The 72,089-nt window shown below is 32.8% G+C and overlaps 7 protein-coding genes across 11 annotated transcripts; 3 read left to right on the top strand and 4 right to left on the bottom strand.

The window, feature by feature from the left end:
• Positions 1–18,032: 18,032 nt before the first annotated feature.
• LOC145168601 (protein LOWER TEMPERATURE 1-like) lies at positions 18,033–20,132 on the top strand. The gene is made up of 6 exons (XM_079087377.1): positions 18,033–18,247; positions 18,888–18,933; positions 19,335–19,455; positions 19,568–19,644; positions 19,727–19,833; positions 19,902–20,132. The coding sequence occupies exons 1-6, from the start codon at positions 18,140–18,142 to the stop codon at positions 19,938–19,940; spliced, it is 498 nt and encodes a 165-aa protein (XP_078943503.1). The 5' UTR covers positions 18,033–18,139; the 3' UTR covers positions 19,941–20,132.
• Positions 20,133–26,930: 6,798 nt separating this feature from the next.
• Positions 26,931–28,382, top strand: LOC145107700 (large ribosomal subunit protein uL22y-like). Its single transcript, XM_079044641.1, has 7 exons — positions 26,931–27,046; positions 27,174–27,210; positions 27,364–27,404; positions 27,532–27,762; positions 27,861–27,963; positions 28,050–28,117; positions 28,207–28,382. Exons 1-7 carry the CDS (start codon positions 27,044–27,046, stop codon positions 28,249–28,251), a joined length of 528 nt encoding a protein of 175 aa, XP_078900767.1. The 5' UTR covers positions 26,931–27,043; the 3' UTR covers positions 28,252–28,382.
• Positions 28,383–32,462: 4,080 nt separating this feature from the next.
• Positions 32,463–34,473, bottom strand: LOC145107699 (UPF0235 protein At5g63440). 2 transcript variants are annotated; one of them, XM_079044639.1, is made up of 7 exons: positions 34,221–34,473; positions 33,729–33,843; positions 33,492–33,645; positions 33,259–33,355; positions 33,073–33,161; positions 32,890–32,958; positions 32,463–32,772 (listed from the first exon to the last, which is right to left on the bottom strand). In XM_079044639.1, exons 1-7 carry the CDS (start codon positions 34,333–34,335, stop codon positions 32,713–32,715), a joined length of 699 nt encoding a protein of 232 aa, XP_078900765.1. In that variant the 5' UTR covers positions 34,336–34,473; the 3' UTR covers positions 32,463–32,712. The 2 variants fall into 2 exon arrangements, with proteins under 2 accessions (XP_078900765.1, XP_078900766.1); XM_079044640.1 differs by having other exon boundaries at positions 33,729–33,829; positions 34,221–34,467.
• Positions 34,474–36,973: 2,500 nt separating this feature from the next.
• On the bottom strand, positions 36,974–39,061 carry LOC145107698 (elongation factor 1-delta-like). Its single transcript, XM_079044638.1, has 8 exons — positions 38,931–39,061; positions 38,262–38,368; positions 38,062–38,178; positions 37,893–37,986; positions 37,683–37,803; positions 37,471–37,584; positions 37,217–37,378; positions 36,974–37,127 (listed from the first exon to the last, which is right to left on the bottom strand). Coding segments are annotated over exons 2-8 (693 nt in total). The 5' UTR covers positions 38,345–38,368; positions 38,931–39,061; the 3' UTR covers positions 36,974–37,125.
• Positions 39,062–40,398: 1,337 nt separating this feature from the next.
• Positions 40,399–43,099, bottom strand: LOC145168599 (putative ubiquitin-like-specific protease 2A). 4 transcript variants are annotated; one of them, XM_079087373.1, is made up of 7 exons: positions 42,978–43,099; positions 42,338–42,517; positions 41,944–42,111; positions 41,729–41,863; positions 41,519–41,600; positions 41,322–41,435; positions 40,399–40,679 (listed from the first exon to the last, which is right to left on the bottom strand). In XM_079087373.1, the coding sequence occupies exons 2-7, from the start codon at positions 42,502–42,504 to the stop codon at positions 40,608–40,610; spliced, it is 738 nt and encodes a 245-aa protein (XP_078943499.1). In that variant the 5' UTR covers positions 42,505–42,517; positions 42,978–43,099; the 3' UTR covers positions 40,399–40,607. The 4 variants fall into 4 exon arrangements, with proteins under 4 accessions (XP_078943499.1, XP_078943501.1, XP_078943502.1 ...); XM_079087375.1 differs by having other exon boundaries at positions 41,519–41,579; XM_079087376.1 differs by having other exon boundaries at positions 41,729–41,821.
• A 13,608-nt stretch (positions 43,100–56,707) lies between these two features.
• LOC145107697 (oligomeric golgi complex subunit-like protein) lies at positions 56,708–60,690 on the top strand. Its single transcript, XM_079044637.1, has 11 exons — positions 56,708–57,325; positions 57,532–57,738; positions 57,846–58,182; positions 58,275–58,436; positions 58,524–58,623; positions 58,846–59,073; positions 59,164–59,260; positions 59,531–59,731; positions 59,813–59,917; positions 59,991–60,251; positions 60,386–60,690. The coding sequence occupies exons 1-11, from the start codon at positions 56,837–56,839 to the stop codon at positions 60,497–60,499; spliced, it is 2,301 nt and encodes a 766-aa protein (XP_078900763.1). The 5' UTR covers positions 56,708–56,836; the 3' UTR covers positions 60,500–60,690.
• A 4,584-nt stretch (positions 60,691–65,274) lies between these two features.
• On the bottom strand, positions 65,275–67,582 carry CPI1 (cyclopropyl isomerase). The gene is made up of 8 exons (XM_079044636.1): positions 67,475–67,582; positions 67,217–67,368; positions 66,689–66,772; positions 66,494–66,535; positions 66,301–66,411; positions 65,882–66,073; positions 65,712–65,809; positions 65,275–65,601 (listed from the first exon to the last, which is right to left on the bottom strand). The coding sequence occupies exons 1-8, from the start codon at positions 67,518–67,520 to the stop codon at positions 65,412–65,414; spliced, it is 915 nt and encodes a 304-aa protein (XP_078900762.1). The 5' UTR covers positions 67,521–67,582; the 3' UTR covers positions 65,275–65,411.
• Positions 67,583–72,089: the final 4,507 nt, after the last annotated feature.

Below are 72,089 nucleotides of genomic sequence, written 5' to 3'. Positions count from 1 at the left end.
AGGTGGAGGAAGAGAATAATGATTTCCATGAACCAATCGCGAGAAATCATCTTCATTAGGAAAACTTGTTCCAAGAGATTTGGGAAGATCATAGTTTGTCTGAACCAGACATCTACGATGGGAGAAATTCAAGTTAAATTCAAGTTAGTTGATTTAAATCCTTAATAGAACACCCAATATGAAATATTAAGGCTAGGACCCAACACAATATTTTATAACTTGGAAGAGGGATGCCTTAATCCAAGCTATAAAATATTTGAAGATAGACGAATGACGATTCACCAATTTCCACCAAGAAAAACGAAATAATTTATTAGGTTTTTAATCGGATTTGAAATTCCTAGATCTTTTGAGATTCATTGAACTTTTCAATGGCATGTTTCATTCTCGATTGTGCACTCTCAAGTTTTGTGACTGAGATGCCGAGGATCACAAAACAAGGTGTGAATAACCATGCAAATATACTTGGTACCCTTAATATTTATCACTTAATCGATGTGCCGGTTAACCACACGTGCTCCACCGATCCTATGATAAACATTAAGTTACCCTTTGCCTACCTTGTTAAATCCAGGTTAGTGTGCCGGTTAACTACACACGCTCCACTAACGACTTAAGCAAAGTGCAAAGTGTAATTTCATGGGTTAGCACCAAATTCACATTTTCCTAAAGTAACTAAGATTGGGAATTTATAAAAGGTTTAGTTACTTTATATTTATCATTATACTTATAATGAAGGGAGAATTATAGTCCTTGTCCTACCCGTTCGGCTAACGACCCTCCACTAGTCAAGGAAGCGGTGGGTGAGAGTGGACACCCATTAAACTGCCATTTTATAGGCAGTAACCTTATACCCCCTTATAGATCGGCTTCGTGAATGAGGCCTACTAACGGTAAGACTGACTTTGATCTTATACATATATATATATATATATATATATATATATATATATATATATATATATATTATTAACTTATAATACTATAAAGTATAAGGGTTGAATTTTAACTTTTAAAATTCTAAGGGTTTAACTTGGAATTAAAGTATTCATGAGGGGAAACTTTACAAATTCCAAAAATTGAGGGCAAGTTTTTAAATATTCAAAAACTTTTGGATTTTCATAACTTATGAGTTTAATTAAGGTTTTAAAAACTTTAATGAAGAGACTCTTGAACATCCATAACTTGAGGACAAGTTATGGAGTTCATAAAACAAAAAGACTCTTCAATTTTGTAACCTATGCATTTTAATGAATATTTAAAAGAAATGTCTTTTGGTAATCCATAACTTGAGGACAAATTATGGACTCCATTAAAATACATTTAGATCAAGAATTAACTAACAACCAATTTGCAAATAATTCCTATGATCTACCAAAGCTCATAAGTGTATGAACAATCATATCAACAATTTCAAGAATTACATAAACACACATAAAACTTGAAATGTTGATAACAACCTTGAAATTGGTTTACCATAATCATTACCACATCAAAAACAAGTTTTATAGGTCCAAAATAGTTTAAGGTAATGATTCTAGACCAATTCCAGCCTTAAAACTCGAAGATATGTTGTCAGGGGGTTCAACTCGTCGAGTGCATGAACCAACTCGACGAGTTGGATGAATTTAGGCATGGACTCGTCGAGTCCCTTATTGGACTCGGCGAGTCAGCTGTCCAGACAGCATACAAACTTCGATTTTCAGCAATTTGCATCAAGTATAAATGAAAACAAGCCTAGGCTCTGATACCACTGAAGGGAATTGAGCATTCTAACACTCCTATGGTGTACATGCAACCCTATAAACCTTGGATCTATGTTTTCTCTATTATACATGCAAATATTCAATATTCCAAGGTTTCATCCTAACTAGCATAATAAGAAGTAACTATACTACAAGAATCTAGTAGAATGACATACCTTTTGATGGAGCATGAAGTCTTGAACCTTTAAGAGCCTAGTGCCTCAAGTGTTGCACCTCAAATGGTTCACACAACACCAAGAACCCTTGGAATAACTAGAGAATAAGGATACTTAGGTTTATACTCATGAAATCGGTTTGCCCTCTTTGTGTACACACACTAGTCCCATTTCATGAACCATAGACCTCTTTATATAGTGTGGAGGATTAGGGTTACATTCATGTAAACCCTAATACCCATGACCTTTCATTTCCATAGGATCCATGGGTTAAACACTCCATGGACTATCCATGAAAGCTTAGCCCAACCTAAATGAACTTGGCCCACCATATATATAAGAGTCCATATTTAATTAGCTCCTTTTTTATCACTAAATTAATTCTAAATTAATTCTTGATCAATACTAATTAAATAATATGATTTCATATTAATATATTAGAACTTATAATATATTAATATAAATCACTAGTATCCTTTTTCTCATTTTGTCTATCTAATTGTTCCGATGCCATGCAACCCAAATGGACCATGCGAAATCGGGTCAAGTACATACCAATTATAGTTATGGGCTTAGACACTAATCCAACACATGCATGTTCTTGTTGCGCCAAGATGGTGATGTTGCTCCAACCTAGAAGTTCTTGCACCACACTTGAAGCGTGTTGCACCATCCATACACTTGTTGCGCCAAGATGGTGATGTTGCCCCCAGACGTTTCCGCCGTCTGGTTTGGGGGTGTGACATATGCCATGCTCCAAGCATGCACACTATGTTTGCCTATGGTCCTTTCTTTGTGAAATAGTTCAATTGAAAGCATTTCAACGACACTCATTTCACCATTCCAAATCCTTATCGTAAATGTACGAATACCAGATTCTTGCCATTCGCTATAATTTGTTAGATTTTAAACTTATATGCAATGATCCTCTTGTAATGATTATGCACGAAAGTCATAGAGACTTGGGAACAGACATTACAAAGTATTCCAATGGAGAGCAATTCCATGGAAACGAAGTCTCACATTCAAAGTACATTCCTTTGAACATCCTTCTTGCATTAACTTTTCTAATCTTACACAGATTTAAAGAATAACTTCCACTTATAGAAACATTTCCATATTCCCATTTTGACTATTACTCTTGAACAAGAGTTACCTCTTCTCATAGTATGTCAATATGGTCCTTTCCAAAATTTACAATATACTTCCAATTGTCCATAAGCAACCAATCTTTGGTAAACCTCAGATTGTCCTCGACAATTGCTTAACCATTTTAGTCATATCTCGTTCTAGTCCCTTTTCCCCTCTTAATTCCCTAGGCATTTGGAAAATTAGAACAGATTAATGTTATAGCATATGTAGTCAATCCTATACCCGAAGCATATGGGATATGATACATTGTTGAGAGAAAAACTTTTGAGAAAACACACTTGAACAAACGTTAGAACAAGTTATAATGTGGAATAAGTTTGACTCAAAGGATCATAAAGCTTAACAATAATAAGAAGTTAGAGTTAGAAAGTTAGATAATTAGATGTGGAAATATAATGACGAAAAATGTAAGGAAATATAAATGACAACAAGTATTATATCAAGTAAACACTAAGCTGATTCTTAACACTCATTGCATTCAAACCAAGTTAGTAAGTGAGATCAGCTTAAAGTGATTAATTCAAGAATGACTTGCTCCGAATAAGAGATTTTGATCTTAAGATAAGTATGTAAGTTCAGTAAGATCGTAAGGAATAAGATAGGGTAATGAGATGTAAGAGATGTATGTGATAAGACATGTGTTTTTCATTAGAGGCGGAACACTCTATTTATAGAGTTCCGACAACATTACAAAAGAATAAACAAAGACTATAATTCAAAGGAAGTGCCCATGCAAGGTACACTGGATAATACATTGTAAACACATAAGTTAAAAACTAAGACTTTGTTCCAGACGAGATAGTTGCGGATGGCTTCACGTTGCGGTAGCAGTAGCAGCATTGCGGTAGTGAGGAGGACTTCAGATTAAGGTTCAAGAGGGTCACTTTCTTGATTCAACATACATAATGTTTCACATAAAGACATGATACTTTACCAGTCTCTTGCTATAATATTTTCACATATAGAATTTCTTTATGTTGAATCGTTTCAACATAACATTCATATATGTTCTTGACTAAATTTGATTGAAATCTCAATCTAAGCTTTTAGATTCGAAATGAAGTATGAATTCCTCTCCCTTAACTATAGCAAAACAACTTTTCAAACCCTGCAACTTTGCGAATTGAAACTTTTGTTTTCTATAATTAACATTGCTAACTTGCAACAATTATGCTCCCACTAGCATAATAATTATTATCTTACTAGCATAACACTTATGCTCCTACTAGCTTTGACATATACCCAGGATATCAGCTGGACTTCTAGAAATCAATACTTATTGACTTCCTTACCAAAGTTCAGATTTCTGATATAAGATGCGTCGATAAGACTTTATCTAGGCTTCTCAAACTCATACACTTTTCCTTAGATAGCTCACATGTGTGTCTAAACAATTTTAGAACTTACAACAATAAGTCTCAACTGTTTACACCTTTTGCCATTTCTCACAATTCGAACTATGAAGAGGGATGCCGTAATCATAATCGAATTTGAGAATGCAAATATCCCAATTGCTATCTCCTTAAAATCTACTTAGTGAAAGCGTTTTCTCACAATCATTTTCGTGAATTGGAGAGAAACCTTATGACACTTAGATTTTATGGTGTATGTGTTCCTATCCATGTGAATTTGTCAAAACCATAATCACAAGACAAAGCCAGTGACAAATCCAAACTCATATGGACTGAACTTGTTCAATCTTAATTTCTTGCCACCTGGCAGTACAAGGGCCTACCATTGCTTCCAAGTTATTATGCAAACAACTAAGAACTCATGGAACTCACATGCATAGTCAACTTTAACTGTAATGGCCACAGAAACAAGAATATGTCAACACGATAGGTTACAAACCTCAAGTCGTGTGCTAGTGATTAACAATAGGTTTACTCTTTATTAGTTCTTGAAACTCTTCGAGATCTTTAAGACTCCCACTGACCTCTTGACATATAAGATTCTCTTTGTCAAGAAACATTACTTGACAAACAAATATTCAAGAGTTAGTGCGGTTTCTTATCAAGACAAACACTTCACACAATTGGCCTTAGTTGGTCTTTGTTTTATCCAAAACATCATAACTTACCAATTTCAAATGTACAAGAGTAGAAAACATTTTACTCTACATTTGATAAGTGTTATAAACCTTTCTTAAGATTATGTCACTCGAGGCTCAATATTGGAGTGTGACTCTAAGATTTGATTTTGGAAGTATGATTCACCTTTTGACTTAACCATTTCAACAATTCACGATTCCTCTTCTTAGCCATACAAATACACTAAGATGTCCTTACAGGATCAATTGTGATATGGTTTCATAATCACTAAGACAATCATAAAACACGATACTCAAGTACTCTCTCTTCTTCTCAGATTGGAGAAACTTTTATCTTTCTGCCTAATTTGATTCTTCTTATTCGTTCTGTTGTACATTGAAACTTTTCCAATGGTTTAGAATTACACTTAATCTTGTAAGCATAACCATATTTACTATACTTTAGTAAATCATAACGAATAGTCTTATCGTTCTTTGTGGTGGACCTGACCAGCGCACAACCAAGTGTACCCGATCCCCTAGTCCTTCACTTGACTCACATATACATACGAACAAGGAATTAGTCTTAATTTCCCAAATATGAAGGTTCTCATTCATCGCACAATACAAGTTGCATGATTCCAAGTTTCTATCCAACTGAAACTTGGGTGATGAGAATCTTTCCTTATTTGGTAAATTATGACACTACCACAAACGAAAGAATCAAATCCATTTTCCAATATTGCTATCAATGGAAACATATAAACAACAATTTTCACAAATGCCATTGTAAGGATACTTAAAATAAGATAAAAACTTTTCTTTATTTATTAAAATTTGCGGAAAACTTGTCCTTACAATGCAAATACAAGTGAAAACTATGTTGTTATCTATTCCTAATCAATATAGCATAACTCTTAAGCAGCAGCTCAAAATTCTGATCATCGAACCATGCGATCGAAATCCATATCTTCACGATCAGAATCAGCTTACTCTTCCTTTAAGCTTCCTTTCTTTTCTTCGATTCTACAAAACATCAAAATGTAATTACATTACATCATGTATTAATAATCTCCAAATAGGAACTTAATAGAGTTAGATAGTGGACTAACCTGAAGCAGAGTCATACACTCTGACTTTACCATCCTTGTGGTCCTTCAGGTAGATACGACAACTTCGCAACTAATGCCCCTTCTCTTGGCAATAGAAACATATGGACTCTTTGGGAATGGTACACGGGACTATCTCAGACTTAGCATTTCTCTTTACCATTTGGTCAAATGACTTGACCATGGTTATCCCTTTCCATTGGGAAGAGAAAGTTTTTCTGTACTTCCAGTGTTGCCATTGTCAATGTCCATGAAAGTTTAGGAAGTAGATCTTCCAATCAAATTTGTTTTACTAGTGCACCAAATCATTGTTGATTCAGCAGCAACAAGCAAATATGTTAGATCAATGAGGGTCATGTCGTGATCTCCCATATAGTGGTCCTTAAATAACCCGCTATATGACTTAGGAAGTGATTGAAGAACCAAGTCAACAACCAACTTCCTTCAAACAACGACACCCAACATTCCCAGCCTGTCAATGTGTGACTTCATCTCCAAGATATGTGCACACACAGACCTTCCTTCTTGGTGTTTGCTAGCCAATAGGGTTTGAGTGACCTTGAACTTTTCAAGTCTTTGAACTTGTGGGTTAGGGAGAATTATTGGAGGAGGTGGAGGAAGAGAAGTATGATTTCCATCTCCACGATCCAATCGTGGGACATCATCTTCATGAGGAAAGCTTTTTCCATAAGATTCGGGAAGACCATAGTTGTCATAACTAGACATGTACAAGGGAGAAATTCAAGTTAGTTGATTTAAGTCCTTAACATAACACCCAAATGAAATATTAAGGCTAGGACCCAACACAATATTTTACAATTCGGAAGAGGGATGTCGAAATCCAATTGCAAAATATTTGAAGGTAGGTAAATGAAGATTTACCAATTTCCACCATGAAAAATGAAAATGAACTTTAGGTTTTAAATGAATTGAAATTTCTAGATCCTTTAAGATTCATTGAACTTTTCAATGGCATGTTTAATCTCGATTATGCCCTTCAAGTTTGTGACTGGGATACCGAGGATCACAAACAAGGTGTGAATAACCATGCAAATTAGTTTGGTACTCTCGATGTCATTTATCACCTAATCAATGTGTCGGTTAACCAGACACGCTCCATTGATCTATGACAAACATCGAGATACCCTTTGCCACCCTTGTTAGTCCAAGTTAGTGTGCCGGTTAACCACACATGCTCCACTAACGACTTGGCAAGGTGCAAAGTGCAATTTAATGGATTAGCACCAAATTTACATTTTTCCTAAGTAACTAAGATTGGGAATTTATAAGTGTTTAGTTACTTGGTATTTTCATTATACTTTTAATGAGAATTAATGTCCTATCCTACCCGTTCGGCTAACGACCCTCCACCAGTCAAGGAAGCGGTGGGTGAGAGTGAACACCCATTAAACTGCCATTTTTTAGGCAGTAACCTTATACCCCCTTATAGACCAGCTTTGTGAATGAGGCCTACTAATGGTAAGACTGACTTGTCTTATACATATATATACTAATTAAACTTTTAATATTATAAAGTATAAGGGTATATTTTAAACTTTTAAAATACTAGATGGTTTAATCTATTAATAAATTATACTCTTAATTTAATTAAACTTAAACCATGTCGTTATGAATTTATTAATCTCTTTTAATTAACCCCTTTAATTAATTTAATAAAGTTCATAAGGTGTAATTTGAACTATCCAAAAACTTGAAGGTTCTAAATATATAAATTCACAATTAAAACTATTTAATTAATTTTTTAATTTATGAACCCAAGAGTTACACCTTTTAATTACAAGAGTTTCAAAATTTGAGACTTTTCAAATACCAAAACTTGAGGTCAAGTTTTGTAACTCTTGAAAGCTTTTGGTTTTCCATAACATATGAGTTAATATGATTTTTATGAAAAAACATTTTCATGTTCCATAACTTGAGGACAAGTTATGGAGTTGTTTAAAAGCATTTAGATCAATATTTTATACTAATAAAATTACCATATAATTTATCATTGATCTATTCTAACTCATAAGGCTAGATAATACCAAGTCAACAATTTGCAAATAAACTGGCATATCATATAAACTAACACTAAACTTGAAATTTTGACGATTATCTTTCATTTGGATGAGGCTAATTATTTTCATAACATAAAAAAACGAATTTTTATCAAGAAAACAATCCATAGTTAATTACCCAAATCCAAATTATGCCAAGAAAACCGAAATCTGCCATCTGATGCTTCACCACGTCGTGGTAAATATTGCCACATCGTGGTGGGCATGCAGAAACGAAAATGGCAGATTTTCCAGCTTTGAAAATAACACAATGCAACAATATAACAGAAAATTGCCCTAGGCTCTGATACCACTGTTGGGTTTTTGTATACTACAACATCCTATGGTGCACATACAACCTTAAATGTTTTGGAACTATGTTTTCTCTAATTATACATGCAATATTGTTTCCAAAGCATAAAGCCTACAACTAGCATACAATTGACATAATCAACATAAAAGTGAGTTATAGAATTACCTCTTTGTTGTAGCTTGTGGTTTAGGCCTTTAAGAACTTAGCACCCTAAATATGATGCCTCAAACGGTTCACAACACACCCTTGGACAATGGAGAACTTGAGAGTGAGGTTTCTAGTTTCAAAATCGGCTCCTATGAACTCCAAGAACATGTCTAACCGGTTTTAGGGTATGAGAAACATATATATATATATAATGTAGGATTCCAAAGGTCATGGGTAAACCCTAATCCATACACATGGGTTTATGATCCATGGTTCATGTGGGCTAACTCTTTATGAATACTTACATAAACTTAGTCCAACATGGATCAATAGCCCAATCCATATGTTTCACTAATTATCATAATTAGTCCCCATTAATTTAATTAGTCTCTTTTGATCACTAAATTAATTCCAAATTAATTCTTGATCAATACTAATTAAATTATATGATTTCATATTAATATATTAGAACTTATAATATATTAATAAATCGTAAATAACCTCTTCTCAAAAGTCCATCCTGTCAAATTGTCCTGGTGATATGCACCCGAAATGGACCACGCTACTCTCGGGTCAAGTACATACCAATTATAGTTATGGGCTTAGACACCTAATCCAATAGCTGCATGGCGGATTGTGATTAGTTGACACCATTTATGGGCCTATGGGCCAATAGGCTTGGCCCATTAGGGTTTTAGGTCTGATCCCTCAAGTATAAACAGGGATGCATGCTAGGTCATTTTGTATCTTGAATTCTAGAGTGATAGGCGAATCTCTGTGTAATTGTACTTGTAACCTCTGTTTGAGAGCTCCGAAATAAAAAATACTCCCCTCCTGCCCGTGGACGTAAGTCACCTTGACCGAACCACATAAATAATGTGTCTTGTGCACTTATAGTTTTGCTTGTTATTAGTTTTTTCTTCCTAACAAGTGGTATCAGAGCCGCGGTTTGTATTCATGTGATTAAAGATGTCTACTCACAAGTTTGATTTGGAGAAATTCAATGGTTCAAATGACTTCGCATTGTGGAAGGTGAAGATGAAGGATCTTCTGGTTCAACAAGGATGTGCAGCGGTACTAGATGGAGAGGCAACATCGCCTGAAGACATGGCAGTTGAAAAGAAGGTGGACATTCTGACGAAGGCACATAGTACCATTCTGTTGAACTTAACAGATGAAGTACTGAGGGAGGTCATGGATCAAACAACTGCTTCTGGGCTCTGGGATAAACTTTATGACAAGTACCAGAATAACTCACTTAGAAATAGGTTGTATCAGAAGCAAAGGTTGTACACTCTCAGAATGTCTGAAAGTACCCAAGTGAAAGATCATATGGATAACTTCAATCGCATCATCTTGGATCTACAAGGGGTCAATGTGAAGATTGAAGATGAGGACTAGGCGCTCATTCTCTTATGTTCTCTTCCAAACTCATATGAGAATTTCGTTGATACCATGCTCCATGGTAGGACAACGATCTCTGTGAATGATGTGAAGAACTCTCTGATGTCCAAGGAACTGAAAAGAAAAGTTTCAGTTAGAGAGGAGGTGTCTAGTTCCGGTTTGTTCGCAGGGAGAGGAAGGACAGAAGAGAGGAAAAGGGGAAGCAGAGGGAGATCACGTTCAAAATCAAAGTTTAAAGGTTCATCGAACGCGAAATGTTATAACGGTAAGGAGAAGGGACACTTCAAGTGAAATTATCAACAACTGAAGAATGGGAAGTTCAAGAGTGAATCAAGCAACAATAATACTGCTTTTGTGGTTTAGGAAAGTTCAGATGAAGGGGACGATGGTGATGTACTAACTTTTAGTACATTAAGTTTTGTTGATGCTTGGGTCTTGGATTCTGTAGCATCCTATCACATGACATATAATCGTGACTGGTTCGACTCCTTCAAAGAGTGGGATGGCACAGTCAAGATGGGTGATGATTGGGTGAGCAGTATCAAAGGTAATGGCACAGTGCAGATCAAGATGTACGATGGCATGGTCAGGAAGTTAGATTGTTGGTAGGTTCCAGAACTTTGGAAGAATTTAATTTCTCTTTACATATTGGCTAAGGATGGTATGAGGTACGTTGGTGAAGGTGATTAGGTCAAAGTGACCAAAGGTTCTCTTGTTATAATGAAAGGGAAGATGAATCGTGGTGGGATCTATATCCTAGAAGGCAGTACGGTTATGGGAATGGTGGCTATCTCTCAATCCTTGAATGAAGGTGATGACAAGACAGAGTTGTGGCATCGTAGGTTGGGGCACATGAGTGAGAAGGGCATGTCAATTCTAAGTAAACAAGGAGTGCTTGGTGGAGAGGCTACTGGAAATATAAATTTTTGTGAAGCTTGTGCCAATGTAAAGCATCGCAAAGTGAAGTTCGGTACCAGTCAACACACAAGAAAGGAAATCCTAGAGTATGTTAACTCAGATATATGGGGTCCTGCACCAATGAATCCTCGAGGAGGATGCTCATACTTTGTGACGTTTATTGATGATTATTCAATGAAGGTTTGGTTGTACTTTATGAAGACCAAAGATGAGAAGTGTAACATCCCAAAAATCACAACAATTTTAAACTTTTTAAAACAACCCCAAATTATAGAATGTTTACAAAATCATTGTTTTCAAAGTATTGTTCCATATCAGAGTATCCCATAGATCAAAAGTACATAAAACAAAGGATGTGTACCGTCAATCCTGGCCTTCTCGCGATCATCAAAAGTACCAGAAACAATAACTAAAAACCGTAAGCCAAATCTTAGTGAGTTCCCCCAATGTACCAACACATAAACAAATAACATATACAACAACATGTCGGGTCCAATCAACCATCGGGTTAGAATACCCCAGGCCCAGTCACCTTCCGGGTCCAGTCATCCTCAGGATGGAATACCCTAGGTGGAATGCCAATATACAATGGGTCCAATCAACCATCGGGTTGGAATACCCCAGGCCCAGTTAACCATAGGGTTGGAATGCCAATATACAACAGATCCAATCATCCTCGGGATGGAATACCTTGGGCCCAATCAACCATCGGATTGGAATGCCCCCGGTCTGTTGGCCCACGCACATAGCAGTAAATCCTCAACACCAACCAAAATATGTGCACATATAATAGATAAACATATAATCAGTCATCAGACGATCAAGCAGATCTACAGATCACTAAGCATAACATCATCCTATATACCAGGATACAGATCTAACATATCACTACAACACGATAACATACTATCACATAACAGGATATCTAATCCAATGGGTCAGCCTTGGTGCCTTCGAACCGTAAGTACAGTGAGGAAAACTCACCTCACAGTCTGGACAAAAGCTGATGAGGTCTCGACTCCGAATCTCAGCTCTAACCGTCACCTATCCAACCATGAGACCAATTCTCAACACAATCCAAAATACTTAGAATATCCTTAAGTCAAAATTGGTCAACCTTGGTCAAAGTCAAAGTCAAAGTCAACGGTACTTAAAGACCACATCCAACCTCACATCGTGGCCAGGCATTGGTCACGTTGTGACAACGAACTCGGTCCGATTCCCACTCGACTTGATCCAACCTAGTCAACTCAGTAAAAGAAACCACCTGAACTGGCATCACGACGTGAGCACCCATTCTCACATCGTGAGTTCTAAGGATTCTAATAGAAGACAAGGATTATTCGAATCTCACATCATGAAATCTTGCATCTCATGTTGTGAGCGATGTCTAAGGCTAAGGGTCACCATTTTAAATCCTTATTTCATTAAGTCCTCGAGTCTACTTCATCCAAAAGTTAAAGGGGACCCCTAAGGTCCATAAAAATGTTTCCTTTATGGCCATGCATGCACCAAGAATGATCCATCCACTTTCTAGGTCAAAAGTGGAGAAATGAGCTTCAATCTTTCATACATGCCTCAAATCCATACCAACTTTCAGATCTGAACAATATTATGATCTAGGGACTCATAGAATCCATAAAGCTGCCAACTTTATGGATTTACTTCACTCAAGCATGCAATAGCATAAATAAAATAGACAAAACTCAAGATCTATCCATAATAAGCAATAAAGTTGGAGCCTTTGATACTTACAAAGGTCCAAAGGCAACAAAAGATGATGATGATGATCCTTTGACCACTCCACTACTAGAGTACTTCTTTCTTCTTCTTCTTCTCTTCTTCTTCAATATAGAAATTCACCCAAATGACAAAGGATCTTTAGGAGGAATAAGATTTGGGTTTCTAGAAGTTTATAGAGTGAGAGAGGCTGGGGGTGGGCAACCCTAGCCCTCTCATTCCCTTAAATACCGAAAACTTAGGGGTTTGATCGTCAGCCGCTCTCACGTCGTGAGCATTAGACTGCTCACGTCGTGAGCCTTAAAATGATGCACGAGTCCAAATCACTCCTCACGACGTGAGCAAGCATTCCTCACGTCGTGATAACGGCCAATACTGAAACTTTTAACTTCATAGTAATAATAATGTGCACCTAATCCGAGTGTTACAAGGTGTTTGGGAAGTTCAAGGAGTGGAAGACCATGGTTGAGAAAAAGATTGGAAAACAGGTCAAGACTCTGAGGACTGACAATGGGTTGGAGTTCTGAATGCTCCATTTGATAATTTCTGCAAGGCAGAAGGTATAGTGAGGCACCGCACTGTACGACACACGCCACAACAAAATGGAGTGGAAGAATGGATGAACCAAACACTCATGCAGCGTGCAAGGTGCATGCGAATATTTGCTAACTTATCTAATCAATTATGGGTGGAAGTAGTTAACACTGCTTGCTATCTGGTGAACAGGTCACCATCAACTACAATAAACTTAAAGACTCCTCAAGAGGTATGGTCCAGGAAACCCTCTGACTATTCTGGTTTACATATATTTAGATGCCCCGCATATTCTCGTGTGAATGATGGTAAACTTGAGCCAAGGGCAATGAAGTGCATATTTCTAGGATATGCGATAGGAGTAAAATATTATCGACTGTGGTGTACAGAAGAAAGAAAAAAATCCTAAATTTATCATGAGCAGAGATGTAACCTTTGATTAATCTGGCATGGGTAACCATGGAGAAAGTGATACAAGTCAAGCAGGGAACAAAGATCTCCGCCACAGTCTCAGTAGTCTGGCGAAGGTCCTGGAACTCCCTTGCCAACTGTTTCACCTCAATAGCCAGTGCAAACTCCCTCTGGAATCTCTGAACAAAATCCTCCCAGGTCATCACCGCCACTGCTGCTGCCTCCACGGCTCGGGTAACCTCCTCCCACCAGTCCCGTGCTCTGTCCCTCAGTAGGTAGGATGCAAATCCCACCTTTTCCCCCTCAGGGAAAAATCTCATCCGCTGAGCATTCTCCATGTCAGTGATATAGCGACGACTACCGATGGGGTCCTTAGCCCCAAAGAACTCACGAGCTCCACAAGCCTTGAACTCCCGAAATGAGGGAGTTCGAGCTCCGATCTGGCCCGCAGCAATCTCGACTCGAAAGGACCTGAACCTATCATCCATCAACTTCATAATCCCCTCCTTGATTGTATCAAACAACACAAGGGTAGCATCCAAGATACCATGAGTAGCCTCGGCCGAAATGAACACGCGCAACCTCTCATCAATTGGCTCAGCACCGGATCCCGAGCTTGAACCGGAACCGGAACCTGAACCAGAACCTGAACCTCCTCAAGTAGTCATCACCATCCTCAAATTGAAACACAACATAAAACAATCACAAAGGATTCGAGGGGACTCCTCTACACATGCCTTCTTAGAGTTTCCAAAGTTACACTAGTCTTAGGTACAGGTTCCGTGCTTCTAGTAGTACGGGACCATTACTACCTTTCACACCTACTTGTACCTTCCTCCAGATAATTCCTGATTCCTCTTAGTCATCACACCAAACCATAAACCGATCCTATGTTATACCGCATACATATCCTAGACTCTACTAGGAATTCCCAACCCTCACCACTTGCGATACCAAGAACCTCGATCAACATCGCCGGTTGCCTTATGCATGCAAGTTATACACAAAGTAGGATCACATAGACTGTCAAATGATGATTCTACCCTAAATCCACAACCAAACAAGGATCAGGAAATGAGGCAAAATCGATCATTCTAGGGCTATAAAATCCTAATCGTATACAACTTTGAAAGCATACACTTAACAAATAACTGAGCCGGTATTAATTCCAAATAATACATAACATCAAGTTCCATTAGGTTATAAGGCATCATGCAAATCAGGAAATTCTATCATATGATTCCTGAAGGTATCCTTAGACCTACTCTATCATACAATTCTCATATCAAGCATACTACTCATAAAACATAAGTTGGGTAATTTGGGAACCAGTTACTTGAGCTCGGCCGATCGCACACATCGCACCCTTTTTTTCTTAAATAAAGCCCCTTTTTAAAGATTTAAATTCATTCTTATTTGAGAAAAACTATCATTTCCTCAGTTTGAGTTCTGACACACCCGAGAGTATGCATGAATCCCTCGAACCAAGGCTCTGATACCAACTAGTAACGACCCAAAAACAGTACTAAATTTTTTCATTTAAAAACCATTAGTTTTCATTCATTGATTGTATCAAAAGCCATCATTCATTACAATATTCCAAAACATCAGAGTACAAATACATCAAGTGCGGAAATCATGCGGGGAGGATGTTGTGACATCACGTCGGTCCCTTCCCTTTTGAGCTGGAAGTACCTGAAACCATAAACATAAACTGTAAGCATAAAGCTTAGTGAGCTTCCCAAATTACCACATACAACATATGTATCATATAATAGCACGTGGTTGTGTCAGGTCCGTATCAACCCCCGGGTCCATATCAACCCAAAATAACAACATATAGTTGTGTCGGGTTCGTATCAACCCCAAGTACGTAATAACTTCGAGCCCATATAGCTCAATACATAAATCATGCAAGCACGTGAACATAATCATATAATAGAATAGCACGTGAACATAATCATATAATAGAATATAGTTCTACTCATACAATACAGTGGGTCGGCCTTGGTGTCTTCGGCCCATTTAAGGTGGTTATAAGACTCACCTCATAGACAGGCGAAAAGCTGAACTGACACGCTGCTCCGAAACCCACAATACCGTTCACCTTTACGAACAACAGTAATCAAAACTCAAACTACCATTCAAATACCTAAAATACCCCTAGGTCAAACCCTAATCAAAATCCAAGTCAAAGTCAACCGAGTCAACCGGGTTGACCCAGTCAGTACGCGGGGCGTACCTCGCAGTTAACCGAGGATCGAGACGTTGACCTCGTATGCTCAGCGTACCCTTCGGTATGCCCTGCGTACCCTTCTGCTTGCAACCTCCTAAATAAGTGCTTAATCCCTTAAGCACCTATGTCCAAACTTCAGATCTAAGTCACAAAAGATGTTCTAAACCATAAAGTTTCCAACTTTATGGTCTAGCATGGCTATTAAGTCCTTAACTCCAAAAACCCTAGTCTTTTAACCCATTAAGACCATCTAGCACTTGCATGGAGGGAAACTAGTGGCCAAGAACCCAACTTTATGACTTAACACCCCTTAAAACCTATAAAATGACAACTCAAATGCCTTGGAGTACCTTCTACTCACAAAGACCAAGTTTGGGACCAGAAAGGAAACAACTTGAGCAAAAGCTAGATCCATGAGATTTCTACATCAAGTTTGAAACTTTTTACTTCCACAAGGTGCACAAGGGGGACAAGATGTTGGATCCAAAGCCTTGAGTGAAGCACCACCACTTCAATGCTCTTCCTTCTACTCCAAATGACACCAAAAATGTCTCAACAAGCTTCACAGTGCACAAACACTCTTTAGGGTTTCGAAATGAGGAGGGAAGCTGAGGATAAGAAGGTGGATGAGGCCATAAATGAGTTTAAATAGGGTCCAAACCCTAAAATGTAGGGTTTGGACCTTGGCTGCGTACGCCCTGCGTACCTGCATACGCGCAACGTTCTAAGGCGTCCGGAGTACGCCCTGCGTACGAGGGTGTACGCCCCCGCATACTCCAGAGAACTTCAGATTTACCAATTTGCCACTGGGGACTATACTTGCAAATTTAACATAACTCAAGGGTTAAATGAATACCTGAATTCTAGGTGTTAAATTTTCATTATGAATGTTACCATTTGAGCATAATACTTTCATTAGAGTAGTAATTGCATAACCTTAAATTCCATTTCTGTAATATACTTTCATTGTGAATGTTACCATTAGAGCAAAATGTACTTTCATTTGTGCAGTAATTACATAACCTTATTTCATTTCTACAATTTATCATAACATTACATTAGTTGTAAAATCTACTTTCATTGTAAATGTTCTCATTTGAGCAATGTACTTTACCCTTAATACCCTTACCATTAACATGTAAACAACATTGTCGGGCAAACAATTGCAACAAATACATAGGAATTGATTACCATTAATACATTACAAAGAAGTAACAATTCTTGATTACCCTTAATACATTGCTAATACATGAAAAAATCTTCATTACCCTTCATGCATTACCCTTAACATATTACAAATACACGTAAATTACATCTTAGTAACCACTATTACTACCATCGCCATTGCAACCCTATGATTACTTATACCAATGTCTTGATCTGTTGTATGTGACACATATCCCTTTTCCCACCTACTTCTTCATTGACTCATTCGAAAAATCACAGTTGCCTCCTTCCACCTACAACAAACAAAAAATATGGGAGAAATGTTAACTCTATAGGCAGTCCCAAATACAAAAATAATTAGGTTTTTACCTGATAATTAGGGAAGCCTCAGAAAACATTTCCAGGGTTATTTGGTGTTCGTGAGATTGAGATACCACAAACATCACCACAACCGTATGCAATTATCTTTTTGTTCCTCCATCTTGAACCACCATTGAAATTAGATCTTGCTGAGGAAGTTGTCATTTTACCGTTGAAGAAGGGAGAAGGTGTGTGACTAACTCTTGGGGACGAAGGCTTATAATGGAGAGGTGTGGTTTCTTGGTTTCCGGATCGGATTAATGAGGGTAAGTGGCATCCACCTGACCTTGGTAATAGTAGGGAAACCGGTGAAAAGTTATAAACAAAAAAAGTAGAGCAAATACGAGACATTAATCAACCTAAAAAACGAATTTGAACAAAACCGACAAAAAATTATAAACTTAAAATTTTTTACGACATTTGCCCGAAAATATATCAAAATTATTTTTTTCTAGACAAATAATATTGTTTGTACATTTTGCACGGATAATAATAAACAACGTGTATTTTGCTCTTACAAATCACAATAATTACGTGGATTTGTTTCACTTCCCCTTTTCTCCCATAAACTTTTCCCACCGTCGACCTTTGAGAATATTTGCTTCTTCAAAAAATTTGTAAAAGGGATTTTGTTAGGCACCATGGATGCTTCTGCAACACCGTCGAAGAACCCTAAAGGGTCATTCAAGCTCCTTGCTGATCTTCCCTCCAAAGGCCTTTTCTCATCCACTATCGTTTCTTCCAATTTGGTAAGTCTCTCTAAACCCTGGATTTTTAATTGTTAATCGTTGGTTTTGGTGTTTATGATTGATGTGATTCCTGATTGTAGCAATTTCACTGATTGTTCATCAGTGTTAAACTCGATTACAAGAGAATAAATAATTGTAGGGCACACGAACTCCTGTTCTGATCAGAATCGACTGTTATGATTGTAGTTGTGAACTCATTTTCCCGTACACTTTAGACGTTTCTTATCAAGTTCTTAAATTTTTTAAAGTTCATATGCTTGTTAAGTTCTTGCATTCGCATATATCTGGCTGATTGTAATTCGCACAATACTCTCATGTCATGGGGTTTGATATGCTAGTGATATTGCATATTTGCATATTCCAAGAAATACAAACTATATAAATTGTTTGGTCTTCTCACTCAAGATTATTTCTATCAATTAATAACCTAGCGTCAGTTTCTTGATGAACATGATAAAGAAAATTAGATTCAGGATCTGCATTGCCAAAACATGAAGATTACTAATCCATCAAGAGATATTACAAAATCTGGTGTTAAGAATATGCCCAAACATGGAATGTATTATGCTATTTTTCAGTATCAACATCTGTCCCTTTTTTTTCCATGAGTTCATGTTAACATTCTAATGCCTCTATGCAGGGTGGAATGCATGTCTATATCACTGATCGTGATACATCACCTCCAGGTATTTTCCAAAAGTTTATCCTTACAACATGTAAATTAATTGATGATTAAATATCACCAATTATACCGAATCACATGTCTCAATTGTAATTTATGTAGTCCACTTTTTAATGATAATGATTTGTAATATCCTTTAAGATCCATGCCTAATAACCATGGTTATTAAAATGGCATGTTTTGACTTTTGATTTGATTTGGTTCATTAAGGAAATCATGTTGGTGTATTCTTTTTTAGGGAAATCTAATAGCATTTATCACAAAAAACATTATGATATGAGTTGAACAATAAGATTAAGGACATTTGTCCAAATGACATTAGCACAACTTCTCGGTGTTATTGAATATTATTCTATTTGTCATCATTTAAGGAAATTTGACAAAGATTTATTTTTCTTTATCCAGAAAACCAGCTAATAAATACCGATCAAATGAACATACTTATTAGATCTCTTTTGCTTAAGCAACAACAAAAGGCTGAATCAAGTGCAAAAGGTGCAAGTGGAAAAGAAAGCTCAAGAAAGCGGTATATAATTCTTCTTTTTTTTTTAAGCTTGATTCCTGCTTTCATTGTTTTTAATTTTTGAATATTTTGTATTTGGTTTTTTTTTTATTTTTTTTTATTTTATTTTATCTAGGGCTTTAGAAAGAGGTGTGGATTGTAGGGCGACAACAAAAAGAGGTGCTTCCAATGCCCAACATGGTTCCCAGCCAGGTGAGCTCACTATTTTGTTTTGTGGGTCCCACTCATATATCTAATTAAAGATTTTTGCACATGATATTGATATGATGTATAGAGGGATCAAGATCACTTTCACATCTACCTGAAAATCTTCAAAGTTTAACTGTAGAGAGAATCCGTGCACTTTTAAAGGAAAGAGGACTTTCTCTAAAAGGAAAGAAGGCAAGTAGTAACTTTTTGCATTACTGAATTCAAAACATGTTTTTTTTATAATCTTTAATTATTGGCAGGATGAACTGATTATGCGGTTGAGGTCTGCAACTGGTTGAGTAAGCTCCATGACTTTGAGCTTAGAGTGGTTAGTTGTACATGTAGATCTCTTATTGAAGAAATTAGGTTTTTAGTATGTAGCAAGTGAAAATGTAATACTCTCTTTATGTTTCTTTATTACATTTTAGATGTTTGTTGGTTTGTGTGAAAACGGTTTTAAATGCAAGAAATGAGAATGTAAATTAATAGTATTCTTTATAGCGCCTTACTTTCATTTTATTTCTTATTGAAGCATTGTGCTTTTAGTTTCTTTTCTTATTATAGCAGTGATAATGGTTATGTATTTGGATGACATGACATAGCTATAATTGGGTAGATTTTTAAAGTAAAATGTTTAATTACAAAAACATCAAAGTATGATACTATAATGGTTCGAATAAACTACAAATTTCTATCTTTAGACTATTAATTGATATGTAAAATGGTTCCAGGGATAGAAATACATTCCAACACTATCTTTTTACATCGGTTTTGTTACAATTAATCACCTGGGAATCACTTGTTAAAAGGGACATCCAAATATCCAGTAAATTGATTATTAAAAATTTATTATGTGGTCCAGAATAATATACATTGAAAACTGATTATGTTCGACTTAAAATTACAATAGTCAATATTCATGTAGAAACACATGTCAAAACAACACCCTCTTACTTTCTTTAATACGGTTAATATCACTATCTAGCCTAAAATTATCATGTTTTTACTCGTTTGGTCTAATCGTTTTTTTTGACCTTTAAATTTCAAACAATGGAGAAACTTTTTGAAAGGAGACCTATTTTGACCTTTAATTTCAAACAATTTGATTTTACATGTTCAAACCGTTTGTACTATTTAATGTTTGTATTTTTATTTTTTTTTAAATTCTCGTTAATTTTGAGCAATACCATGGTGGAGTTGTTTTCATAACTACAGGTTACCCATATCAAATTAGAGATAGACAAGTTTTGCATGTGATGAAGATTGGTTTATATGTGCAAATCCTGTTAAAAAAAGGAGTGGGTAAACTATAGTTGAAGGGTATTATAGTCAAATTAAAGTTATCATATTAAAGTTGTTATCATAGCTTTTGTCCCTGTTTAGCTGGTTTTGTTTGCCTTGATATCAAGATTGAAGGGTATTTATCATCATATTGAAGGGTATTATAGTCAAATTAAAGTTGTTATCATAGCTTTTGTCCCTGTTTAGCTGATTTTGTTTGAAGACCAATCTCATCGTCGGCATGAAGGGTATTAATATTATAGCGTAAAGGTCTAACTATAATGACAATTTAGTTCGTTCTTTTTACCTGTGTTTTGTTTGCCTTAATATCAAGAACCTGAGCCTAAAAAGACATTATGTAATAACAGGTCTGGCATGATAGAAAATGTGAACTTGTTTTCAGTTGATCGAGAAGTTACTAGGATAGTTTGTAACTTTGGGATTGGGGTGTTACAAATTAAGAATGAAATAAATCATATTTTTATTTATTTGTGCATCATAGAAACAGTCATTCCCAACTTAGATGTATGATCTTGTTGACATGTATGCTAAATGTTTATTTTTGAAAAACATTATAGAGAAGTTGTTTTTATTTTATTTTTTCAATTTAAAATGATTTATGTTTAATTTGGATATTTTATGACATTTTCTATTTTTTATAACTATTCAATAACTTTATTCATATATTTTACCAAACAAATACATTGTATTCGGCACAAAATATAACCGAAGGGTATGATGGTCATTTTTATCATTCAGAACAGTTAGTCAGACACATAATCAAACAACATGGATTCAGTCAGACTTCAGACCCAGTCAGACCTCTAACTCAGTCAGATCCGACCCAATCGTCAACTATCAAACAACCTCTAAGTTTCCATTTTTTTTTTTACTTCCTTTCACCGGTTTACCTTGGTGAGTTGGCAAAGTTGGTTATCGATGTGGCCAAAAAATAGACCGTGTGATTACCAACTTGTTTTTAACATATATGCTACATTTTATAATTGAGCCCTAAACGCTCTTGCCAAGTGTCTTCGTCCCTCCCTCTCAAGCCCTAAAGAAACTCACAGTCGAAGTTTCAACCTCAAAGCAATGTTGTCGACTTCATACCACTCTAGCCTAATAAAGAGCTACAATCGAATGGAAGATGTTAGTGTGGTAAGCCATTGTGCGCAAGTTGGAATGTTGGAGGTGATGTCTTTTTTGGTTAATGAAGCTAGAAAAATCATTGATGATAACATGTTGCTAGGAGGTCACATTGCTACTAGATGGAATATGTTCTTGTCTAGAAAAATGATTATTTTTTTTATTGGATGTGTCAGTTGAATAAACTCCCATCTTGTATTAATTTGGAAGCTAAATGTATCGATAAGCCTTTGGTTCTTTGCTCATCATGCTTTTTACGTTGTGAAGAGTCTTCACATTTTTATTTCTTGTGATTTAGCATCAACTTTAAATGTTTTTTTTAAGAAAGTGGTGTGATCTAAATACTCTGAATTTTACAGCCGTGTTTGATGTTGTGTAATGGATTGATACTATTCATCTGTCTATTTCTAGATGTCTGGGGTTGGTGGTGATTGTAATTACTATGTGGTTGGTTATTTGGAATTTTAGAATGGTACCATTTTTTATGATCATAGTTTGAAAATGGATGCTTTGAAGAATTTGATAGGAGAGCATTCATTTTTTTTGTGTATAGGAATAGGAACCTTAATGTTACTTGGGTTGAGTGGCTTCTAAACCTTATCATGTATATTCATTTGTAATCCCTTTGTTGGCATTTTGTTAACGTGTTAATATATAATCATTCAGTTGTTCAAAAAAAAGTATGGAGCTGGAACGTAACTTTGACCTTGGCTTCGGTATCACCTGAAACAATCTCGGTTGGAGACCCGAGAAAACACTAAAGTTAGTCTTTCATACGTGAATGTGTCTAAGAATCAATGTAAGAGTACTAGGGTTTGTGTATCCTCTCATGTGCATCGTACACCTATGCTATTTATAAGGCATGGAACAATACATACATTGTGAATCGGGACCAAGACTTTTGACAACGTATGTGTTTTTTTTTTCAAATAAAGATAACGATCTTGATGACACAGTGCAAAATATATGGATAAATACTTACAACATGTACTATATCCATTTACTAAGTGGGTTGAGGGTTGGAATGCATTTCAACAAGTTTATGAACCCCTTCATTTCATTCAAAATTAGTTGGTTGTACATCATGCTTTAAAACTTATACTAAATTGTGTTTGTGTGTTTGTACATCATGCTTTGAAACTTATACTAAATTGTGTTTGTGAATTAGTTTTCTATGTTTTTAATGTTTTTATTAATTAGTTTTGAATGATTTTAATTAGTGTGTATTTATTTTAAAATTAAAAATTGAGTTGGTTTAATGGATTGGGAAAAAGAGTTTCCATGTGTTTTGAGTTGGAAAAGATGGAAGAGATATAAGAGAAAAAAGTTGATGCGGAGGTGGATTGATAGGATTGGAAGGGAAAGACTCTCTCCACCCTAAGGCTTGGTGGTGCACCTCCATAACACTAGACCTTCAAGTGGTCTCCTCTTACATGCTTTTTCATCACCCATCTACATATAAAACTAGGCGAATGCCCGCGCGTTGCGTGGGATATAAAAAAATATTTTATATTAAAAATAACTAAATCATTGTTATTAACAATTAAATAATAATTTCATAAAAAATATAAAAAATGATTTTTAGTATTGTTATTATGTTGAACTATATTTATAAGAGATAAGGTTGGAACTTGAAGTTGTTTTGCATATACAAAGTTATATGATTAAAATAGAAAAAAAAAATTAAAAATAAATAAATCGTTATTGTTATCTAATAAATAATAATTTCATATTAAATTAAAACGTTTATATTAAATATTATCATTATGTAGAAAATACGATAATAGAGACATCTTTTTATCTATCTTAAATTTTATCATTTTGTACAACATATGATAATAGAGACAACTTTTTATCTTAAATAGTAAAAAAAATGTTTTGTATCATAAATATTACCATAATTATGTAAAACATATGATAATAGTGACGTCTTTTATAAGGTTAAAACTTTAAATTGTATTACATACAGGGTTGTAAAACTTGGCTAACACAACCAAATACTCGGCATGTTACTTAAACTCGGCCTCAAATGGAAGCGAGTTTGCCTAACTCAGCCATAAGACACTCAGATCCTTATTAAACTCGATCCAAATCAAAAAGATACAGTCCAAAATCATTTTCGAAATTCTTAAATTTAATTGGTCACTTGTCGACAAAGACAATCTCACCAAAGAATACACTCAACGTCCTACAAAGTTAGATGCAAGGAAGATCTCATGGCTTAGTCCCTTTAAAATATTTCACAACCTTTCCTATTTATAGAGGAGAATACATTCTCTTGTTTACTCTCACGATCAATGTGGGATGAAGACATTTTATTAAACTCATTTTTTTATTTGCCAATAATTTCATTTTGTTAAATAAAATATTAAATAATAAAAATAAAACGTTATCCAGAAAATTTATTGTTCAATAGTTCCATTTTTCAGTAATCTCGTAAGTTGCTATAAAAAATCAAGTTTTTATTGAATAACTTTTTGTTAAATCCTAAAATCATAAATTCAGTTAGGTACTTAATATAGAAAGTTTGTTTATATGTATTTTCATGATTCAAAATGTCATTATAAAATGAATTCATTTATAAAATATAATCGAGTATATACTTCGTGTTTTTGAATCAAAGTGATTTTTCAAACAATTATAATTTTATGTTTAGGTAGATTTTTTTATATTTATATAACATTATGTAACTTATAATATTATTATAAACAATTTGAATAATCATGAGAGTTTCAAATGTATGTGGTGAAAGGAAAATGCTTCATTTATCGGTCCAAATTGATCAAACTCGGACTGATTCAGCTTAATATACCAAACTACATAATGTTTTTTCTATTGAAACCCGGTTTGTATATATTTTGTGTTTTTTAATCAAATTTATTTTTCAAACAATTATAATTTTATGTTTAGGTAACTTATTTATAATATTATTAGAAACAATTTGAAAAATCATGGGAGTTTCAAATGTATGTGCTGAAAGGAAAATGCTTCCTTTATCGGTCCAAATTGATCAAACTCAGACCGATTCAACTCAATATACCAAACTACATAATGGTTTTTCAACCGAAACTCTGTTTGAACCTAAAAAAATCTTGTTCAAAACCATTTTCGGGATTCTAAAACTTAAATGGACAGTTGCCAATAAAGACAATCTCACCAAAGAATACCATCAACATCCTAAAAAGGTAGGCATAAGGAAGTTCTCATGGTTTGATCCCTTTGAAACATTTCACAACCTTTCCTATTTATAGAAGAGGAAACGTTCTCTTGTTTACTCTCAACATCGATGTGGGATGAAGACATTGTAATAAAACACGCTTTCTTGTTAATAAAACATTATTCAACTTATTTAGTAAAACACCATTTCTCTTGTTTACCCTTTCTTTATTGTTCAATAGTTCCATTTTTCTATAATCTCGTAAGTTGCTATCCAAAAAAGTAAGTTTTTATTGAATAACTTTTTGTTCAATTCTAAAATCATAAATTCAGTTAGGTACTTAATATAGAAAATTTGTTTATATGTATTTTCAAGATTCAAAAGTTCATTATAAAAAGAATTCATTTATAAAATATAATCTGCGTATATATTTCGTGCTTTTGATCAAATCGAATTTTCAAACAATTATAATTTTATGTTTAGGTAGATGTTTTTTTTATATTTATATAACATTATGTAACTTTTTTAAAATATCATTGGAAACAATTTGAAAAATAATGAGAGTTTCAAATGTATGTAGTGAAAGGAAAATGCTTCTTTTATGGTCCAAATAGATCGAACTCGGACCGTAACAACTAAATATACCAAACTGAATATTTTTTTTTCTAGTGAAACCCGGTTTATATATATTTCGTGCTTTTGAATCAAAGTGATTTTTCAAACATTTATAATTTTAGGTTTAGGTAGATGCTTTTTTATATTTATATAAAATTATGTAACTTATTTATAATATTATTAGAAATAATTTGAAAAATCATGGGAGTTTCAAATGTTTGTTGTGAAAGGAAAATGATTCCTTTATCGGTCCAAATTGATCCAGCTCCGGTTCAACTCAATATACCCAACTACATAATTTTTTTTCTAACTGAAACACGGTTTAAACCTGAAAAAATTTGGTTCAAAACCATTTTTAGAAATCTAAAAGTTAACTGGACACTTGCCAATATAGACAATCTCACCAAATAATACCTTCAAAATCCTACAAAGGTAGGCATGAGGAAGTTCTCATGGTTTGGTCCCTTTGAAACATTTCACAACCTTTCCTATTTATAGAAGAGGAAACATTCTCTTGTTACTCTCACCATCGATGTGGGATGAAGACATTGAATAAAATACCCTTTCTTGTTTATAGAACATTATTTAACTTATTTATAATATTATTGTAAAGAAATTGAAAAGTCATGAGAGTTTCAAATGAATGTGGTGAAAGGAAGTTAAAAAAAGGGTTTCAAATGCATGAGATTCAAGAAAAATGCTAGCTTTATAAGTATGTATGTATGATATTTATAATCTCTTGATACCTGGAACCTAATGTCATCTTGGGATACTCAGGTGTAATATACTTGTACCCTGCTCGTGTTTCGAGATATTGAAATGAAATAACTCCTTATTAATAAAGCATTAACTTTACATTAAAAATTAATAATTTTAGTTATAAAAATTTTAGCCATAAATTCTTATTGTTACAATTTTCAAAAGACCATGTCTGTTTTCATCCGATCTATATGGCATATGCACTTCTATATTGGTGGAAAAGATTATCACAAAAACATAAAAAAATATAGTTAGAAACCCTAGACCCTATATTGGTGGAAAAGATTAAAACAAATTGGGCCACATTGTATACGGCCCAACCCAAATCAGGAAGACACAGAACTCGTTATAGTTAGAAACCCTAGACCCTCCATTTGATTCTTTCTCGGGGTGGCCTTCGCAGAACACACTAAATTTTTATCGGCGACGCCTGCAGCAGCAGCAATGGTAAGTTTTCGCCGCCTGTTTTACTGAAACCATGCGTTCACAGGCACCGGCGAACGTATACACATCTCTTACGATCGAGTTTTTCTATATCGATGTGCTAATTTCTTATTGTCGGCGATGATCTCAGGTGAAGTACTCGAAGGAACCAGAAAACCCCACCAAATGTAAGTCTTTGAGTTATGTTTTGATTCTGGAAAATAAAACCTATCTACTACTTAAGATTCGTAGTTTCAATAGATGTTTAGAACTCAAAGTTTGATTTTAGGTGTCTATACTTACACTAATTGGATTGTGGTTTTGTTGATTATATTCATCAGCTTGCAAGGCCAGGGGATCTGATCTCAGGTGCCATTTCAAGGTAACATTTCCTTCAATTCCTCAACACAACGTTATTTTCTCAACTTTAACCAATGAAATTTTACTGTAATCGTACTACTTGTTCGGATTGTTAACCTAATTAGCTTTTTTTTCACTGAATGTTTCAGAACACTCGTGAAACAGCACATGCTATCCGAAAGCTGCCTTTATTGAAGGCGAAGAGATACTTGGAAGATGTTTTGGTCCATAAACAAGCCATTCCATTTACTCGTTTTTGCCGTGGAGTTGGACGAACTGCACAAGCCAAGAATCGTCATTCCAATGGACAAGGACGTTGGCCTGCTAAATCTGCAAAGTTCATTCTCGATCTTCTAAAGAACGCCGAGAGTAATGCAGAGGTAAACAATCACTAACGCTTCATCAACATCCATATTAACATAATATTTTCTTAAATTCTAACCTATAAAGTTTTATTCTGTTTAAAAACTGGTTTTAGGTGAAAGGATTGGATGTCGATGCTCTTCACATCTCCCATATCCAGGTCAACCAAGCCCAAAAACAGAGGCGTCGGACATACCGTGCTCATGGAAGAATCAATCGTGAGTCACCCACTTTATATGTTTATTAGAATATTTGGGTTTAATCGAGTGATGAATGATAATGGAAACCTGTGTTTTCTGTTCAGCTTACATGTCTTCTCCTTGCCATATTGAATTGACCTTGTCTGAAAAAGAGGAGCCTGTTAAAAAGGAGGTGGGTTGTTTGGTCTTTTTACTAATCTTTGATTGTGGACATTTTTTTTTGTTTTGTTTTTTTTTTTGCTAACTATGAATATGTTGCAGCCTGAGACTCAGTTGGCACCAAGAACCAAGAAGAACCAAGCTTAAGTGAAGTTGAGTGGTAGAAAGGATTCAGTTTTTGATATCTGAAAACTCTGTTTCTGTTTTTAAAGATTTGTTATGCTCTATTATTATGAGGTGATGTTTTTTGCTTTATGAAATTAAAACTTTTTGGTTGAGTGTTTATGATCTTTTTGTGGCTGTTTGAGCTCAAAGCTGCAAACCTCCTCATCACTACTCTTTTGTGTAAGCAACACATTATGACGACATATCTGTGTTTGTGACAAGAGAAGAACTCTTGTCATGTGCTTTTTTTGGTACTATGAAGAATTTTGAAGCACTTGCAAAGCATAGAGAATAATCCATCTCATTTTTTAGTATTTGCAATTTCTTCTATCATTGCACTTGCAACTTTATTTCTTGCTATCACATATCTTGTACACATGTGAATCGCCTTTATGTGCCCTGATCTTATCAGGGTAGATAGATAGCGCTACAATAGCTTCGAATCAATTGTGTCTAACCTACTATGCTCCAATTCATTGACAGACCCCCATTGAACGGTTGACTTCACGGATGACAAACAACTTACAATCTTTAAAGTGCTCCTCTTAGATCCCAATTAGCAAGCTTAATCGAATGATATGACCTTCATTCCTTGGACAAACATCATCACTGGAGATATCATGCAACATTCTCATCTTGCGGTATTATAGCATTATATTATGTACTAGGTGTGAAACCCGTGTACTACATGGGTTGATTAAAAAAAATTATATTTGAAGATATAAACTTTAAATATTTTTTTTAAAGAAGACATTAAATATCAAAGTGTAAACATTAAGTATTTTTTGAAATAAAATTTCAAAATATATATACAAACAAAATGATGAATAAATAAATAATTCAATTTATATTAATAAAACAAATTACAGAAAATTAGTTATATTTTGACCATGTAACATTTTTTTTAGTTTGTCAATAAAATGCAACAAAATTTGATTATTTTTTTTTATACATACCATTTTGCCTAAAATGACAATGTACTTTAAAATAATATATATTGAAGGAAACATATTAAAATTTGAAAATATAAGGAAACAAATTAATGACACATTAATTACTTTCTATAACCTAAAAATTAGATAGTTAATTAAGAAAAAAATCAAAAATTACCACAAAATGACAAGTGGAAATTAATTTCTAAGAATTAACCACAAAATTACATGTGTCCAAATGCGTAAGAAGTTAACAAGTGGCAAAAAGTTCTTTATTTATTATGGAGGATTCCGTGCTGATCGTTTTAATGTCCCAACGTCCTTTAAGGACCCCAAAAGCATGTTCTATGTCTTTTCTTGCTGATTCATTTAACCTTTTCTTTTGTCTTCGGTTAGTGGATGTGGATATGACTTCATAAATACAACCCAAGCTGGATATATTTCTTTCACGGGATAAGTAACATGCTTGTAATGTTCGTTGTTTAGGTTAATGAACACTTGAGTGTTGTTCCATAATATTTATCGTCAAACAATGGTGATTGGAAGAGGATCTTCAAATCATTGTTCAAACCGGCTACACATAGAATGCATGTTAAAACCATAAATCTTGTGATGCTATTATTTCTAGTATCATCGTTGGATAATCATAATCATGATCACCCCTCATGTATTGTTGGATAATTCTAGTTAATGTCACCAAGCATTTCAGGGAATCCATGTCTGGGCTTCACACAAAAGTTGAAAGTTAGTGGATGTTGGACGGTGCAAATACCCAACCTTATAAAGTTGGACAACATCATAGCAGAAGTTTAGAAGACTTTCACATGAAGTTCTTTCTGACATATTCAGATACTCATTTAACGAGTCTAGGTTAGCAGAAGTTTTGAAGACTTTCACGTGAAGTTCTTTTGGACATTATCAAATACACATCTAACAATTGGGGTTGCTTCTGTATGCTATTTGACGTATTGTTGAGGTGCATTTTTGCAACGTACTGCTTCTCTGATATGTATCCCATGTTTGAAAAAAAGGACAATTCATCTTCAGGGCGCCAACAATACACCTAAACAAATCTTTGATTATTCGGATTGTAGAGAGAAAATAAATATAATTGAAGAAAATTTGAATGAAATTGAAGGTGTGATTGTTTTTGAAGTTAAAGATGGTTATTTATATTGTTATTTTTTTTTAATTGTTGACCAATCACCCATCAACATAACAAAAAAAAAAAAAAAAAAAAGAGAAAAAAAGGGGGGGGGGGGAGAAGATATCAAAGACATACATTATTGAAAATAACGATTATATGTAATTTGTCATTATGTAAAAGTGTCGGTAACATTTATAAGTGTGTAATATTATTATATATGTGACATAAAGTCTTATGTAAAGTAATGATGGATTGTTTGAGTATGATATGATTATATTGGATATGTTTGGATAGAGTTCTGCTATTCAGAAATAGAAAATTTATTTCAACAGAAGAAGATTGAGAACAACTCAAATCTATATCACAAATCACTCTGCTTTATTCACTAAGGGCAAAGCCCTTTATATAGGCTTCAAAGAGCCGTTTACACACGAGATCTTTACATTATTGCAATCGTTTGATTGCAAGAAGACAAACTACTTTATATAAGACTTTATGTCACATATATAATAATACTACACACTTATAAATGTTACCGACACTTTTACATAATGGATACTATCATTAAGAAATAAAAGTAATCTAACAATTGAAAATATCTTGAGACATATTTATGGTATTAAGTCTTCTTACGATAAATATTTTAATTGTTGATAACTTTTTTAAATATGAATATTTAGAAACAATGGTTATTTATTATTATGTTTATGATGCTGCATATATTCTTATTAACGATAGATTGAATATGCAAACTAATAATAAGAATAATAAGAACGTTACTTAGCTCTGATACCAAATTGAAATACACATTTATAAACATGCTCTGATACCAAATTAAAATACACATTTATAACGATTATATGTAATTTGTCATTATGTAAAAGTGTCGGTAACATTTATAAGTGTGTAGTATTATTATATATGTGACATAAAGTCTTATATAAAGTAGTTTGTCTTATTGCAATCAAACGATTGCAATAATGTAAAGATCTCGTGTGTAAACGGCTCTTTGGAGCCTATATAAAGGGCTTTGCCCTTAGTGAATAAAGCAGAGTGATTTGTGATATAGATTTGAGTTGTAAGAACACAACGGGTTTAGGAACTACCCTAACACCATTTGCAAGGTATCAATATCTCAACAGGTTCGCACCTTTGAGGTACCGGTAGCACCACCGGCCATCTGCCAGAACTCGCATCCCGTACGGTCTAACCCTTAATAAGAGAGCTTACCATTTTGTGACTAAATTGTGGCATGTTTGGTATGATGAAATTGAATCACATCCATAAAATAATAATAATAAATATTTTATTGTTATGTTTCGTTTAGTTAAGAAAATAGTAGAATAAATCTACGATATTAGAAACCCACATAAAGACAAATGATATTTTTTTAGTAAAATATCAATCAACTCCCAAAATTACAATACAAAAATATTGCTAGATATCCATGAAAAATGAAGACAATAATTTATTTGAAATTGAAAATCTTAAAAACGGTATCATTATTGAAAAGTTAAAATTTTATGAATAAAAAGTAACTTACAATTAAAATATATTATTACATTTGATTCATCAAAGAATGAAAAAGAAAACCCCTCCGAATTTCATTATTACATGACAAATATGACCTTTTATCCATTTTCATTTTCCTTCTTATTCCACTTTTATTTGTTTGTTGCACATACTATCTCTAATGTTTGGAATTTCATCTAAAAACTCCTTTTTAATTTATTGACTTCTTGAAAAATCAATAAGTTAAAAAAAATGTTTGAATACTTAATAAGGACTTTTAAAATAACTTTTGGTTTAGCATTTGAAAATGAGTTTTGAAGAAGTTACAAATCTTGAAATGACTTATAACTTATTAGAATAAAAACCAAACAAAACTTAATAAGTTAACCAAACATTTTTGTAACATATTGACTTTTGTCACTAAAAAGCTAATCCAAACACTTTTTTAAAATCTCATTTTCCACATTGATAAGTCAATAAATTCTTTTAGATAAAAGTCTTTTTTAACTTCAAAATGAAATCCCAAACACCTTCTTAGTCTTACAACTACATTTTTTTTTTATTATATATATGACAAAAATGCAACAAGTACAAATTGAATCTAACCCAAAATACAACAATCCTTATGGCCCAAATTGAATCTAACCCAAAATACAACAATCCTTATGGCCCATTCTATGAAGTGAAGCATATCCATCAAAAAGTAATCAAATACAAAGATGATTGTGTATGATTGTAAATCCAAATCCAACTCATTCAGATTCTTAGTACTCAAAAAATCAACAAGTCCTTTGCCAAAAAATGTCACACATATTTGACATGAACCAATTACACATAAAGATCACACCAAATTCAAGGCTGCACAGCTTCAAGCAGTTTCTCATATACCTGTCTACCTGTCAAATCTTCCACCTGTTCCCCAATAATGTCAATCAAATTTAGATGCTGCCTTTTTTATACCATAAAACACTAAAAAACAAAATTCAAAATAAGGTAACAAAATTTTGACAAACAGTTTATTCAACTCACCACAAGAAGCTTAGACTTGCTATTCCACCCTCTCTGAAGTGTCATCTGACTTAGTCTCAAACCTAACACCTAAACCAACACAACAAAATCACATATCACATATATGATATTCTTCACCTACACAGCTCAAAAAACTCAAATATTAAATAATAAAATAAAAAAAAATATAAAAAGTAAACAAACCTTCCCCATAAATTCTAAAAGTTCATTGTTAGCTTCCCCACGTGCTGCAGGTGCAGCCACAGTAACTCTAACATCATCAGCGTTCACTCCTACCAAAAAATTAAAAACAAAAATAAACTCAAAATAACATGTATTATTATTATAAATTTATAACACAAACCAATTTTGTCAAAAATATAGATTTACTTGTGATTGCTGAGCGTTGTGCTCTGTCCTCCACTTCAATTGCCACCTGGACAAGTCCTCCTTCTAACTGAGAAATGCAAGGTGGCACAGGTGCATCCTGTAACATAAAACAATATAAATATTATTAAAAAAAAAAACCCTAAATTGAGCATTTATACAGGTCCTAATCGCTTATAAGGTTATCATCTTGTGAGTTTTATTGCAAAAGCCATGGAAATTACAATTACAATTACCTGGGGATTAGTTTCTGCAGCAACTGTACTAAGTGCACCATCAACAACATAAATGAAAGAGGCAGATTCCAAGTCTTCTTCAGAACGATAGCAAACAAAGAGTCCACAACCTATACAGTTCATGCGAAATTGCTTTTCTAATTTCCCTTCACCCCTATAAGAAATTCAGTATTAGTTGCTAATAAATTAAGATATGTTTACGTTTTCACAAGTACCAAAGAAGTGTAAAAAGCTTACCTCTTTAGGAGAATTTTGCCGGCTTCATTTATGTTCAATCGTGTAAGATGCTTTTTCTTGTCCAAAGCATATGCTTTGTCGGTTTTTCGTTTGGGCATCTTCTGCAATTGCGTATCTACAATCTTACTTTAGTATGGGAAAATTGTAGAGAGAAATGGTGAAGCAATGCGGAAAATGGATATGAAGTTTGGATTTGCATAAGAAGATCATATTCAGAACTAGGTCTAAAACAGAGAAAAAAAAAGGAGTCGGAATGTAATTTGAAGTAAGCTAAGACAAGAAGCCTATGATTTTCGAATTTTCCAGTATAACTTTCGCCGAAAAGAAACAGTTTTTGGTTCGCTTCAAGTTAATTAGGGTTTCCTTTTCGAATTGTGTTGTTTCAATCAAATTGACAATATGCACAAAGGAATTTGCAGAGAACAATATACAAATAATAGGATTACAAACTAAGATACATAAATTTTACATAAGAGAAAGAGAGAGGTTCACCGGTAATGAGGACGTGAGAACTACAATGCTTGCAGTAATAGACGAAGAGATCGGAATCTGGTCCATCTGGCGCTGCATCCTCGCTCGAGTATGTGTGAGTCGTCCTCTTCGGCATATTGTTTATTCCTTGTCGACCTCACTGCCACGCTCACACACCGGCTCCGGTGAAGTTCGGAAATCTAGCCGGGGAAAAGCAGATATCAACAGGAGAGTTGAGACGTACTCAAAAGAAGGACTAGCAGCGACTTATAAAAACCAATCCTCATTTTATTCTAGTGAGTAGACTATATAATTACATTTTTTACTCCTCAAGTAACATTATTTTGCAACTTTGATCACTTCAATTATTTAACATTATTTCAAGCTATTGCTTTTAAAACGACTTTTAACTTTTTCAAAAAGTCAAAAAATACCAAAAGATGTTTGGCTAATGAAAAAGATCTTTTAAAATAATTTTTTGTGTAGAATGAAAGGTTGGTTTTTCAAAAGTCATAAAATCCTATCTTTTTGTATCTTTTGAGACTTTTTAACTGAAAAGTTGTCTTTTACCCTAAAAACAAATACAAACACATTTTAAAAAATTTCTTTTAGAAAAAATCAGTAGTTAAAAAGTCTTTTTACAAAAAAGATTTTTAACCTTAAAAAGTAATCCCACACACCCCGTGTACATAATCATATTTGCAGAGCATCTTTGGATTAGAGGCTTATATTTGTGGTGTCATTTAGTTCGGTTTCATGGTTCAATTTGCAGGATTCAGGATCGAAAGGTTGGACTTGAGGAAAAATGGATAAAAAGCTTGGATTATTGAAAAAAGAAATAAAAAGGAAGATGTTTTAAAGAAGATAAAAAGACATGAGAAAGAAACTCAACATGCATGGTCATGCACAATACAAAATGTCATCTATTTTGGATTGTATAACCATGCAAACAGATTTGAAAATTAAGACATTTAAATACTTAAAGGGAAATTAGGTTTTAATCGGTTCCTAACTTATCTTGTGAGAACTCTCTCTTCTTGGACTAATTTTGGGTTAGAAGACATCTTATTTGATATTTTTGAGTTAGTTGTGGTACGATTTACTCACTTTTACATCATTGATTGTAGTAATTTACCCACCGTATGTGGCTAAATCTCTATATACTTGACTTTTGCATCATTGAAGCAGTAATCATTAATCTTTGTAGCTTTGAATTACTATATTTATGTTATTATGTGAGATGTATATATTATTTTGGAAATTAAATAATTTAACTATTATAAATGAATTTTTCAAAAAAAAAATAATATTTTTTTTCAAAATTTGAAAAGTAATCTCTTTTCCCGGAATGTTTTCATTCCGGAGTATTGTTTAATATTCCAGAGTTTTTTTTCAAATAAATCTTTTTATATTTTTTGGGATTTTGAATGTTACATTTCAAAGTCTTTAATGTCATCATTTTTCAATAAAATGTCTAATTTTATACACTAAAATGTTTTAAAGAAGATTAAATGGGTCACATCACTATGTTTTTTTACCTTTTTGTAAATTTTATGCATGGTTTTTTTTTTTCTCAAAATTCCGGAATTGTTCATCGGATTTCAGACTTGTTCTTGAAATTCCAAAGTTTATTTTATTTTATTTTATTCAGAAATCCAAAATTTTAGTCCGAAATCCGAAATGTTGGTCCGAAAATCTGCCCCAAATGTTTTTTTTTGTCAGAAAAAATGGTTTTTTGGATTGCCCGTTTTAGATCAAGTGGTTATTTTTTATAAAATTAAGTTTTTTTTGGTTATTTTCTTCAAGTAGACATTAAAATGTAATTAGATTACTGAATTTTCGTATTATTTTTCCATTGAAATCTTGTTTTATCTATAGATTCATGATCATATTATTAAGTTTTCAACAAAACCGGCCATTTATTTGGATATTTTAGTTATATGTTGTTCATTTAAACCTAGTATTCGTACTTGTCTAAAGGTTTAAACGGTATAAGTAAATGATATGCATTTTTGTAGAAAAATTTGGTCATCTTTTTTTATATTAATGTAATTTCAATCTTGGTTTATTCATGACGGAGCTAAAAGTCAGGGTTTTGAGTTAGAATCTCATAACTTTCAAAAATAATCTCATAACATTTGAAAATGAATATTTTCTTTCAAAAACATAAGTTTAACCTTAGTAATGACTAAAAACCATTTCAGGAAAACAATCGAAAAAACGTTTATTGTTAACAACTTAGAGGGTGTTTGGGATTTCATTTTGAAGTTAAAAAAGACTTTTATGTAAAAAGACTTATTGAGGGAAAAAGAGATTTTAAAAAAGTATTTGGTTTAACTTTTTAGTGACAAAAGTCAATAAGTTAAAAAGTATTTGGCTAACTTATTGACTTTTGCTTGTTTTTTATTCTAATAAGTCATAAGTCATTCCAAAAAGTCACAAATTATAACTTCTTCAAAACTCCTTTTCAAAGGCTAAACCAAAAGTTATTTTAAAAATCCTTATTAAATATCTAAACACTTTTTTTTTTAACTTATTGACTTTTCAAAAAGTCAATAAGTTAAAAAGGAGATTTTAGATGAAATCCCAAACACCCTCTTAACATCAATAGTCTTAACATTTTATGTCAAAATCAGTCAGTTGATCAAATGTTCATTTGTTCCTACTTAATTAATCTTCTGATTTAGTAGTGGGTTGTATCAATAGAATAACCCATTTAAATATGTTCACAATACCTTTTTGAGATTTGATACTATAATTCAACAATAAGGACAAATCCAATAAAAACTTCATTTTTTTCTCAGAATCAATGAGTCTTCCAACATAAATCCATAGTCACTAAACAAAATCAAAATTGGAAAGATAAAACCGATAGATGGTTTTCCATTTGATAGATCAAAGAAAATCATAAACCATGAGCTCACATCTCTGCAATCACAAAACCAGTCACATTAGCAAATTAATCAATCATATAACTTCAAACAGTATTTGATATTTGATTAAAACAATGAACTTACAGATCTTGTTGAAGGCAACAATATCACAGCTCTGAACATACTCATTAATGGGCTCTTCACAAAGCCTTTCTTCAATAAGTGTATCAACAGACACCAAATCATCAACAATAGTCATCATGATCTGAAGCTTCTTGATTCCATACCCAACTGGAACAAGCTTTGCTGCAATCATTACAAAAAATATTCCCAAAATCATATAATTAATCATCTATCATTTTCCCATTTTATTAAAAAAGAAAAGATGAATAACATACATGCACCCCAAAGCAAGCCATCCAAATGAACACTTCTCACAGCCTCTTCAAGCTTCTTCATGTCAGTTTCATCATCCCATGGCTTTACATCCATCAAAACTGAAGACTTTCCAGCTAATAATCATATATTATAAACAAAAAACAAAGTCAGTAAAACAATTAAATGGTAAAATTAAAGATTAAAATGAGAGCACAAAGTATCTTGAACTCACATTCTTTCTTCTTTCCAGATGCTTTTGCTTTTGCTGCACGTTCTTCAGCAGCTTTCTTTTCCTCTTCGGTTTCCTCACCAAAAAGATCCACATCACTGTCTTCATCTTCATCAACTGCAGCCTAATAAATGTAATACAAAAAATGAATAAATCAACAAAACCAAATGTATAATCATTAAGCAATTTATGGAGGATTTATGTGAAACTTACCTTTGTTCCATTAACAGGAGGGGTTGCAATGGCTTCTTCAGGGAAAGAAGCAGATCCCTCAACAGTAACGCCACTTCCTTCAGCAGAAACACCACTGGAAAGAAGTGTGATGTGTAAAGATTCTGAATGAAGTGTGAAAAAAATGAGGATTGAGATTTTAGGAACTTACGAGATTCTTAGAAGTGCATCAATGTGGTTGAACCAACGAGATACATTGACATATTGGGATGATGGTTGTTTTGTGAAAGCAGCATGAACAGTGAGATCATCCTTTGAAGCTTGGTACCTGTGATAACAATGGTGAGAAGTAATCTCATTGAGACAATGAAGAATCAATCAGGTGCTTTTCAGATGGTAATTTTGACTCACCCAGTGATGTAACTACGGGTTAAGAGGTACTCATCGAGCTTCTTGAGACCAGCTTCTGAACCAACATAGAATGTAGGTGCCATTTCTGGATGATCGAGTATTCTCTTCTGCAAGTAATAATTCGTAAGGTAAATATATGCAATCTAATAAGAAATGTGAACAAAATTTCATATCGGTGTATTTGTATCAAATCCTAGTTCATATTTGCAATTGGATGCCAACAATCATGTCTCTAAACAAGTTTCTCTAATGTTTTAATACATTGAAGACATTATTAGCCCTGTTAACTTCGTAACCTAAATGAACTCGGATCTTAAGAATAAGATCAAAAATCAAAACTGTCGAATCAGGACATAAGAGTAACACAAGAATACTTGGTGGATTGCAACTTAATATCAATTACGCAACTTTTTCGAAACCCTAACCATCGTTAGAACTCAATATGACTATACACACTAACTAGAATTAAAAATCATGACGAGCGTACAGATCCGCAAGTATATATATATATATATATATATATATATATATATATATATATATATATATATATATAAGAAACTAAAGAAACAGTTTGCGCTGGTTTTGAAAGTCTACAGATGCAGATTTCATATGATCAGAAATCAATTAAACAGAAGGAATTAGAGAACACTAATTCATCAGTCATACCTTCTTCTGAGAGATACGATAGCAACCTTGTTCGTAAGTTCGGCAGTCGGCTGAGATGAAGACTTGAAGTGAAACCCTACTCTAATTTATAGCAGAGATAAATAGGAGCAAAAATGTCATTTCTACGGAGGCCTTGGAAAAATAAAATTACAATAAACCCCTAGTGTTTGAGGAGTTTAAACTTTTAAGACTATCTTCATAATTAATTAATAACAAATCTTCAAAAACGGTTCCTATGGTTTTTCAGACAATCAACTTGAGTTTCTAATTTTTCTTTTGTCTTATGGGGGGTCCATGTGGTTTAAAAACTTTTTACAGATAGTCATTTTGGTTAACACTGTTAGTTTTGGTCTGTTAAGTCATAACATGTGCAGTGCATGTGATGGTAAATTTGTCTTTACAAACTACATTGACCATTTATGAAGATTTGTCTACATTTTATTTGTTTTCAACTGGCTCCCAAATCTCCCCCACTATCAAACGTAAAAGAAAGCCCTAGCTCGTTTACATGCCTTTTGCTTGAACTGGCATACGAAAGAAACCCACAAAATTCTTCACGTTCGCCTTAACGACTGACGTACGCACATAATTTTTTCTTCGTGATCGCTACTTCACCTCGAATCGAAGAAAGCACCAACCCAAATTAGATCGAGTGTTTAGTGACTTGAGTGCTTGACGAAGTTAGCTTGAAGAAGTCAACAAACCAGGCAAACCTTCTTTCGATCTTTGTTCTTGATTATATTAAATTCGTATTGTTTTGAGTGATTTTACCATCAAATAATTGTAAGTTTGGTGAAGATCTGGTGATTTAGGTTTATATATGTTACGTGCCTATTGCTTTCACTATTATGTGCATCCGATACTTTCTAATCACAATGTTTTTTCTTGCAAAGTTTCAGTTCGCACTTGTTCAAAACAAATTTATGCTAATTTTGGTTCAAAATGGCAAGAACAAAGCTTCAAGACTATGATTTTTTTTTTTTTATATCTTTGTTGCTCAAAGCCTTAATGACTATCTGTAAAAAGTTTTTAAACCACATGGACCATTCATCAGACCAAAAAAAAATTAAGGACTTAACTTGATATTCTAGAAAACCACATGGACTATTTATGAAGATTTGTCTTAATTAATTAGTGTTTTGTTTCTAATTTTTCATGTACTTTTAGAGAAAAAATAATGACAGGTCAACTTTAATCTTTGATCTTGCATGTCAATATGGTTACATTATAAAATTATTTTACCTTGTATGTCAAACATACTCATAATTTAGAAAACCCTTTGTTTTTTTTTTCCAAAACCACTGCATTTTTGTATGTTAAACATCAAATACTGAGGTTACTTGTTAAATCAATACTTTTTGCATATTAGGGGATTTGGTTTTTCATTTTCAAACACTGAAATTTCCTTCAATCAAGGGAAATCAAATACTGAATTTATTCTTCATTCCTTCATCAATGAAGACAAACATGCTCAAATTTGATACATCTCTTTTTTTCATAGAAAAGTCAAAAAAAAAATGTCTCTATACACGTAGAAATAGTCCAACTATAAAACCAGTTTCAATAGTTGCAACCAGCTCAAGTCATGTTAGTCTTTGAGGTTTTAACAGAAAAACAAAAATACAACTGCTTTTTGTTTATTTACATAAATAATTAGAAGTCGCAAGTTAATGAATGCTATTCGTGAGAAGAATCAAGAGTTTTGCAAAACCCATCCAAACCTTCGGAACTAAACCAGTCTTTCTTCATCTACAAACACATAAACATACAAACGAAACAAATCTAAAATCAAAATCAATCACTCAAAAGATTATTAGTTGCTTCATTCAAATGTATATTAGAACTTTTGTTTTTTTACAACTTAGTTTTTCTATAAATTCGGTTGTACAAAAATAGTTTTTTTTTTTTTAATAAAAATACTTTTTACAACTTTTTGCCTTAATTTTTTCTACAACTTCAGTTTTTTTACAAATATGTAAAAAAATGAATTTTTACAGCCTTACATACATGAAAATGAATATGCAAAATAATTAGAAAACGAATTTGTAAAAAAAAAAAAAAAACTAATTTCTTAAAAAAGAAAAAATCTTACAAAACATGCATAAAAACGAATATGTAAAAAAGTAGCTTTTACATGTTTTTCACAACCTTACATGCAGAAAAACAAATATGTAAAAAAATTTGTAAAACAAAAGTTGTAATAAAAGTAATTTTGTGAAAACTAATTTCCATTCTACAAGCCAACCAAACATGATCATAGAATGTAATGCCTCATTCCATTCATTTGTGATTCCATTCCATCATATATACCAAACATACCCTTTATGTATTATTCAAGTAAAGACTCAAATCATTGTGTAAAAGAAAAGAAATGTGGCAAAAGGAACTTACAAAATAAGGATACCCATTTGATATGCTAAAACTTTCAGGAGCATTCTCAACAAAAAGCTTTATATAATAAAGAGCAAAAAAACCACATTCCTGATTATCTCTCTGCTGTGGAACCTGATAATTCAAAACTCTTTGTTTCAATATTATCATTCAATAAATCAAATTAAAAAAAAAATCAAGAAATTCTATCAAGTCACCTTAGGAACTAAAAATGGCATTTTACGCAACAATTTTTTATCCTCTGTCCTCTCTAAATTCCTGTAGATATCAGAAACAAATCTGACATGGCCAAAGTCAGCAATCTGTCATGAATGGAATGGAATCTCGGATTCCAATTCCACCATAATTAATGAACCAAACAAACCCTAGAAATATAAAAAGACAAAATTACAAAAATCAAACATTACTTTCTTACTACAGGTTCCAGTTGCTTGGAATGATCAGCTTTTGCTAGTGAATCCAGCAATAAAATGCATGGAGTTTTGAATTTTGATCCTAAACTTTCACCAAAGTGACAAAATATCAACACACTCCAATGACCCCTAACAAAATCACATTCACTTTCCAATAAAAAAAAACATAAGAAAATATGCTAAATTGATGTATTTTAGGAATTACTCACCACTGAACAATGGGAAAAACCACATATTTTCTAGAAAATATGTCCTTTTTCTTGATCCAGTTCAACACCTTTTCTTTGTTGGAGTCACTAGAGTACAAAGTATACCACAATGGATCAAGATGTGTGAATGAACTCTTTTTATCCTCTGGAATGCTGAGCCATAAATTCCTACATGATATACAAAAACACGTAAAATTAAGGGTTTGTTTAGTATGATGGAATGGAATGGACCATTACATTCCATTCCATTATCATGTTTGGTTCGCTTGAGGGAATGGAATGAGCCATTCTAATGATTGTTGTTTGTTATGTTTAATTAAAAAACTTAATGAAAGTAAATACTATTGGTTATTGAAAATTATATACATAAATAAAAATAAAAGGTTTAGCTTACTCTAGGTAACTATGAACTTTATCAGAGTTCAACTTCTTAGCTTGATTTACCATATTGCCACGGTTCCCTCTTCTTTGTCGAGTAATGGTGGTTGGATGATGGTCATCCTGAGAGTCGCTAAGCTCTTCAATTGCTCTTTTTTTACTTGTTTCTGGAGATGGATGCATCAGGTAATCTATTCTGCGAGTAATTTGTAACGTAAATATATGCAATCTACCCCTTACCCCATTCTCATTACATTAATTCTGCAAAAGGAATTTTCTCAAAAGTAGTCCAAATTCCTTGGAATGATCATAAAGTAATTTCGCAAAACTAAAGGGATTTTTGCAAAATGTGTGGTTATTTTAGGAAATTTATGAAAATGGTGGTCATTGTTCCCTCTGTATCAAATCAGGATAGAATCGGAAATTGCAAAATGTGTGATTATGCAACTATGTCTGAAAAGAAGAAAGCACGCATAAAATTAATGACGAGATCAACTATGGTTTGGAAATAACCATATCAGAAGTAGTCATTAGAGAATTGCCCTCGTTATGAAATGTATAGAAACATATGTTTGACGTGAATTATAGATTCATCGACCGAATGACTTTTAAACTGAAATGTAGAACCCTAATTCTGCGATTTAAGAATGGCATACCTGAATGAATCTCGTCTCACTCACTTGTGCGCAACGTGGAGCGATCGGATGGGTCGAAGCAAAAAATAGAAAGAAAAAAGTATACTGATTTATGTAACAAAAACCTTCTACGTTGTACTATGTGCAGCAACACACGCTAACAGACACCAAAAGAAAAAGGAATTTAAATCAAATATTTTAACCCATTGGATTTCCTAATATATGCTAGAAATATTAATCGGTGATATATATTACCATAATTAAATTCAAAATACATTTATTATTGAGATTATTAATGCATTTCATATTTAATTATGGTAATATTTCTTATAATTAATGTATTTTATAATTAATTATGGTAATATATACCATCAATTAATGCTTCTTATATGTGCCCTTAGGGCACATATTAGAAAATCACGTTAGTTAAATGGATTTATGAATATTAAATGCCTAAGTTTACGGTTAAAATTTTTAACTCCAGCTATTCATTTTGTGAATTCTTTAGATAGTCCTAGAACACTCAAACCCAAAACCATCCTTAAAAGAAAAAAAAAATTTGTGGGTTTAGTTATTTTATAATGGAAAATTGTCAAAAAATTCTCAATATTTTCAAGAAAGTTATACTTTACTCTCAATATTTTTGTTTAACATAAAAGTCTCGATTATTTGTAAAAACACGATAATATGTCATTTCATGTTTAAAAAATTGATTTTTTTGTAAACTTGAGCCAAAATGAAATAATCGAGACTTTTATCAGTTTATGTTCAAAAAAAATCTTTGGGCTAAAGTATAATGTTCTTGAAAATATTGAGACTTTTCTGACAATTTCTCTTTTATAATATGGAAACAAGTTAGGGGTTGTTTGATAGTTATTGATTGGGTAAGACCTGACTGGGTCAGAATCTGACTGGGTCAGAAAGTGACTGAGTCTGAAGCTCTGACTATATCTATCTCTGATTGAAACTATGTTGTTTGATTAGACATCTGACTGAGTTTACTGACTGCTGAAAATGATTATTTTACCCTTGTATTATGTTTTGTGCCGATTAAAATGTATTTGTTTGTTTGATAAAATATCTTTAAATAAAATTGATGATTAGTTATAAAAAAATATACAAAATATCATGCAAAATCTAGATTGAACAACAATAATTACAAGGTTTATAAACAACAATAATTGTAAAGATGAAACAAAAACATAAAGGATTCCATATATGCTAAAACTCCATTTTAATTATTACATGAAACAATGATATAAAACTTCGTGGGTATATGAGCAATAAGACACAATACTATAGGCTTCAATTTCCCAACTAACAGATCACATCAAAGTCGTACAAAAATCTGGAGGCATAAGAAAGCAACCTACATAATACAGAAAGAATCAATTTTTCCCTTTAGTTAGAATAGAAAAATACTTTGAACATAACCAACCAAGTTGGGATTCGACACAAAAATGACGAAATTAACAACCACAACACCAATCTCAAAAACACAAAATTCGAAATCCATTCAGCAAACCTAAGCACAACATCGCCATACAAGTTGTAATCAAATCCCTAATATAGTACTGAACAGATACAAATAGATATGTCAAACACAAAAAGCAAACAATTTAGATCTAGATAATTAACCTAAATCGATGGAACAAGATAGGAAGAAGTCGATGGTCGACGACTCTGTTATGGTCGGTGAAGCTGCTCTGATCGACGGCGCTGCTACCTGCGGTGGCCATAGAAGTCGACGGACGTAGGCAGTTGAAGTCGCCGGACATTGGCGTTCGGTGGAGGAAGTTGGATTGGCCGGATCGACCGGAGGATGAAGTAGAGGGGGACGTTGGAAGCGGGAGATGAAAAGAAATAGAGACATTAATTTGGGGGCACAAAGGGCAAATGTTTTATATTCACCACTGTATTTTTTTGCTTACCCAGTAGGAGGCAGATTTAACTGAAACTTAGGGCTTCTTCACTTTAACAGGAGAGCGAAACGAAGAGACGTGAAAATGAAGATACGGGGAGCTTCCTCGCTCTTTTTTCTAGGTTGTGGACGGTTGAAGGTTGTCGACGATGTATCTGGGTGGCGATGATAGACGGAAAGAGGCAGAGTGTCTACGTTGGTGATCAGACTGTTCGTGGTTAAGGTTAATTTGAGAAAAGTATGTAGGTGGCAGAGAAGGTGAAGCATGCCCGACTGTGGTGGTTTGAGGCGAAAGGAGGCAGAGTGACGTCTAAGGTTTCAATGGTGGTAAAGATCGACGGCTAGGGTTTCTGGAGAGACCCATGATAGATCAATGTGATGAGGGATTCAAGGGAACTTCTATTAGAATGTCTCTTCAAGTTTATATGAACCAAATGAACAGAAACTGCAACATATGAGGAAATTCCGAGATAAATGAATGAACCAAGTCAAAACAACTGCTTAATAAGAGGGGAGATAAGAGTTCCTTGACTTTTTCAATAGAACAAATAATTTCAATGGATAAACTTGTTGATCCACAATTTATTGTCACGTTTTCTATAATTTCCTAACAATTAGGTTTTGACTGTTTCATGCATGTTGACCGAATTCGTACTTATCCTTGTATACTCAATGTTGACCGGATTAGATTTCAAAGCATAAAGTTATTGTACATGAAGCAATAAAGGCTTGTACCTCTTAATTTTCAGCCTTTGATCAAATATGTATATTAAGGTATAATATATATATATATATATATATATATATATATATATATATATATATATATACTAGCCGTTTACCCGCGCCAAGCGACGAGTGTGAATAATTTCTTCAGAAAATTAATTCTTGAGGCAATTAGTTCAAATGTATAAACTTACACGATTAGAAAAAGAAAATAAACCATCCAAACAATCAAACTACAAGAATTATTGGTTCTAGAATAAATTTATATACTGATTTGAATCATAATAGTTATCCAAACATCCTCCCTTTAGCGACTTAAATAAAATCAACAACGTTAACAGTTGAATTTGCGATGTACTTTGATAGTCATTATCTTCTTCTTTTGCATCATTATATTGTTATGAAACCATTCGGTGATATTCATTGTACATTTCTTCTTTGACACCACTATGCCATAAATGAAATCAATCGATGGTTTAGTGGTATCTGCTGTTATTTTTAACAGCCCAATGGATAAGGTCGGGTAAGGGAAAAATTCTCATTTTCAAAAATATAACAACTAAGGTGTTAATTTTAACAGACCTGAGATCAGCCATGTTAAAATAATGGTTGTAACCCTTGTAATAAATAAGGATATAAATTTTAGTGTGCAAGGTATTTTGAAAGCCCTTCCTTTTATAATTTTAGTGCATCGACACAAACTAACTTGCAAATTTTGGAAATGCGATCAGCTTAGCTTCAAAGAATTATGAACTCTACATCTAATACTAAGTTGAATAATTGGATTATTTTTTTTTTGTCTATAACCATATTTCAATTTTAAAGTGTGGATTAAGATAATAATATTAAAGAGATCCATTTAAGGGTCGCAACAATTTATATACGATAACATTCAATATACATAAATAATGATAAATTCATATTCACATTGGTGAGAAATTTGTGTCGTATACGAACTTATAATAGTTTAGAAATGTAGTTCTAAGTATTCATTTTTTAGTAGATAATCTAATTGTTTTAAATACTAATAAAAAACCTTATTTCTGATATAAAATCTAAAATACAACATTCCAACAACTATTGTGATACATACTAATAAAAAACGTTGTCGGTGAATATATAATTTTTATTATAATAAACATTTACAAAAGATGTTTCAAGCATATTTTTTTAATAATATTTTAGACTAATAAAATTGTTTTTCAATCAATTTATATAATATACTTCAATATGAAAACATCTTTTGTAACCACTTGTAATAAAGAAAAATTGGATACACTGATGTATGATTGTATTTGTTTTGAAACAACAGAGCTAAAACCAAGCTTATAACAAATCCAATAACATATGAAGTAAGTCGATTTCAACCTACAAAACAAATCCAAGATCAAGTTTCTAATTTTCATATTGAATTTATTTTCATTCCCACATTTTATCCATTGGTTATTTGAAAGTGCAATACTTTAGTAGAGAACATCAAAAGCAAGTGAAACAAATATACGTACATCTTGTAATGGTGTAGTAGTAATGTATGATTGGAATGGTGTAGTAGTAATGCCTAATTGGTTGTTCAGTATACACTTCTTTGCAAAATATGTCGTATCCTTTTCAACAATCAATAAACAGAGGTAAGACGACTTGTAAATGATTAACTAAAAAAAACATTAATAATTAGAATGAAAGTTGAGTAATAATACATACAAGATTCCACTTGTTCCTCATATGACTCTTCGGATAGCTCCTATCTCATTAATGGTTTCTACAGCATCATTTAGCGGATAGCTACAAAACAGAAAAGAAATGAAGAAATAATAATCTAATAATGCATGCACATAATGGGGATGGGGTTATAGATGTATGAATAGTCGAAGAAAATAACATACTACTTCTTCAAGTCTTGTTGAATAGTTTTTGCACCTCTAGTCATCTATAAATTATAAATTGTATAATTAATTAGATTTAGATGAAATGAAAATTTGAATCTGCAGACTTACTGTTGATCCAAAGTCACCATCACCCAAATTGTTGTCCCACTTATTTAAACCATCAAGCAAAAATGGGTATAAATAAGCTAAAGAGCAGATTATTTTTAAAACCTAAAACTTACATCACCATGTTGCTGGCTTCCCACTCCAAGGTTGCCAATCAACTTCACTGATAACTTGAAAATCAACTTATTATAAACCAATGTGTTATCAAAATGGTCAAAGGAAAACAACAAAAAGAGCATAAGTTACCATGGATCATGAATGATATGACACATCCTTGCAATTTCTTTTCTTTGTCTCCTCAACCTCACCTTTTCCCATTACCAGATCTGTATACCAAGGTTTAACATTAAACAACAAAATAAATCACGAATGATAAACATTCTCAATGGACTTTCTTAACTAAAACAAAAGGTAAAGTTACTTTCATATATAAAAGCAAAAAACAACCCATTCATGGATAAAATCAATGCGGTGATAACCATTCCCTAATGCATTTCTTATTCTTATTTTGAAACTAAGTTACTAACTTTTGACATCCAAATTAAAAATGTACAACTGTAAGAACCTAAAATAAAATAACCAGTGGTATAAAGGAAATGTAGCTTTTTTTAACAACCAAATATCATAATTAATTAGGCCATGAAGACTTTTTTCAATTTTATTTTTACCTTATTCTCCTACATTGATTTTATATTTTGTTAAATTGTCTATTTTTGAAAGAGGATCTAAGAAACTAAGAAAAATATACATGCAAGTTTCAAAGATCCAAAGGAAAAATATACCATTCCTGTCGTCTTTTCACTTTGCTATATTTCTCTCTTTCCTCTTTCATAAAAAAAATAAACCTTCAAAAACATCATCAATATCATTAGTTTCAATTTTCCAAACATTTAGCTTGTGTATTTTACATAAATGAGCAGAAATTGCAACCATTACAAGTAATTATAACCAAAACAGATATATCAGTTTAGCCATGAACTAAATAAGTTTCTTTTTTGGGAAATTAAGTAATTTAATCATTATAAATGAGTTTTTCAAAACAATAATCATGTCCTGACTCCCGACCCATCAGATTTGGGTCTGTAACGGGCCTATATAAAAAAAGAAGTCTTAAATCTTAATTCAAAGGAAAAATAACGACAGTTCACCTGTTCACCAAGCAAACATAAGACGATCGTGTAGAAACAGATCGCTGAGATAATCAATTCAACCATGTCTTACATGAACACGGACCTAAAATACAATCACATAAGTTAAGTATCAGTATGTATGTATTCAGACACTATGTGTTGAGCCATTCACACAAAAGGGAAAATGATACCTGTGTTGGATAATGTGTGTATCCATAATCCTCTGTATCAACAACCCATGCATACCTATTGATGTTCATTAAACCAGGACTTGTAGCTTCAAATACTCCATGAAGCTTTCGATCACTGTAACTACTGAACAGAAATACAACAAGCCCTTCCTTTATGTTCTTAATGTATGAGAAATGGGTGGCTGATAAACCTGTAAAACAAAGGTCATAGACATTTACATTATCAGAGTTCTTCATGAGTAAAATATCAAGTTTAAGGCACCAAACCCGTATGAAAAAGGTCAATAAAAAATGATATATACCAGATAGTGTTTAAAATCAAAATAAAAAATGAAGAGAGGAAAATTCAATGGAAACACATACCTGGTTCATTTATTCTTTGAACTAGGAATTATGGCTTGTTTCGGAAGAGTGGTGGTGCCATGATACCCACCACCAAAACCGCCTTATACCGCCACCAGCACATCCAGTTTTAATCACCACCAACCACTATCCTCCACCACTAAAAATCGTAACCCATTACAGCCTCCCCACTGAGACCACTCAATGTGAACCTCCTATTCTAATTTTCTAAACAATAAAAAGAGAGGAATTAAGAGAGAGAGGGAGAGAGAGAGAGTGAGAGATAGAGAGAAAGAAAGAAAGAGAGAGAGAGAGAGAGAGAGAGTTTACCTACATTTGTATGTGAATTCGATGTGAGTAACCTGAAACAAAAAATTAGGTTGTTGTAAAAATATCAGAATTTGATCTTGTGAACCAGTAAAATTCTTGTAATCATAAATCGGAATCAAAATAGGTTAATGAATAGTTACAGTGAAAAGTAATCAAATTTTGGAATCGGATGCAATCTAAAATGAGAAAACTCCCGGATTCGAGTTGTGGGTTTAAAGAAATGCAATTGGTAAACAATACATGTTTTAGATGAAATAATGCACAAATTTGGTCAAAATCCATACGTTTAATTTCAATACGACCTCTTACATGACAAATTTGAAGCATTTTTCAGTCAAACTCTCTTTACAGTGAGAATTAGGTCAAATAGAAAAAAGATTGGAAAAACTTACCAGGTAAAGTTCGACAGATTTGCTATAATTTGGTATGTAAGGTTGGATATTCGTCGTGGAGATTTCTAACGATGTTGTTTGTTAGGTACCTTAGTAACATGATTTAGGGTATCTCGATGAAGACGACTAATTTAGGGTTTTTGTGAGTAATGTAAGTCTAGGAATAAAAAATATTGTTTAATTAACGATGAGTAGCTGCAATGCATTGGATAATAAGTTGTACATCAGGTAGTCGATATTGTACCTCTTAAATTTCAAGAAATGTGTAATATGTTTAATAAGATAGTTAAGATATATATATATATATATATATATATATATATATATATATATATATATATAATAACTAGTTTATAACCCGTGAGAACCACGGTTATAAAATTAATTAAACTTTCATATTAAAAAATCAAAATTATTAATCAATTATTTTAAATAAATTATCACTTAAAAGATATTATTTTTAGTTATATAAAATTGTAATCGTTGATTTAAATAAATACGTAAAGTTATATCACATTATAATCTATATAAATTTTATTTTATTTTTTAATCTAAAATTATTAATTTAATAAAATTAAAGTGAAAAAATTTAAAATTTGAAATTTGAAATTTTGATGTAATTAGGGTGAAAATTTAAAATTTGAAATGGATAATTAATATGTTGACAAATTGTATGAGACATATAATATTAATGAGGAGTTTTAATATAATGACATTTGTCAATAGGAAAATAAATCTATTCATTTATTAGAATATTGATGACTTACGAATAGGTCTATCTGAAATTAGTAATACACTTGAAAAATGGGTCCTGACACCATGTATAAGACAAACTTTTTGATGTTTCACTTTCAATTTCACAATGAAGTGATGAACGCTTCGAACAATGACCGAACGATATAACGATAAGTCGATAAAAATATTTATTTTTGTTCTACTCATATATATTGTAGGATTTTAAAGTTAGCCAACAAAAAATAGACAAATATGAAATAAACATTTTTGCATGCTTAATGCAAACATATCCATTTTCATTGATTTTTCTTCCACAGCCGTTAATACAAAAGAATATTATACATATCTCATTGCACGAGTTTTATTTCCGATTGAAAATAAAACAAGTTTAAAGATGTGTTGAAGATATTTGATTATATTTCCAAAATTGTTGTATATATAACAGAAATTTCTACATTTCACAAATGTCTGCTAAACCTAAAAACTAAAATTGAACATTCGTAGGTGTTTTCAAGAAAAAGAAACTTAGAAAATTGAAAGTAGTTTGCAAAAGGATTGCAAAACCTTATTTTGTTGTTATGCAATTCATACCACCATTCAAAAAAATATGATTCATATCGCAAAGTAAGCGGCTTTTACAATATACAAAACATTACGCAGAATACATATTCATATCTCTCACCATCTCTGCCGTGATTATCTTCATCTCTTATTTTGAATGATGTACCGAAGCCTTAGACTTCTAAACACTATGCAAAATCATTGGTTCTCAATGTAAGACTTAGAAATGGCATGTAAAATCATTGGTTCTCAATATAATATTTAGAAACACAATATAAAATGTAAAATCACTGGCTCTCCGTGTATGGAAATAAAAATATAACACACATCCAAACAAAGTATAACTTCGAAAAAAAAAATGCAAAGTAAAAAATTCATGTTTTACAAAATTCTTATAATGATTATGTCACAACAATCCAATTTAGTGAGAGCCGTGAGAAACAATTTACAATGTTCAAAATACATCAACAAATAATACAAATAATAATTGAAGTTTGTTCCAAAACTTGATAACTCCATACAACGACCTTCAACTTCAAAGAAGTTTTAAATGTTTTTATTTCCAACGATATAATTGCTCTTTATGTAATCAAATTACTATAATTTCGCTAATGTAAAAAAAAAGTGAACACTTGTTAGTAAAATCTAATTTACATTAAACAATTAAACAAAAAAAATTCAATCAAAATTCTCATAAAATATCACTTGGAAACATAAGTAATACCGAAAACGATCTAAAAGGGTAATGCACTTCTCATTTCTACATGTTTAATCCTTTTTGTTTGTTTGTTTTGTTTTTTTGTTTTTTTTTTTTTTTTTTAAAATAAACACTTTAACTTATTGTTTTTGTACACATTCAACCCTTATGACAGACTAATCCATGTTGAGTTCTTAGTTTGAACACATTTAGTCCTTATTATTTATTTATTTATTGTTTTTTTTACAAAATAAATCATTGTTGTTTTTGTACACATTCAATCCTTATGATGAGTTTCTTCAGGTTTGTCTCATGCGACATCTTACGTGAGACAATCATTAATGAGATTTTCTCACATGATTAAATCATGTGTCGTCGTCGTTTAGATAATAACATTGTACTTTTGATATTCGTAACTATTATACCACAATACCAACCATATTTAATACCAATACCAACTTCATTCAATAGCAACACAACTACATTACATTAAGTGAATAAAATAAATTAACCATAATGATTTCAGTTGTTGGAAATAATGTTCATATTCACAATAGTTAATATTACTATTAATAACAAAGTCATTTTGGGTTACACACAATGAAAAATTTAAGTAATTATACTCTTACTGGGGATCCAGTTTATTAAATTATTAGTGAATAATCTCTATTCTAATAAATGAATAAGTTTATTCACCTATTGTCAAGTGTCATGCTATTAGAACTCCTTATTAATATTGTATGTTACATATCATTCAACTTGTCAACCTATTAATTATCAATTTCAAAATTCAAATTTCAAAATTTTCATTCTAATTACATTAAATTATTAATTGATTCTCCATTTTAAATTTCAAATTTTAAAATTTTCACTCTAATTATATTAAATTAACAAAATTAGTCTAAAAATTTAAATTAAATTAATACAAATTGTAAGGTGAATAATTTCACGTATTTATTTAAATCAACGATTATAATTTTATATACCTAAAAAATATGTCTTAAGTAATAATTTATTTAAAATAACTGATTAATAATATTGATTTTTTAATATGAAAGTTTAATTAATTTTATAACCGTGATTATCACGGGTATAAACTAGTAAATTAAAAGAAGTTCGCAACACGTCTCCTTAGTTAGGGGTGAGCATAAGCGGGTACCCGGCCAATTTTAGTGGAACCGGAACCGGAACCGGCGGTTCCTAAAATATTGGAACCGGAACCGGTTACATCGGTTCCTAAATTTTTGAAACCGCTCCCGAAACCGTCAGAACCGGTTCCGGATACCCGCTTGCTATAAACTTTCAAACTATTTTAAACCAAAAATCATATAGAATTCTTAACAATTATGTATATAGAGACCTCACAATCATTGTTTTAAAAACATTGAAACTTATTGGTGTTAGACAACATGTATAAATACTCCAACGCATTTAAATTTTCAATTCAAAACCTTCATGTTTGAGTTGTGATGAAATTAGAAGCATTCATTTTTATAAGCTAACCAACCATTCAATCTTTATTACACCAAACGATGTGGGATAAATCAATGAATCACCGAATTGATATTTTTATTGGAACGAGTCTTCAGCCGTCAATATTAATAACTATTATTTTTAAATTAGTATATCCTAAAAAAATCTATGGATTAAAAAACTCCAAGCATTAAATCAACCCTTAACAGAATAATAATCTTCATTATTCATTATTCATTTTTAATGCTTCCAGTAAACACGATAGCTTTAATTAATGCTTTCGTTTTATTTGATCTTCATTTTCATTGTTATGTTTGTAGAGTTTTCGTACTCAGACCAATTCAATAAAGAGGAAGATAGTAGAGTTGATTTGAGTTTAAGAAAGAAAAGAAATAAACGGTGATTGATGAGTGTAAGAAGGAATATATATATATATATATATATATATATATATATATATATATATATATATATATGAGTAGGATCAAATGAAAACACCTAAAAGGTTGAGAACGCGAGAACAGATCTGAACCATCTAAATACATAGATCTAAGGCTTTTATCAAACGGGTTATATATATAAATTCTAAAACTAAAGGGATTAAAGTGTAACTTTTAAATAGTGGAAAGGGTAGAACAGGAATTGCAACTTTATTTAATTCCTTTATTTTTCACTCTCTCTCACCTCTTTCCTTTTTATTTTACCGTATCTCTCTTCATCTTTCTCTTTGTATACCTAGGGTACACATTCATCATCATCGCCGCTATATTGCACCATTGCTCACCATCATCATCTAGTGTTGCAACAATAATCGAGCCTCCCCCATGTCTAAAAGCCATCGCTTGCAAGAGGATTCAGAGAAAGATAAAGAGACCGTGAAGGAATTGAAAAAAAAATCGTCATTGCAGTCGCACCCTTTTACCTCGATTAAAATTTTGTCTCATTCTCATTCGTGTTTATGATGTTGGAAGGGTCTGGTTTAGCGGGTCTGTGATAGTGAAGACAAAGGATTGATAAAGAAAACCCATCAATGGTGATGATGGTCTGGTGTTTAGCATAGTATATACACACGCATACACAAATCAAGAGGGGCTCCTCATTATAACCACACCAGCAATCTGATTTCTTTTGAGGATTATCACTCAGGCCAAAGTAAGTTCTCCTATGTTTGCCAATTTTGTTTTTAAGTTACCTTGTTCATCATTTTTCTAGGTGAAGGGGAAGACTCCTATTTCTCATTTACACACCAATTGTTTATTTCGGTGAAGCGACAGACCCCTGTTTTTCATTTACACACCAACTCTTGATTTCTTGGTTCTAATTCATCTCCTATCGGCTCTTATAATCAATGGAAAGGATAACTACACAAAGCTGTAATCCGATTCAAAGGAAAATATAATGCACGTATGTTGTTTGATGAAATGCACGAGAGAGATATTGGTGTCTGGAACTTAATGATATATAGGTACTTTAACATGTGTTTTCTGGGTTCCTTTAGAATTGTTTGAGAAAATGGAAAGTGATGAATTTGAGCTACATGAGAATGAAAATATATATTATGTTGTAGCATTTTTAGATGTAAATTATATTCTATTTAGTTATATTCATTTGTGAAAAAGATTAGATTCATTTCCGATTACATGTATTTATTTGTGAATAAATTAATCGTTAATGAAACATACATTATGTTCTATCATTTTTTAGATGTAAATTATATTATATTTAGCTATATTCATTTGTGAATAAGAATATATTTATTTGTGATTACATGTATTCATTTGTGAAGAAACGATAAATTTTAACACAATTTTTTTTTTAAATTTCAATTGATGAATAAAAAGGATTTGATTCATGTTGTTTGCGTTTCATTTGTGAATAAAAGTGTATATTCATTTGTGATTGTGAATAGAAGTGTATTAAAATGGGATAAAGCTGTATTAGTTTTTGAAAAAAAAATCAAATTAAATAAAAGTGGATTCATTTATGATTTGAGTTGTATTGATTACCTTTTAAAAAAAAATAAACAGTCATAAATTATTTTTGGAAAAAGTCATAAAAAAATATTTATATATATTCCCAAAATTAAAAAGAACCATTAATTTTTTTAGGTAATTAAAATCATTATCTCTAGATTTTAGGAAATCATTAATTAATATTTATATGTTACAAGTTAATGTAAATATAAAGTTACTAATATACTCTTTTGTAATGATTGGTCCAGAACTGTTCTCACGTTCTCAACCTTTTAGGTGTTCTCATTTGATCCTCTCCATATATATATATATATATATATATATATATATATATATATATATATATATATATATATATATATATATATATATATATATATATATATATATATATATAAACAAACCGGTTCCGGAGGGTACCCAGCGGGTAACTGTTCCGAAAAAATGAGAACCGGAACCGTTACCCTCTGGGTACCCTTCGGAACCGGTTTGTTTATATATATATATATATATATATATATATATATATATATATATATATATATATACATGTATATATAAACAAACCGGTTCCGGAGGGTACCCAACGGGTAACGGTTCCGAAAAAATGAGAACCGGAACCACTTAAGGCGGTTCCAAAACATTAGGAACCGGAACCGGAACCGCCTAAGGCAGTTCCGGTTCCGGAACCGACAATTCTGAGGCGGTTCCAGTTCCAAAAGCGGGTACCTTGTTCCGCTGCTCACCCCTATCCTTAGTCCTTGCGACAAACCCTAATCATTATAGGATTTTAGTATTTTGCAATTTAAGGTGACTGAAACATGAAACCTCCTCTTTAACAACTGTAACCCATTTTTAAAAAGTCGAGGTCAATTTGAAAAATACAAAAAACCCATTTGTTGAAAAATAGTCAAAATCGACGTACCAAGAAATTAGGAAAAACTTTAAACTATTTTTAGGGTGTTATTTTATCTTGAAAGTACAAAACTGAGTTCAGAGAAAGTAGTCATAAAGAATCGCGTTGTATGACATGATGATAGATGAAACTGAAGCCGAAAACATATTCTTTTATGAGAAAAGAAAGACACCAACATTATTTGACCGATTCGTGAATTAAGTTACCGATATAGGAGATAGATGAACCAACAAAAAAATGTCTAAGGTGTTAGACGCATTACCTAAATATATACAAAATGAAAAAAATATATTATTCTTTTAGTCGTTTCCTAAGTAATACTTCACAAACCTTTTGCTTTACAATGGCCATTAATATATAGATGAAAATCATATGGTTATTTTGTTACATGTTTTGTAAGGGAGGAGTAAGGCTCACCCATTGGATCTGTTTCTTCTCCCCTTTGCGGTTTTACTTCACAATCTGCACAAAGGGTACAGACAGCTAAATCTCTCCTTCTCCGATGAGGATCCAGCAAGAACAGCCACCGGTATCGTCACATCAACTATCTACTCAGCCGCGTACCGCCACCGCTGACCTTTTCGGTGATCCAATCGACTCCCATCCCTTATGGTTTAAACAATCCTCATTCCTCAGCCCTGATTTCGACTCGGAATCCTACATCTCCGATCTACGAACCTTTGTCCCCTTTGAAACCCTAAGATCGGAGCTGCAGTCTCATCTTTCATCCCTTAAACATGAACTAGTAGAGCTAATTAACCGAGATTATGCTGACTTCGTGAATCTCAGCACCAAACTTGTAGATGTCGATGCCGCTGTTTTGCGTATGAGGGCACCACTCATTGAGATCCGTGAGAAAATATTGGGGTTCCGAGGGGCGGTTGAAGGGTCGCTTGTATCATTACAGGGTGGGCTTAGACAAAGAGCGGAGGCGTCTGCTGCTAGAGAGATCTTGGAACTTTTGATTGATACTTCTCATGTCGTCTCCAAGGTAATGTGAACCTCTTGGAGCTTAATCAACTTCACAAATTTCGAATCATTAGTCTATTTCATGCGGATTTAGTTGATCTTGGAGTAATAGTGTTTAACTGCTCTTCCATGGTTTACATCGAGTAAAACATCTGGATCCCCAAGCTACACTTTTAGAAGCTGCATCTTAATTTAGGGATTTACGAAGTTTTGTTGTTGCGATTGCAGGTCGAGAAACTAATAAAGGAGCTACATAATGTACCTGCTGATGCATCAAATGGAGATCTACACACTGCAGAAAAGGGTCATTTAAGCAACGGTGTCTCTCTACAGCATGCTGAAATTGGAATCAATCTCAGGGAAACTCAAAGCATGCTTTTGGAAAGAATTGCTAGTGAAATGAACAGGCTAAAGTTCTACTTTGCTCATGCCAAGGTCTTTCCACTACATCCCTGTTATATACACACAAATTTACACCTCTTTCCTGATCAATTCTGTCTTAGAAACTTACACACATTCTTTCTGTCTTAATGGCAGTACAGAACCTGCCTTTTATTGAGAACATGGAAAAGAGGATACAAAATGCCAGCTTATTGCTGGAGACAAGTTTGGGACACTGTTTTGTAGATGGATTGATACACAAAGATGAAAATGCAGTATACAATTGCTTACGTGCTTATGCTTCTGTGGACAATACACATAATGCAGAAGAGATATTCAGATCAACAGTGGTGGCACCATTAGTTCAGAAAGTGATTCCCTACACTTCATCTGGAATGGCTGGTGGGTCCACTGGTGATGAGCTTGAAGAAGACTATAAACAAATCAAGAATCTCATTGCTCAAGATTGTACATTTTTGTTGGAGATTTCTTCTACAGGTATATGCTCATTCTTTATTCCTATACCATTAACAATATAAAGAGCTTTTTGTTGGAGATCTTTACTATATAATTGTGCCTTACTATTGCAGAAAATTCGGGTTTGCATGTATTTAGTTTTCTTGCGAATTCAATTCTTAAGGAGGTTCTTTGGGCAATTCAGCAGGGAAAGCCAGGGGCTTTTTCTCCTGGAAGACCTACAGAGTTCTTGAAAAATTACAAATCAAGTCTTGGTTTTTTGGCTGATTTAGAAGGTAATAGAATAAATTATTATTTCATGTATCTGGATTTGTATTTGAGTTGCTTGTTGTTTGGGATTTAACTTTGCATTGTTATTTAAGGATACTGTCCTTCAAGATCTGCTGTTGCCAACTTTAGAGCTGAAGCTGTATATGTAGATTTCATTAAACAATGGAACATTGGGGTGTATTTCTCATTGAGGTACTTCCAATTCCCTAAATTGGAAAGTAATTAATATAATTAAAATATTCTATTGAGTAGAGTTAAATGTATTGGATTTACATATAATATAAAATTTCATTCCGTTCCATTCCTACAAGGCAACTAAACATGATCATGGAATGTAATAACTCATTCCATTCCATTCTTTTGTGATTCAATTCCATCCAAATCCATTCTAATTCACATGCATCTTACTTGTAGGTTTCAGGAAATCGCAGGTTCATTAGATTCTGCATTTGTCGGTTCAAGTCTAACTCCAATTCCGAAGTCAGATTCCGATTCCGATTCCGACCAGGGAAGTTCTCAGCATGTGACTTTAAAGCAAAGTCTTACTCTTTTGGAATGCCTCAATTCCTGTTGGCGAGAAGACGTTCTTGTCCTTTCTATCTCTGATAAATTTCTTCGCTTAACTCTGCAACTGATATCTAGGTTGATTTTCCAATCAAATTTCAACCCATTTATAATTTTTCTTTTTAATTAATAATAATATTGCTGACATGGCAAAAATTTGATGTACAGATATGCAAATTGGTTGTCAGCTGGACTCTCTGCTCGTAGAACCCGTAGCTCAGGCTTTGAATGGGCACTTGCTGCTGCCCCAGATGATTTTGTTTATGTATGTTTCCCTTTCTTCTTCATTTAAAAAAAAAACATAAGTTTTAGGTTCTGTTTGATATGATGGAATGGAATCACAAAGGAATGGAATCGGTTGTTACATCACATTATCATGTTTGGCTTGATTGATAAAATGGAATGAGACATTCAAACGTGTTGTTTGTTATGTAAATTTAGAAAAGCAAATGAAGTTAAATTGGCAGATAGAGAAAAAAATAATATTATTTTATAAAATTAAACTTTATTCAGGTAAGGACTTATTGTTTTGCAGATAATTCATGATTTAGATCATCTAGCCACAGAGGTTTGTGGGAAGTACATTGAACACGTGTTAAAGATTCTAAACTCCTGCTCTACCCAAGTTGTTGACACTGTTAAAAACAGCATCTTACAAGGGGGACAATCTCTTAAAGATCTTGTCCCTTCTGTCATTGAGTCAATCATTGAAACATTAGTTGAAAAGTCAAACGAGGTACATAATTTTTTTAAAAAAACTTTTTTTGCAACATCATCCATTGCTAATAAAAAAACATTCTTTGATACATAATCACAGGAACTGAAACAACTACACGGGATAGTTGCTGCTTACAGAATGACTAAAAAACCACCTCCCGTGAGACATTCCCATTATGTCTCAGGGGTGTTGCGTCCCTTGAAGGTATCTATTGTTTTCTTAGCATCCTATTTCCATGTCTTCTTATTACAATATTTATTAATAAGAAAGTGGACAGGTTTTTGTGGAGGGTGAAAGAGCTATGACATATTTAACAGAGGATAGAAGAGGTAAACTGATAGAAGGTGCTGCAGTGAAGATTACTGGGCGTTATAATGATCTGGCTGCTGATATTGTCAACACAGCAAGAAAAACAGAGACTTCACTTCAGAGAATACGTAAAGGTGCCCAGAGACGAGCTGGCGCCACCTCAGATGTATCAGATCATAATGTTTCTGAAACCGATAGAATTTGCATGCAGTTGTTTCTCGACATTCAGGTATTTTCATCCCAACCCAAAAATATCTACAGGGACTAAAAATGTTACATAAACCTCAAATAAGGACCTAAATTGATAAAAAAAAAAATCAACTATACTGAGGGACCAAAAATGACGATAGTGTTAATGTACAGGAATATGGGCGTAACCTTGCGGGTCTTGGAGTGGAAGCAGCCAAAATTCCGGCATATGGCTCTTTGTGGCAGTTGGTTGCTCCTCAAGATAGACAAGGTGAAATAAGGTTTTAGATTTTTGAGTTTTTGACACAAGGCAAGGTTTTTGAGGCATTTCTCTCACTGTTTTAGCTTTTTTTTTTTTTTTTGTCATATTATTTTTTTAATCAATATATATAGGTTTTTGTTGATCATTTTTACTAATAATGTATCCAAGACGATTTTGTAACTAGTGTTGTGATTTATATCAATGACAATTTTATATATATATATATATATTTCTGGTATACTAAGGTCTAAGGGGGATTGAGACGATCTAGAGAAAATATTGAACAAAATAAATGTATTGAACAAGAGGAACTTAATAAGAAACGTTCCATGATCATTAATGTCATTATTGACTCGCTCACATAAGTTTAAAGCGATTATGAACGATGAGATCATATTATCAATGGGTGGATGTTTTTTTTCCGGATCTACAGTTAATGGATGAAAGATGCTTTCATGAAGCTGTTTGGCAAGAATGAAAAGATTTGATGACGTGCGTATGTAGGGAACATTGTAGTTTAGGTTATTAGCAACTTTCTAATATGCTTTTCCCATGGATTTTATTATCAACTTTGCAATATATATTTAAAAAAATGCTTTACTTGATTCAAAATCTGAAAAAATAAATATAGAGAGAATTGCAAATGTGGTCTCTGTTGTTGCTAATTCCTTCGGTTAGGATCTAGTCACTTTCAAATTTTGTGATGTTCTTCAACTTTCATTAGGGAGAACGAAGTCGTGTAGCGAGTTAATGGCGGGTTAGGGAGGTACCGTCAGGCTGTGATTTCGTGAACGGCGGTTCCAACAGGCTCAAGAGTTTATTTGACTGCAGCGGTTTGGTAGACCCGTGACTTTGTGTTCAATGCGTATGTGGCGTTTCGAGAATCTTTGTCAAAATAATTTTCCATCTGCCATTTTGTATACATTTATGAAGATATTCCACTCCACACTTCACTCAATTCTATATAATTTTCTCTGAGAAACTTTCTACTTCACTTAATTCCTTCGGTTACCTTCAATGGATTCTCAAGGCAAAACTAAACAAGCCAGTTCTAACCAAACATGCAAATCCAAACAAGACGGTTCAAATCAAGATATTTCATCTTCTTCTCTAGGATTTCAAAACCCAAACTATCAACAATAACCAAACTACCAACAAAACCAAAACTATTCACAACATTATTTCCCGATGCAACAATCTAACAACACATTTACTTTTCAGAGGAAAATCCTAGATGTTCCCTGAAATGGTTGCTCTTTCGAAAGCAATGGTTGCTAGGAATGGTTTTGCCGTCTAGAATTAGAACACCCCCTTCCTCCTTAGGACAACAAATGGTCTCCCATGACACCCAATGATGTCTCTCGTCTCCATTAGAGCTCCAAAAGACATTCTAAAAAAGACACTGCCCAAATATACGACTATAGAGATAAAAAAAAAAAATTTATAATGGTATTCTAAATAGTATCTTACTTTTGACCTCTTCCACAGGGGCGGAGCCAGGATTTTAGTATAAGGGGGGCTTTCATCTATCGAAAGTTTTTAATACAAGTTTGTAGAAAATCACACAATGACCGTTTGGATCACTAAGAGTGGAGCGATACTTCGATTTTTGAAGTTGGTATGGTCCAAGTTTAATATATAATCTTCTAATATCATCATCACATTGGTGATTTGAATATCTTAAAACTAAAAGTCGTTCTCTGTCGATCAGGGATCACGTCGATCGGGGATCACGAATCAAAGAAGCTAATGTTACTTGTCTAAAATTTGGCACAACATTCTTTTTAGGTTTCATATTGATCGGCTCTTCGATATTATCATTCTTTTTGGCATGTGTGTACATATTATGAACACCGTCTTTAGTTTTATCACCAACCGGGTGCAATAGGTCACACACTTCTTTTATTTTTGAAAAAAAAAATCGATGATTTTTATGCTATGATTATAATAAACTAAATTATCATTCATAATTAACTTTTAATTACAAGTTGTAGAAAATAAAATATGTAATACAAAATTAAAATTCACCTGCTTATTGATTAGATAATAAAAATTGTAAGGGTTTACCAATATAGTCGTCGACTAATAAAAACTGTAATGAACTATCTTTGCCATCAGGGCCGGTCCTGAGGATTCAAATGCCCAGGACGAGCCGGAAAAAAAATGTCCTTATCCCCTAACATGTAATGAATTAATTATATAAACTGAAGTTTTATTAAAACGACGATAAACTTTATAGCAATAAACATAGAAAAATTATAGTATTTTAACGAGTAATAACATATCGTAACATCTAAACGACAACCAAAAATGAAAATCGGGTCTAAATAATATATATATATATATATATATATATATATATATATATATATATATATATATATATATATATATATAAGAAATTTAAATTAAAGGCTGAATTGTCATAAAGAAAAAACTAAAAAATTAAATTAAATTAATAAACAAAATGACAAATATAAATTTATAAAAGTTAAGGGGCTAAATGTAGAATTTTTGGAAATTGGTTTAGTAAAGAGAATTGATAAGCAGGAGTAGCGCTGTCGAAAATACCCGATACTCGAATTACCCACCCGATTTTTTCGGGTATCGGGTAAATCGGGTATCGGGTAAATTTTTTCGGGTAATTGGGTAACCCGATTTTTTTCGGGTTGGGTAAATGGTACGTTTGTTGGGTTTCGGGTATACCCGAATTACCCAAATTATTTTAAAAATTCTTTTTTTTTTTCATAGAGTTTGTACTCTGTAGCAGGTATTTGATCACGCTTAAACTAACTATCATTATTGTAAAACATGAATCTTTTTTATTATGACAAAATGATACTAACAATTTAAAAGCAATTGTTTATATATCACCATGTTCTTTAAAACTTAATTGTTTTCTAGATTATAGCTTTTATTGCAACTAACAAACTTATTATCTTAACGAAACTTCAGAACATGGCAAAACTTATTGCTACAATTATCTTAAACATTTTAAACTTTTAAATTAAGATCTTTAAGTATTTGTTTCTTTAACATCTTATTAGATTAGATTAAGTTGTTAAAAAATTGTTTGATATCTCAAAGTATTATTGACCAAAAAATCTCAATGTTCAAAGCTTGAGTAACTTCATTTATGCCTCGTTTGTTTATACAAACATGACTAATAAAACACGACGTATTTATTTCATTAAATTTATTTTCAGGTGCAATTCAAAAAAAAATTATATATTTCGGGTAATACCCGAATTACCCAAACCCGACCCGCTACCCGAATTACCCAAACCCGAATTACCTGAATTTAATTTGGGTCGGATAACGGGTAATTTTTTTAACATGAAAAACCCGAATTACCCGAAACCCGAAAAAATTACCCGATCAACACCCCTAAGCAGGAGAAATTGTTAAGTATAGATAATAACTTAATGGTAGAAATTGTAACTTTGAATATTTAACATATATACATCCTGCCAAAGGCAATAAAGTAAAAAATAATTGAATAAGCCAGCGTTAAAAAAAAAGAATAAAACTGATGTTGGAAGGATTCGAAACAGGGTGCTTATTATATTTAAATACACACCTCTTTAACCAGCTAAACTGACGCATATTTGTGTTAAAATTTTGAAAACATTAAATATATTAATATCTTAATCTAATAATTTTGCAAAACTCGGGCCCTATTTTTTTTCCGGGCCCTGTGCGACTGCACACCTTGCCCCTCCTTAGAGCCGGGCCTGTTTGCCATCGTCAATTTAAATAAAAATAAATTGGATGGAGGCGGTGTGATGATGTGGTCTCAACTTTGGTTACAACTCTTATACCCTATTACCCTTACTGTTTTTTCATTATAATAATTGTTTTTTAAAGAAACTAGAGGGGGCTGCATATCAATAATAAACAATGTGGGCTAAATATTTAATTGTTGGATTCATTTTATAAAAGATTGGAGGGGGCAGAGCATCCGACAGTCCCCTCACTGTCTCCGCCACTGCTCTTCCCTGTTCCTGGGCTCCCGGTTGTTCAATCATTTGATAACCAGAGTCATTCTTTGAGAAATGATCACTATGAGTCAGACTCAATAAAATTTGATCAATCTTTTTTTTCTGTCGTTAAGGTGGAGAACTGAACCAAGAATTCTCCTCCGGGTAATAAACTATTTATGCAGTTTTCTCAAAAGGTTCCGGAAATCCAATTCAAATCTTCTCATCCTAAGAGTTTCCAGTTTTATGATGCTCAAAATGTAAAATAAAATCTGACAATTCTAGTAACGACCCGGTTCCCGAAAGAAACAAAGAAAACGACAAACATTTGGTCAATTTAGACCCCAAAACCTAAATTTCTAATGAATGACTAGTAATTTTAGTGTAACTAACCATTTTTTTTATGATTAAAATTAACACGAGTGCAGAGTGTCATGTGAGGATTTAAACTATGATCTAAAACAAGTTAGAAAGTGCAAAGTACACACTTGTATATAAGACGAGTTTTATTTCGGACACGACGAAAGGTAGCGTTAAGAGGGTGTGCCCCTAGGGTCCAAGGATCAGAGATCAGCTGCCTTGTCATGGTAACCCAACGCTATTTGTGGTGGTTGAAAACCATTTCTCAACTATAGATTCCACAATTTTCCTCAACCTTATCCAATTTTCGGATACACAACAAGTATATGCACTCATTCACCTATTTAGAACTCTCTGTCGAAATCTAAAAATCCATATCAGTTGCCTTGAACTTTGAATGTTCCTCACGGATTATCCCATTATAAGGGAGAAATATCAAAACGGAAAGTGACCATACACAATCCATGAAATATCCATATTCGATTACCGAACCCCGGATTTCAGCCCCAAATTTCTAACAATGACAACTTCAAAACAACAGTTAACATTGTTCCCAACCACATTACAAAGCATCTAAATTACCAAAAAAAAAATCAAATTAGAGTTCAGTGTGTCCAGGGAACCAAGGCAAGCCAGGCTGAGCACATTGTTTGGTGTCCAAAATAGGAACAATCGGCCCCAAAAAAAGTCGCCACAAGTCAAGTATTATTGTAACAAGCATAGCCGCCCCTAACGCATCAACAGCCACCCGTGGTAGGTCCCATGGATCTCCCACTTTCTCATCAATCCTATAAACATCAATACCACAATCAAACTTTGTAAGTGACAGAGTGGCCTTGCTACCATAATCCACTGAGATTCACCACTGCGTTCCTCAAATTCAATATCAAGTTCTTACCTTAGAAACATTGGAAAGCTTACGAGAAAGTAGATCGCATAAAACAAGGAACCAACTTTGTACATTAATGTTCGGTCCACAAATGTATAGTAAGGGAACTGCACAATATGATCATTATATCAATAAATATAAAAAATATATATGATAAATTTATATAAATTTTTACTTACATTTGAAATAGCCACAGTCTCTAGGTATGCAATAAAGTAAGAAAGAGCTAGAATCCATGCAGATTTAATAATCCACTGTGTTTTCATTGGCAAGTGAGCAATAGCATGTTGTAGTCTACGGAGTGTTAAATTTGATGTCACGTGGTAAAACAAAAAACAAACATTTGTTAAGAGAAAGGTCGTGTGGGGTACCTGTAAAAAAATATTTAATAATCATTTTTCTTTTTCTTTATAATCATATAGCAAACAGAAAAAGGCAAATAGCAAAGAATAGCAATGTACTTACATTTTTTAAACAGATAATGGCAATGTACTATAAGTATGTTGCTATTATGGGTAAAAGATAAAGTACATTGCCTATTCTGGTAAAATGAGTAGAGTATGCTGCTATTTCCTGAAATTTGTGCATAATGGCTTACATTGTTCATCTTCCATGATGGAAAGGTGTAGGAGGCACCAAGGACTGTGAAAAAATAATGGGTCCAAAAGTAATTCCCAACATAGCTAAAGATAATTATCCATAAGCTTGCCTGAATCAATATTATAAATTATATGTTAAGTAGGAAAATTTGTGTAAATTATATATAATAATAATTAAAAATGATTACTTGCCTTCACCCAATACCTATCTTTCCAGTTGAGACTACGATCTGCCTGGAAAAAACCATGAAGTAAAATGACTGTAAATAATAATTATGTCTGATTCTTCATTTTTATGATTATAAGTTCCATTGTTGAGATATTCATATACCCTTTTAGCAATATGAAAAAACACTGATGAGGACTTAAGTAAAAAAAAGCACCCACCTTTCCAACCACAAATATTGGTATAAGAAAAGCAGGAAGCACAGAAATAAGCCCTAGAAGCAAATACTCCAACTCCTTGAAATCCTGTTAATTGAATCATACAAAGTAGAATGAGATATTTATTCGCTCAAAATCAATAGTGATTTTAACCTTTTCAAGAACATTTGATGACCACAACAAAGTTCTGTAAGAATCATTCGAATCTAAAAATGTTGGTTGAAAAGTGGCATCTAGATTTGAGTTATGAACTGTAGAAGACTTAGAAGTCAACTTCCATGTCCCATGATTCAAATCTAATGAACTAGTCTAGTTTAATTTCGGATTATAATCATTTCGGCGAATACGTGTTTCCAATTTTTCAAGTTCTTCACATTTTGCATAATGTTATAATCCATGAATCTATCACAGACCAATTCGAAATCTGAAACAATAATTCAGATTTTGTACTGATCCAGCTTCATAACAGCGGATTAGATTAATGAACACAAGTACGAAGATACGAAAATCATGAAGTTAAAAAAGGGTTACCTCGTAGAGCTTGTAAGGAACGACAATACCGAGACAAAGCGTGAGCCAAAAGGGTGTGTAAAGAAGGAAGAACAGTTCCCCCCATCTCTTGCTTGGATTTGGTGCTAGCCATAAACTCGAACTAAATTCTCCTGCTACTACTTTTTCACTCCCTACATCGCCAAATTCATCCAAACAATGAAGAAAATTTGGGATAATTCATTATAGTTTTGTAAATTGACATCTGGAGACTACTGTGGGAGATTGAATTGAACTTACCGCCCATATTTGCAGTCGGATCGAAAAGGTATGTTTGATTCTCCATTGGTGTGGTATCAGTCGGAGCTTGATAGTGGAGTAAACTTCAAATTATGACCCTGAATTATGTACAACCTTACATGTTTAGTTCATAAAGATTTGTTTTTCCATTTTGTATTAAAAATTGCCTATTATGTCTCATTTGGCGTCCGAAAAGGCTACAAGTGTTGGCATATGTTCGTTAAAATAATCACATTTAAGGGTAAAGACTAAAGAGGTAATGTTCTCGTATATCATTTTCATTTTCTATCCATCTTAATGTGATATTTTATGTTAATGTCATTAGTAAATAATGAATTAATTTTTTTATAAATACAGTTATCTTTATACAAAAAATACTATAAACAGGTTAAAAAAATTTGTTATTTTCCCATAAGATATCATTGGTTTATTATAAAGAAAAAAAGTTAGTTTGTTACACATTTATAACATTAACTAACATTACTTGTTTTTCTATAAACAGATGAACGAAGAAAACAAAATATTTTTAGCCGGAAGAAGAGAAAGTAGTTTGTTTAGATTTAGTTTAGGATTCGAGCTTTTGATTTATGATGTGCTTTATTTATGTTAATTATATACAAATTTTTATTTGATAATATGAATATAATATCGATCCAAAGTGATGATTTACATTGCATGTTTTAAACCTTCATATAAAATTTAACAAAAAATAACGTAGTCGAGATGGACCGAAGTTGAAAAAATTAATGTAGATCGACAAAAGTGACTTTAAAAGTCTATGCCTTGTGTACATGGATTACGACATAGTTGTTATGTTTAGCACCCCTAGTAAGATTAAATCGATTATTTTGAACAAAAGGTGTAAAAGAAATCTTTATCGACTTAATATGTATCATGAAGTATAGTTTAGGGACTAAAGTTGTAACTACGTTTGTTTAGATCTTGTTTTATTATATAATAATTTAAAATTATTGTACTCAATAATAAAATGACAAATTATCCAATACAAGGAAATCTACAACACTTTTGTTTGTATTTTCTATTAAATTACAAATTTATAATCTTCTTTTAGTTTTATAAAATTACAACTTGATTCGTTATTTTATCAATGTCATGTGATCTACGACACTTTTGTTGGTATTTCTACTATAATATAAATTTATAATCTTCTTTTAGTTTTATAAAATTACAATTTGATTCGTTATTCTATCAATGACATCGATGACTTTGGTATTGTTATTCATATGTATTCTATCATTCCATCTTTGCACATCATCCTTGCCACTAACCAACCACCTTTCTATTGGTATTTTTAATTTGTATGCGTCCACAATACCTAATGTCCGAAAAAATTTCGTCTTACTATTTGTATGAATGATCTATTAGTAACTAGTTTATAATCTATGGTTCCCACGGTTTATAAAATTAATTAAACTTTCATAATAAAAATTTATAATTATTAATCAATTATTTTAAATAAATCATTTTAAATAAATTATTAATTAAGAGATATATCAAATATTTAAATTATTATAACTTCAAATTTAACATATAATTAGAAAATGTAAATTTGAATTTTGAAATGAGTTGCCTAATATATCAACATAACACATGACTTAGTATTAATGAGGAGTTGTATTAGAATGACACTTGACAAAAGAAGATTAAAACTATTAATTTATTAAAATAGAGATTTAGTAAGTAAGTTTAGTTATAGTGGGGATTATAATTTAGAGTAAGGCCCATTCGTTAGTTATAGTCCAACTCATTACGTAGATACATGCCCATTACATGTTCATTGTATCAAGGAAATATACTTACTATTATAAGATCATATCCTTCAAATCTCTCCATGTGATATCTCTATTTCCCCCTTTTTCTCTTTCTCCTTCAAGGTCGGTTAACCTTAACTTGTAACACCCATTTTTTATCATAGTTGTAAATTGTAATTATTAAAATTAGAATTCTTGAATAAGATAATCTATAGTCGTGCGCACTATATGATACAAGTTTCGTAATAAGAAAAAATAGAAAAAATCAGTTGAATCGTCCGTAAAACATAAAAATAAGTGTGTCAAAACAAATATATTATTATATATTTAGAAAGTACACGTCATCCTTATACCGAAAATATAAATTTCGTAGAAATTGGACTCCATATGAATTAGATATGATTTTTATAAGATATAAAAGTCAGTTGCGCACAAAGAATGTGTGACGTAAAATGCTACGAAGAGAATTGTTGACTTTTAGTTAAAGTCACCAAAAGGAAAATCATAGTACTCTTTAAGATAGGAATTTTGAGTAAAAAGAATGCAAAAAATGGAGTTCGTACGAGAGTGTTATGATTTTAACAAAATCATTTAATCATATAAAAAAAGGACGAAAAATAAATTTAGAATTAACCGATGGAGTCTAAAGGAAAGTTGTAGATCTCGTCGATAGCTTTCTGTGGATATAAAGAACGTCGAAAACAGAGCTTGTATGAAGAAGTTGCGGAATTTACAAAATTTGCGTTTTGCACAGCGCGGTGCCAGGTGTGCGACGCGCTTCTAGAAGGTGAAAACGTGGACCACATGGAGGCTGACACGTGGTACAAAAATAATAATTGGGGAGACGTTGCCTTAAAATTCACGACGTGCACCCCAAAAATCCGCCTATAAAAGGCCTTTCAGCCCTCATTTCTCCCATACATTTCTCCTAATCTCTCTCTCAACTTATAAATTCGATTTCTGAGTATTTCCTTTGAGATTTCCAACTATTTTAGCATTAGCGAGGCTCTGGGCATCTCGGCTTAGCCAGTAAAAGCCCCCGGTATCAACGTTTTGCCAGCGCAAATTCCAGTTTTCGCTAGAAACTCTTTGTAACTTAAGCTACTCTTACTAGGCTCTTAAGTGTAACTTATATTTCTATTCATATTTGTTATTATGAATGTGTAAATAAGATTTATCAGTAATCCCTATCATAATACTGATTGATCTACTTACAAGAGAGGTGTCTAGAATGGTCACGTTGGCTTGGTTGTTGGTTTTCAGAAAGGCTATACGCCGAAATGGTCCTGCTTCCCAACTGTCCGGCCTAGTTGGTCCTTATTTGATTGGGCTACCGGTATTCATTGGAATTAGTGATAGGTCTAGCAAACATTACAGATTCCGATATAAAGTAATAAAGTATAGTAATATAGGTAGATCCTTATTGGAGTGTTGCTCGTTAGTCGAAGTGCCCGGTTAACTGTTTATCCCTTGAGTAACTGTCCAGGTGAGTTTATCTCACTATATTGTATACTCCAGTATGTATCCACTGTATGTTAGGATATTGTCACACCCCGAACCAGACGGCGGAAACGTCCGGGGGCTCGTGTGACTAACCATTGAATAATCATCACAATGAATATACATGAATCATAACACGATCATCACCAACATTACATAATACAACTAGCATTGTTTACATCAAGTACTTTGTTAAAATACATAAGTTCAAATTGTTAAAAGTACGATAAGTGCTGTTACATAAAACAAAACCCTACACACTTGCATATCTTCCAGCTTAACGATTACCTGAGAATACAAGTTATTTTGAAAACGGTCAACATATATAATGTTGGTGAGTTCATAAGTATGTTTGAGTAAAAGTCTTTGTATCTTTCATAAAAACCCAGAAAATCCGATATTTTCTGTAAAATGTCTGAAAATGTTGTGAAAATCAAGTATAAATGCATGTGTGAATTTCATAGTTATAGTTTATAAAAGAGTAGTTTAGTTTCATTGTATTGTGAATAAATAATAAATGTATATGAATAATTTCCCCCAGAAAATCCGATATTTTATGTTTTATAACAATGTCTAGATTCTTGTATCGTTAAATAAGTCGTTTTGCATTGACACAATCGAAGAGTTTATCTTCGAAAGTTTACTTTTGGTATTGAATCCCTATATGAGCCGTTATAACCATGCATGATAATGACTAGGTCGCCCGTCTTGGTATTTTTCCAAATGCCGGTCTTGCTAAGGATGTTGTCGCCCTAGACTGGCCTAGTCTAGCTGTAGCGAACAGCTAAGGCGTGGGGGGTCACCCCGTATAGATCTATACACAAACTCCCGCTTTCCTACCAGGAAACTCTGATTATAACTACAGGCTACGATTGTACACTCAGAGGTGCTAACCGACATGTCTCACTAGATTCTCAACCCCTTTTTGTATTATGTTTAATGTTTACGTATAAGTGGTATGTTTTTGTATTCGAAAGGTACATATATAGGTATACGACATTTAATGATTACACAAAGGATTAGTTACGGCATACTAACATGTGAAGTTTCCATTCCAAGCCCTATTAGCATGTAATTAGACCACAAAGGCCCAATAACATGAAAAGGGTATTTTAGGCCCAATAGGCATGAAAATGGGCCACAAAAACCCAATAAACATGTAATCCATAACTTAGGCCCGAATTAACATGTAAGTGGGTCGCAAGACCCAATAAACATGTCATGGAAAACATTCGGCTCAATATACACTTAATTGGGTCCTTAGGGCCCAATGGACAAATAATGTGAATATTAGGCCCAATAAATAGTTATCGACGTATTTCGTTCGTTTGTTTTGTTCCGTT

This window comes from Lactuca virosa, chromosome 4 (genome assembly GCF_052849685.1).
Source record: "Lactuca virosa cultivar CGN04683 chromosome 4, Lactuca_virosa_CGN04683_v6, whole genome shotgun sequence".
NCBI lineage: Eukaryota > Viridiplantae > Streptophyta > Magnoliopsida > Asterales > Asteraceae > Lactuca > Lactuca virosa.
Note: the sequence above shows the minus strand (reverse complement) of the source record. Positions and strands in the feature narration are given on the sequence as shown.

Coding starts and splice junctions, on each gene's coding strand:
- LOC145168601 (XM_079087377.1), top strand. CDS start 18,140: ATGGATGCTTCTGCAACACCGTCGAAGAACCCTAAAGGGTCATTCAAG. Junction 18,248..18,887: donor CTATCGTTTCTTCCAATTTG/GTAAGTCTCTCT, acceptor GCCTCTATGCAG/GGTGGAATGCATGTCTATAT. Junction 18,934..19,334: donor TCGTGATACATCACCTCCAG/GTATTTTCCAAA, acceptor TTCTTTATCCAG/AAAACCAGCTAATAAATACC.
- LOC145107700 (XM_079044641.1), top strand. Junction 27,405..27,531: donor ATCTCAGGTGCCATTTCAAG/GTAACATTTCCT, acceptor TGAATGTTTCAG/AACACTCGTGAAACAGCACA. Junction 27,964..28,049: donor TGCTCATGGAAGAATCAATC/GTGAGTCACCCA, acceptor TTTTCTGTTCAG/CTTACATGTCTTCTCCTTGC.
- LOC145107699 (XM_079044639.1), bottom strand. CDS start 34,335: ATGCCGAAGAGGACGACTCACACATACTCGAGCGAGGATGCAGCGCCA. Junction 33,646..33,728: donor GGCAAAATTCTCCTAAAGAG/GTAAGCTTTTTA, acceptor AATTTCTTATAG/GGGTGAAGGGAAATTAGAAA. Junction 33,356..33,491: donor CTGCAGAAACTAATCCCCAG/GTAATTGTAATT, acceptor TTTATGTTACAG/GATGCACCTGTGCCACCTTG.
- LOC145107698 (XM_079044638.1), bottom strand. CDS start 38,344: ATGGCACCTACATTCTATGTTGGTTCAGAAGCTGGTCTCAAGAAGCTC. Junction 38,179..38,261: donor ACCCGTAGTTACATCACTGG/GTGAGTCAAAAT, acceptor TTGTTATCACAG/GTACCAAGCTTCAAAGGATG. Junction 37,379..37,470: donor TGGCTTGCTTTGGGGTGCAT/GTATGTTATTCA, acceptor TAATGATTGCAG/CAAAGCTTGTTCCAGTTGGG.
- LOC145168599 (XM_079087373.1), bottom strand. CDS start 42,504: ATGCATCCATCTCCAGAAACAAGTAAAAAAAGAGCAATTGAAGAGCTT. Junction 41,601..41,728: donor CTGGAACCTGTAGTAAGAAA/GTAATGTTTGAT, acceptor TGGCCATGTCAG/ATTTGTTTCTGATATCTACA. Junction 41,436..41,518: donor TGCCATTTTTAGTTCCTAAG/GTGACTTGATAG, acceptor TTGAATTATCAG/GTTCCACAGCAGAGAGATAA.
- LOC145107697 (XM_079044637.1), top strand. CDS start 56,837: ATGAGGATCCAGCAAGAACAGCCACCGGTATCGTCACATCAACTATCT. Junction 57,739..57,845: donor TCTACTTTGCTCATGCCAAG/GTCTTTCCACTA, acceptor ATGGCAGTACAG/AACCTGCCTTTTATTGAGAA. Junction 59,732..59,812: donor TAGTTGAAAAGTCAAACGAG/GTACATAATTTT, acceptor ACATAATCACAG/GAACTGAAACAACTACACGG.
- CPI1 (XM_079044636.1), bottom strand. CDS start 67,520: ATGGAGAATCAAACATACCTTTTCGATCCGACTGCAAATATGGGCG. Junction 66,773..67,216: donor TTCCTTACAAGCTCTACGAG/GTAACCCTTTTT, acceptor TTCAATTAACAG/GATTTCAAGGAGTTGGAGTA. Junction 66,412..66,493: donor AAGATAGGTATTGGGTGAAG/GCAAGTAATCAT, acceptor ATATTGATTCAG/GCAAGCTTATGGATAATTAT.